This window comes from Saimiri boliviensis, chromosome 1, assembly GCF_048565385.1.
Source record: "Saimiri boliviensis isolate mSaiBol1 chromosome 1, mSaiBol1.pri, whole genome shotgun sequence".
Classification (NCBI taxonomy): Eukaryota; Metazoa; Chordata; class Mammalia; order Primates; family Cebidae; genus Saimiri; species Saimiri boliviensis.
The window spans coordinates 98,605,834-98,676,122 of record NC_133449.1 but is presented as its reverse complement, the minus strand read 5'-3'; the positions used below and the strand labels follow the sequence as shown (position 1 = coordinate 98,676,122).

The window sequence follows — 70,289 nt, the reverse complement described above, 5'->3', positions numbered from 1 at the left end:
TCATAACAATCATGTTAGCAGGCTGATCTAGAGCTGCTGATCTCAAGTGATCCACCCGCCTCAACCTCCCAGAGAAAGGGGACACATTTGGTTAATGGCTTTTACGCTCCCATTGGTGGAGGGTGGCCCATGGCTGTTGAGTTCCCCCAGCCCCAACATCCTCTGGTTGTGCATGTATGAGTCTCTAGAGAGCTCTTCACAGTTGCACACCATGGGGAAATCCTGAGGCAGAAAACGAGAGTTAGGTGGTCCTTGCTGGTGGTCCCCGCCATTTTGCTCTTGTACAAAATATCGAGGCCTGTGCAGACCAGCTAGCTGTATGGCAACAGGAGGAAGATACGAAGGGTGTGTGTTTCACCAGGCCGCTATCGCATCTAACAGACTGACGACCATAGTCCCACGCTTTCTGGGACTGCCTTGAACCAGGTTGGGAATTGTAGGGTCACTTCTGCCATCCCCTCATGTGCCTTCTTGATCTTCAATAACTTTTCTGGTCTAGGTGTCACCATTAGGAACATTCCTGGGCTTGTGAATGAGTTCCCTGACCCTGCCCACTGCTGAGGACCGACTGGGAGGACTGGCACCAATACTGCCCTGGCTGCTGTGTCCTCCGCCTGCCCCTGCCATGTCTCTTGGGTCAGTCTCAGAGAATTCTTTATAAGAAAAAAAAAAAAAAAAAAGAAGCTGAGCACAGTGCCTCATTTTGGGAGGCTAAGACAGGCGGATCACCTGAGGTCAAGACTTCAATACTAGCTTGGCCAACATGGTGACAAAAAATGAGCCAGGTGTGGTGGTGGGTGCCTGTCATCTCGCCTATTTGGGAGGCTGAGGCAGGAGAATTGCTTAAACCCAGGAATTGGAGGTTGCAGTGAGCTGAGATTGTGCCATTATACTCCATCCTGGGTGACAAAGCAAGACTCCATCTCAAAAAAAAAAAAAAAAAAAAAAAAATGCCAGGCACGGTGGTGCATTACCTGTAGTCCCAGCTACTCTGGAGGCTGAGACTGGAGGATCTCTTGAGTCCAGGAGTTCTGGGCTGTAGTGCACTATGCCAATTGGGTGTCCGCACTAAGTTTGGCATCAATATGGTGACCTCCCAGGAGCGGGGGACCACCAGGTTGCCTAAGGAGGGACGAACCGACCCAGGTTGGAAACGGAGCAGGTCAAAACTCCTGTGCTGATCAGTAGTGGGTTTGCGCCTGTAAATAGCCGCTGTACTCCAGCCTGGGCAACATAGTGAGACCCCGTCTCTATTAAAAAAAAAAAAAAAAAAAAAAAAAAACGAAGAAGAAAGCTGATTGTTAATTAAGCAGCTTATGCCACTCGCTGGCAAGCTGTGTGGGTTACTTATTCCCTGTTCACTGCCCATTTTCCACCTTCTCTGACCGTGACTGACCTTGAAGGGTGGCATCAACTGGGCTCCTTCCCCTGTGACTTCTTGTTGGGTTCAGCCACTGGGCGGCACCAGAAGGACACTGGAGGATGGGAGGAGAGAGGTGGGAGTGTTTTCCCCGGCACACTCACTACTTCTGGCCAAGGTCAGCCCGTGGCCACATCCCTCCATGACCACGGCTTCTGCTGGGCGACCTTGTAGCAGAGAAATGATTCGGACACTTTATTAAAACTATTGCGGGGCCGGGCGCGGTGGCTCAAGCCTGTAATCCCAGCACTTTGGGAGGCCGAGGCGGGTGGATCACAAGGTCAAGAGATCAAGACCATCCTGGTCAACATGGTGAAACCCCGTCTCTACTAAAAATACAAAAAATTAGCTGGGCATGGTGGTGCATGCCTGTAATCCCAGCTACTCAGGAGGCTGAGGCACGAGAATTGCCTGAACTCAGGAGGCGGAGATTGTGGTGAGCCGAGATCGCGCCATTGCACTCCAGCCTGGGTAACAAGAGCGAAACTCCGTCTCAAATCAAAAACAAAAACAAAAACAAAAAAACAAAAAACTATTGCAATGGGGGAGTGAGACAGAGTTCAACTGCACATGTAGCAAAGACAGCGGAGATTGGTAGCTGGTGAGCACAGTGAGGGGTCAGTGGACGAGAGGTCACTAAGGGGAGACACCAGGGGTCGGGGGATGTCCTGCTAAACCGACTTAACAGGATTCTTGCCATAGACAGACCAAGAACTTAAATAGCAAGGATGGGGAGGATGAGGAATGTGATCAGATATCAAGGGTGGGGACATTGTCCCCAAACTGACTTAACAGGATTCTTTCCTAAAACTGGACTCAGCAAGCCAAAGACTGGATGGGTCCAAGGTCAAGACCGAGTGGAGAGGCAGGCTGGGAAGAACCTGACTTTGGTCCAGACAATCCCTCCCCCGTGACTCCGGCTCCCCAGGCTCTGGCACCGGCTTTCCCCCTGAGCGCTCCTGGCTAGCATGGGAACAGTGCCGTTCTTGCTCTCTTTGGTGTCTCAGTTGCCGTCGTTGGCTCTTCTAACCCTGGATCTTCAGAATTCCACCTGCTGTGCCTTCTGCTTGGTGTCAGCACCGTGACTCCCTACACCAGGACACTTTAACTTTCAATCCATTTATGTGTCATTCTCTGGAGTGGCTCCTAGGATGGCCTGCTTTCTAGGTGTCAACTGGGAGAACCAGAACTTCTGTTCTAACAGGGAGGTCAGTCTGAACCCCAGCATTTCACAGAAAGCACATCAGGATTTATAGTCAGGAGTCTTGGCTTTGAGTCCTGAACTTCTGTTCTAATGCGAAGGTTCATCTGGGCCCACAGCATTTCATAGAAAGCACATCAGGATCTACAATCAGAAGTCCTGGCTTTGGGGGCTGGCACTTTTACTTAATTTTTTTTTTTTTTTTTTTTTTTTTTTGAGACAGCATCTTGCTCTGTCATCCAGGTTGGAGTGTAATGGCATGATCTCAGCTCACTGCAACCTCTGCCTCCTGGGTTGAAGCAATTCTTTTGCTTCATCCTCCCAAGTAGCTGGGATCACAGGTGTGCATCACCATGCCTGGCTAATTTTTTTATTTTTAGTATAGATGGGGTTTCACCATATTGGCCAGGTTGGTCTTGAAATCCTGACCTCAGGTGATCTACCCGCCTTGGCCTCCCAAAGTGCTGGGATTACAGGCATGAGCCACCATGCCTGGCCTACTTTTACTTACCATGTGTGTGGCAATGAACAAATGGCTGAGCCTTAGTCTTACCACCAATAAAACGGGCACAGCAATACTGACCCTGCCAATCAGCCTGCAGCAAAAACTGTGTCTAGTGTTCTGAGGTCCCCAAATGGATATTTGTTGAATGAAAAAAATGAATGGATGGGCCAGGCACTGTGGTGCAGCCCTGCAATCTCAGCACTTTGGAAGCCTGAGACAGAAGGATCACTTGAGCCTAGGAATTTGAGACCAGCTGGGACAAAAATAGGGTGACCCTGTCTCTGCAAAAATACAAAAATTAGCTGGGCATGGTGGCATGCACCTGTCATCCCAGCTACTTAGGAGACTGAGGAGGGAGGATTACTTGAGCCTGGGAGGTGGAGGCTGCTGTGAACGGTGATTGCACCACTGCACTCCAGCCTGGGTGACAACGAGACTCTGTCTCAAAAGCAAAAACAATCAAAAAGGATGAATGGATGATTGAAGGAAATTAGCCAATGCACATGAAAGATACCTCTAACTTCTAATGCACAATTACATTTCTTTTTTTTTTTTTTTTTTTTTTTTTTTGAGACAGAGTTTCGCTCTTGTTACCCAGGCTGGAGTGCAATGGCACGCTCTCGGCTCACCGCAACCTCCGCCTCCTGGGTTCAGGCAATTCTCCTGCCTCAGCCTCCTGAGTAGCTGGGATTACAGGCACGCGCCACCATGCCCAGCTAATGTTTTGTATTTTTAGTAGAGGCGGGGTTTCACCATGTTGACCAGGATGGTCTCGATCTCTCGACCTCGTGATCCACCCGCCTCAGCCTCCCAAAGTGCTGGGATTACAGGCTTGAGCCACCGCGTCCGGCTTACATTTCTTTATTTTTCTTTTTGTTTCTTTTTCTCTATATTTTGTTTTAGGAGCATAATCAAATTTTAACAATCAAGCTGTTATTTTATCTTATTTTTTAAGGCAGAGTTTCACTCTCGTTGCCCAGGCTGGAGTGAAATGGCATGATCTCGGCTCATTGCAACCTCCGCCTCCCTGACTTAAGCAATTCTCCTGCCTCAGCCTCCCTAATAACTGGGATTACAGGTGCATACCACGACAGCAGGCTAATTTTGTATTTTTAGTAGAGATGGGGTTTCACCGTGTTGGTCAGGCTGGTCTTGAACTCCTGACCTCAGGTGATTCGCCCACCTTGGCCTCCCAAGAGGCTGGGATTACAGGCGGGAGGCGTCATGCCCGGCCTCTTAAGCCCTTATTCAAGATGCTCTCTTAACCATCTTCTGCTGAATTGACTCACTAGATGAACAGACTTGTCCCATTTCTGCTGTGAAATGCACCAGCAGGTGCGCACGGTGTGCTGAAGCCTCCTCCTGAGCACATCTTCCCTTCCCACATGGGCCCTGCACTTACCTAGAACTAGCTAAGTTTGCTCTCAAAACTGTTCATGGCAGTTGTGTTGATTATTGTCATTGATTGATTTAATTAAATGTTATGTAAGTTGTGGAAATATGAGGGTAAACAGAAGGAATATCAGTGCTGTAAAACCCAGCTGAGACTGGATGATTTGAAGAAGTAACTAAGACAATTACAACTGAATTAGTTACAGAAACCAGGGAAGTCGAGGTGGATGGCATTGTGAACCCTGGAATGATTTTTTTGAAAATGTCTTTGGGTAAAGAACAGGAAATGGGAAATTGCAGCAGAAAGGTTACGATGTGATGTAGGGGAGAAGAGAGACACAAAGCCTATTTTAGCCAGCCCGCTCTCAAAGAAAGGTCGCAGTCATAAATATTAGGGCAAGTAAAATATATAAGATACGAATGAATTTAAGGAGACTCTCTGAGTTCATTGACTTTCTTAGATTCACAACTAGCTGACTGACCAAAGTCCTGATTTCATAGGACAAGAAGCCTTCCACATTTTTCTGTTTTGTTTTGAGACTGTGTCTCACTTTGTCATCCAGACTGGATTTCAGTGGGCAACCTTCACCTCTGGGGTTCAGGCGATCCTCCCGCCTCCCACCCCTAAGTAGCTGGGACTCCAGGCACACACCACGATACCTGGCTAATTTTTGTATTTTTAGCAGAGATGGGGTTTCACCATGTTGACCAGGAGGGTCTTGAACTCCTGAGCTCAAGCGATCTGCCTTCTCGGGCTCCCCGAGTGCTGGGAGGACAGGTGTGAGGCGCTGTGCCTGGCCCCACATCCTTCTGAAGTTCTGTACTCTTTTCTCCTATTCTTTCCATTTCTTTCTCTCTTTTCTCTGCTGTTTTCTCTACTTGTTATGGGCTCAAATACTGAACGAAAGATCATTAATTTATTATATCTATTGAGTGAAATGGGGTGTTCTCTGTTAATTAGCTTAAACAATATTACTTTACCTGCTGCCCCCGGCTGTTAGAGGCTTGAAGGCAAGGGCGTGCTTACTTAACAAATGCAGCAGGTAATTGTGGTTTTCGTTTGCATATTGTTCACATTAATTTCTTCCTCTCTGTGGGCCCCTCCAGCATAATACTTTCTCCTTTCCAGCATGTAGTTTAAGTGTTGCAGAAAAAAATCAAGTATGAACCTAAGATTATATTTTTAATGTTCTAGGAAAAATTACTATTTAAAGGACTTCTATGGTACATTTATGTGGTTTTGGTAAAGCCAAAACCTCAGATTTTCTTTCTTTTTTTTGCTTAAAGTCATGCAGATATACAAACAAGTTATTGTCTGTGAGAAATGTACAGCCTGGTGAGGGGAAATAGAATAGATAGTTTTTACAAAGCAAGTGTGAAAATTCAATGAATAATACAAGATCCTCTGTATTGCCATAACTTCTTTCAGCCAGCAAAAGGAAAGACCAGTTCAGAATGGCCACAGTCACTGGGCAACGGAGTGAGACCCTGTTTAAAAAAAATTCTCGTGGCGCGTGCCTGTAATCCCAGCTACTTAGGAGGCTGAGGCAGGAGAATTGCCTGAGCCCCGGAGGCGGAGGTTGCGGTGAGCCGAGATCACGCCATTGCACTCCAGCCTGGGTAACAAGAGCGAAACTCCGTCTTACAAAAAAAAAAAAAAAATTCTCTCCAAAGTACTATTAGAGGCTGGGCCCAGTGGCTGACACCTGTAATCCCAGTACTTTAGGAGGCTGAGGCAGGCAGATCACGTAAGATGAGGCGTTTCAGACCAGCCTGGTCAACATGGTGAAACCCTGTCTTTACTAAAAATACAAAAATTAGCCAGGCATGGTGGCGCACACCTGTAGTTCCAGCTACTTGGGAGGCTGAGGCAGGAGTATCCTTTCAACCTGGGAGGCGGAGGTTGCAGTGAGCCGAGATCACACCATTGCATTCCAGCCCAGGTGACAGAGTGAGACTCTGTTTCAAAAAGAAAAAAGAAAAGTACTATTAGGGTAAAAATAAATAAATTTAATTCTTGGAGCCCTTAGCTGTCATGGGGAACTCACTACCTCACAGAGGAGTGTATTTGGTCTCAGTTGGAAAGCCCTTCATGAGTCGACCCCCAACGCCGTCTCTGGGTACGTGGTTTGGTTCTTCCTATGGCTCACATAGGAAGATGACCATCTGCAGCAAGAGGGAGCCCCTCAGGACTGGGGAGACTGGCCTCAGGTCTCACGGATCACACTTTGGTGTGTTCTGATGTGCTTCGGGGGCACTCGGCTGACACACAGCAGGCTTAGGAGGGAGGAGAAGCCATGGGTGTGGATTGATTGCGCAGAGAGGCTCCCTGAGGCCATGAGACCTGAGGACTGTCTCCCATTCCTGAGGGGCTCTCTCTTGCCGCAGAGTGTGGTCCAGCGGCTTACGGTAGAGCACTCTTTTTTCATCCCTCGTCTGGGGTGTGAGTCCTGCTCTGGGACTCGTTAGACCTGCTCCTCCCCCTGGCCCAGCCTGCTCTGCTGGGAACTGCTGGGGTGCTGGGGTTGAGCAGTGGGGAGAGTGTTGCCCTTTCAGGCTGTGTTCCCAAGTCCCTGGTCAGTGGCTCCCGGCTGGGTCTGGCCAGTGGCACTTGCTGGTGAGGAATGGAAAGGCAGGAGGGAAGAAAAGGCTGGGGTATTTCAACTTCTGTCCTGAGCAAATCTCCAGCAGCCACAGCAATCCCTGGGTGACCCTAGGCCCTGGTCTCCAGGGTCCCCCTCCTCCCCTTGTCCTTCTGGCCCAGGGTCATTCGTTAGTCTCTCTGCTGTGGCCAGTCTTGGGAGGCTTCACCAACCTGCTCAGCTTTTCAGCTTACCCATCCCTGATGTAGCCAAAACCTTGCATTCACTTTTTCTTACCCCCCTCCTTTTTTTTGAGACAGAGTCTTGCTCTGTCACCCAGGCTGGAGTACAGTGGTGCAATCTAGGCTCACTACTACCTCCACCTCCCAAGTTCAAGCTACTCTCCTGCATCAGCCTCTCAAGTAGCTGGAATTATAGGTGTCTGCCACCATACCTAGCTGATTTTTGTATTTTTAGTACAAAAGATGGGTTTTCACCATGTTGACCAGGCTGGTCTCGAACTCCCGACCTCAAGTGATCCACCTGCCTCGGCCTCCCAAAGTGCTGGGATTACAGGTGTGAGCCACTGCGCCCGGCCTCCTACTTTTACATACTTGGTGGTTTCTGTTTTCCAGGGTGAAATCTAGCTACCTGTGGTAATGTAGTTGCAAGTTGCATACAGATAAACGGGTTTGGGAAGCTAGCACTTAAAATACCAGCTATCATTACATATGTTTACATGAATTTTTCTACTGTGATCCTCAAAAACTAAAAACCCTCCATGAGAGACACTCCATTCACAGAAGAGAAAACTGGAGCTCAGAGGTATGGTAGAGCCAGGACTTAGGGGGAGCAGCTGCCCAAGCCCTTCACTATCAGGGCACCCTTCCCAGCTAAGTGACCTGGGCTCCCTCTGCCTGCTTTGCCCTTCCTCAGGGGAGGCTGAAGCTCCAGGTCTTGGTGCCTGGAGAGGACCACTTCAGAGTGCCGTTTCACACTCCTCAGTCAGAGGCTCTACGTTTGCATCTTCAGATGTTCCTGTGAGCCTCTTTTCAGAGATTTGACAATCAGTGAGATCAGCACGGATTCCATAAATATCCTTTTCTATAAATAGCCGTTTCGCGTAAGGCACCTGCTTCAGAATGACAACTACCTTGCTGAGAAAAGCAAGTTTCAGGGTTATGTTTTATTCCCAGTCTCCAATTACAGCTGAGGTGGGTTTTTTTTTTTTTTTTTTTTAACTTTGTAGCCTGAAGGAAAATGTGGAAACCAGGACACTGACCTTAAAGAGTCTGTAAGTTTTTTGCAATGAAAGAAATAAAGTTGGCCGGGCGGGGTGGCTTGTGCCTGTAATCCCAGCACTTTGGGAGGCTGAGGCGTGTGGATCATAAGGTCAAGAGATTGAGACCATCCTGGCCAACATGGTGAAACCCCGTCTCTACTAAAAATGCAAAAATTAGTTGGGCATGGTGGCGTATGCCTGTAGTCTCAGCTACTCAGGAGGCTGAGGCAGACGAATCGCTTGAACCCGGGAGGCGGAGGTTGCGGTGAGCCGAGATCGCACCACTGTACTCCAGCCTCAGCGACAGAGTAAGACTCCATCTCAAAATTTTTTTTAAAAAGAGCAAGAATTTTTTTTTTTTAAAAAAAGGCTTTCTCCTTTTCTGGACAATCGTGTCTTCTTTGCAAGCTCCTTTCCCTGTAAATGCTGGTGTTCCTTGGAGCTCTGCCCCAGACCTTCTTCCACCTAATCATCCTCCACCGGCCGACCCAAACACCCTCAGGGCCTAATTGCCACCCAGAGACCTGTGGCTCCGAGATCCATTATGTCCAAGCCAGGCTCTGTCCTGAGTCTCAGACCTGTCAGGCTGCTGGATGTTGCCACTGCATCCTTCCTACCAGCAGCTCAAACGTAGTGACCCCAAGTGCGATGCAGCATGACTGCCCCATCAACCTCCCACCTGGTGCTCAGCCCAAAACCTGGGAGCTTTCTGTGATTTTGTTTTTTTAGTTCAAAAATATAATTTTGGGGGTAGTATTTTGTCGAGCTTAAAAAATATATTAAGACTTTCAGCCAGGCAAGGTGGCTCATGCCTGTATCCCAACATTTTGGTAGACGAAAGTGGGCAGATCTTTTGAGGTCAGGAGTTTGAGACCAACCTGACCTACAGGGCAAAATGCAGTTTCTACTAAAAATACAAACATTGGCTGGGTGCAGTGGCTCATGCCTGTAATCCTGGCACCTTAGGAAGTCGAGGCAGGTGGATCACTGGAGGCTAGGAGTTTGTGACCAGCCTGGCCAACATGGTGAAACCTTGTCTCTACTAAAAATATAAAAACTAGCCATGTGCAGTGGCTCACACCTGTAATCCCAGCACTTTGGGAGACCGAGGTGGGCAGATTACGAGATGAAGAGATTGAGACCATCCTGGCAACTTGGTGAAACCCCATCTCTACTAAAAACATAAAAATTAACTGGGTGCTGTGGTGCTCACCTGTAGTTCCAGCTACTCAGGAGGCTGGGGCAGGAGAATTGCTTGAACCTTGGAGGCAGAGGTTGCAGAAAGCTGAGATTGTGCCACTGCATTCCAGCCCAGTGACAAAGCAAGACTCCATCTCAAAAAAAAGAGAAAAACACAAAAATTAGCTGGGCATGGTGGTACATGCCTGTAATCCCAGCTAGTTGGCCTCCCAAAGTGCTGGCACCATTAGAAATCTATGTCCTGCTTTTAGGGCTGGGCGTGGTGGCTCACGTCTCCAATCCAGTACTTTGGGAGGCCGAGGCAGGTGGATCACCTGAGGTCAGGAGTTCCAGACCAGCCTGACCAACATGATGAAATTCCGTTTCTTCTAAAAATACAAAAAATTAGCCTTAGTTGCTGGTGGATCTATAATCTCAGCTACTGGGGAGGCTGAAGCAGGAGAATCACCTGAACCCAGGAGGCAGAGGTTGCAGTGAGCTGAGATCATGCCATTGCACTCCAGTCTGGGCAGCAGGAGCAAAAATCTCTGTCTCAAAAATTTTTTTAAAAAAAATTTTGATGAAATCCCATTTATCCAATTTTTGCTTTTATCACTCCTGCTTTTTGTGACACAGCTAAGAAATCTTCGTTTAATCTAAGATGACGAAAATTTATGTCTACCTTTTCCTCTAAGAGAAACTCTTAAGTTTATGTCTGTGATCCACATTGAGTTAATTTTTGCATATGGTGTGAGGTAAGGGTCCAACTCCATTCTTTCATATGTACCACAGAGTTGTCCCATCACCATTTGTTGCAAAACTGTTCTTTTTCCATTGAACCATCCTGGCACTCTTGTCAAAAATCAATTGACCAGGCTGGACATGGTGGCTCACGCCTGTAATCCCAGAACTTTGGGAGGCCGAGGTGGGTGGATCACCTGAGGTCAGGAGTTCAAGATCAGCCTGGCCTACATGGCAAAACCTCTTCTCCACTAAAAATACAAAGATTAGCTGGGCGTGGTGGTGACTACTCGGGAGGCTGAGGCACAAGAATTGCTTGAATCCAGAGGGAGGAAGTTGCAGTGGGCTGAGATTGTGCCATTTCACTCCGGCCTGGGCAAAAGAGTGAAACTCTGTCTAAGTAAATAAATAAATAAAAAATAAAATCAATTGACCATAAATGCAAGCATGTATTTCTGAACTCCCAGTTCTATTCCACTGACCTCTATGCCTGTGCTTTTGTCTGTTCCACCTTCCTTGCCTCTCCACTCCCTGTCACCCTGCATCCTTCCATTCAACAATGAGTTGTGTGTCTGTTGTCTGGGACTGGTGCCGTGCCCAGAGCTGGCATACGTGTACTATGATGAGCAAGATGAACACTATTCCTGCCCTCATAGACCTGATGTTCTAGGAGTGGATACACGATATTTGAGTAAAGGGATAAATAATAAATGTAATTTCTGATAGTGATTAGTGAGTACTATAGAAAACAAAAAAATAGTTATGTGATAGTGGCCGATGGAGGGTTGCAGAGGGGCACCTCACTCAGCCACCTAGAATGGAGTGCAGTGGTGTGATCTCAGCTCACTGCCGCCTCCAGCGCCTGGGTTCAAGTGATTCTCTTCCCTCAGCCTCCTGTGTATCTGGGATTATAGACACCTGCCACCACACCTGACTAATTTTTGTACATTTAGTAGAGGTGGGGTCTGACCATGTTGGCAAAACTGGTCTCAAACTCCTAACCTCAGGTGATCTGCCTGCCTCAGCCTCCCAAAGTGCTGGATTACAGGTGTGAGCCACTGTGCTTGGCTAGAGGGGAACTTTTAAAGTTTGGGATGCTGGGAAAAGCCCCTCTGAGGGAGCGGCTAACTTTTGAGATCAGAATGAGAAGTTTACCATGCTGATTTTGGGATGTAGTGTGCCAGGCAGAGGGGTAGAATTTGCTTGAAGATGAAACTGATACACAAAGAAGGGCAAAGTAGAGACCTGTAGAGCTACAGAGCCAGGATTAAACCATGCCTGAATTCCACCATCAATGGAAAAAAAGAGCCAGGATTAAACCATGCCTGAATTCCACCTTCAATGGAAAAAAAGAGCCAGGATTAAACCATGCCTGAATTCCACCTTCAATGGAAAAAAAGAGCCAGTATTAAACCATGCCTGAATTCCACCTGAATTCCACCTTCAGGCATGGTTTAATCCTGGCTCTTTTTTTTTTTTTTTTTTTTTTCCATTTTCAAGCCTATTTGAATTGAGTTTTCTGTTGCTGACAGCCAATTGTATCCACACTAAAGTAGATGTTTGTCACCAGTAATAGACTTTTTAAGCCCTGAGAGGACTGGAAGATATTTGCCTAGTTCACACTTGCACACGAGTAGTTCTTATATGTCACGTATTTGTTACCAAAATATAAGAATAAGAGATTTCACAGAGACATCCAGATTTTTAGCTTTCAACTGGAAGCTTGGCATTGTGCATAGCAACTATGGTGGAGCTGAGAGCTGGTGACCCTCTTTGGATGAGGAAGCTGGTCTGAACATGAAACTTATTCCTGGAGGAAGAGAGAACAAAGAGGATCACCATTTCCAGAAAAAAATCTTCTTATGGCCCGGCGCGGTGGCTCAAGCCTGTAATCCCAGCACTTTGGGAGGCCGAGGCGGGTGGATCACGAGGTCGAAAGATCGAGACCATCCTGGTCAACATGGTGAAACCCCGTCTCTACTAAAAATACAAAAAAACTAGCTGGGCGTGGTGGTGCATGCCTGTAATCCCAGCTACTTAGGAGGCTGAGGCAGGAGAATTGCCTGAGCCCAGGAGGCGGAGGTTGTGGTGAGCCGAGATCACGCCATTGCACTCCAGCCTGGGTAACAAGAGCCAAACTCCGTCTCAGAAAAAAAAAAAAAAAAAAAAAAAAAAAAAAAAAAAAAAATCTTCTTATATGCTGTGTGCTTGGTTCATTTACGTTCCATGCCTGCCCCCTAGAGGCAGGTAAGTTAGTGACCTCCTTGGACATAAAATAGGCCCAGTGCCAGGAATGAATGAATGGATCGATGGATGAATTTATAACACTTCCCAATTCCTTTTTTATTCTTTTTGAGACAGGGTCTTGCTCTGTCACCCAGGCTGGAGTGCAGTGGCGTGATCATAACTCACTGAAGCATTAATCTTTTGGATTCAAGCAATTTTCCCACCTCAGCCTCTCACGAACTGGGATTACAGGTACCTGCCATGTACCTTACTAGCTTTTATGTTTAGTTTTCTTTAGAGGCAGGGTTTTGCCATGTTGACCAGCCTATTCTCAAACTCCTGGGCTGAAGCAACCCTCCTGCTTCTGCCTCCCAAATGTTGGGACTATTGTACCTGGTCTATTTCCCCAATTTTTATTTATTTATTTTTGAGACAGAGTCTCACTATGTCGCTCAGGCTGGAGTACAGTGGTGCAATCTCGGCTCACTGCAACCTCTGCCTCCTGGGTTCAAGCAATTCTCTGCTTCAGCATACCAAATAGCTGGGATTACAGGTGCTCACCACCACACCTGGCTAATTTTTGTATTTTTAGTAGAGATGGAGTTTCACTATCTTGCCCAGGCTGGTTTTGAACTCCTGACCTCGAGATACACCCACCTCGGCTTCCCAAAGTGCTGGCGTTACAGGCGTCAGTCACCACGCCCGGACTCCCTGCTTTGCCAACTCCTAACACGGTGCATAGCACATAGGTAAGCGTCAAATACTTTGATTTCTCTTAAAGAAACATGAATAGAATTAGATTGTTTTTATATCACACTGATTGCAATTTAGGCAAATATTTACACACAATACTTATTTCTGATATGAGGTTTTTCTCCTTTAGCTGGGTGAACGGGCAGCAAATGCTCCACATCAGGGTTCTCTTTAAAACCGATCCCTTACACTTTCAGCCCAGTAGAGGGCGATCGCAAGAAAGAGAACGGCAATTCAAGGTGAATGAAGAAGGGCTTCCCAGGACCCAGTACTTTCATGGGATTCCTCCAGGAACGCAGAACCATGGAGACCGAGGATCGAATTCAGTATGGCAGCCACTTTTTGGGGTGGTAGTTTAGCATTCTGAACAGATAATACATTCACATAGTGGAGAACTAAACTACATTAAGAAGGTATATAGGGAAACTCCCCCACCCTAATCCTTTTTGCCTCTCTGCTTCACCTCCAACACAGGTACTGTTACTTTCTCTGTGTGCGCTACCAGAAGTTTTAATGTCAACATAAACAAATACCATATCTCTTAACACCCCACCCTATTTTACAATACAAAATGTAGTATTGTTCTCTACCCAGTAGCTAGCTTTGCTTTTTCAAGCTCCATCTTGTAGAATGTTCCAAATCAGCATCGAGAAAGGGCCCTTATCCTTTCTTTCTTTTACAGCTTCAGAGTCCTGCATGGCTCACCAGTGTTATTTTCTATTTGTCTAGCTCCCCATTGATGGGGACTCAGGTTAGCCTCACCTTCTGCTTTAGAAATAAAGCTCGATGAATAACCCTGGATACATTTTGCACACATACAAGTGTATCTATAGCAGTGACTTTCAGCTCCAACTGAACATAAGCATCACCCAGGAGGATTTACAGCAATCCCCAGATGGCTGGGCGCGGTGGTGCACACCTGCACGCTGGGAGGCTGAGGCAGGCGGATTACTTGAGCTCAGGAGTTCCAGAGCAGCCTGTGCTGTCTCTACAAAAGATATAAAAATTAGCCAGGCATGGTGGCATGTGCCTGTAGTCTCATCTACTCGAGTGGCTGAGGTGGGAGGATTGCTTGAGCCTGGAAGGTCAAGGCTGCAGTGTGCTGAGATTGCATCACTGCACTCCAGCCTGGGTGACAGGTTTTTTTGAGGCAGGCAAGACCTTGCCTTAAAAATGAACAACTAAACAAACAACTCCATACCCAGGGCATATCTCAGACCAATTATATCAGAATATCTGGTTGTGGGATCAGGCAATCCTGGTGATTCCCAAGTCCAGCCAGAGCTAGGCATCACTGACCCTACAGGGTAAATGGATTGATCAAGGGCGCACAGGCTTGTAAATTTGCTAGACATTACCAACTGGCCTCCATGGAGGCTTTATGGGGGTTGTGTCAGTTTATACTCGCACCAGCAATGCACAAAGTGGTGTGGTTCTTCATAGCCTCCCTAGCAAAGGAGGCTTGTCAAAGATTTTTATTTTTGCCAACTTGCTAGTTTTTTAAAAAAGATATCTCAGTTTTGCTTTAATTTGTATTTCTCTTATTAGGAGTTGAGGTTGAGCATCTTTTCACATGTTTAAGATCATTTAATCTGTTTGGTCATATTCTGTGCCTATTTTTCTTTTCATTTTCTTTTTTTAAGCTTGACTTCTCTATGTGTTAGCAAGACTAATTCTCTGACTTGCAAACACTTTTCACTGCTTTGACTATTTTTACACTTTGCATAAGGTGGTATGGTATTTTTTTTCCCTAGATCACTTTTTATTTTATTATTTATTTATTTATTTATGTATTTTTGAGACAGAGTCTCACTCTATTGCCCAGGCTGGAGTGCAGTGGTGCAGTCTTGGCTCACTGCAACCTCTGCCTCCTAGGTTCAAGTGATTCTCCTGCCTCAGCCTCCTGGTAGCTGAGATTACAGGCACCCACCACCACGCTTGGCTCATTCTGTATTTTTAGTGGAGATGGGGTTTCACCATGTCGGCCAGGCTGGTCTTGATCTCCTGGCTTCAGGTGATCCACTCCCTTTGGCATCTCAAAGTGCTGGGATTACAGGTGTGAGCCACCATGCCCTGCCTGCTAGATCACTTTTTATATGTTCAGATGTATTCATCTTTTCAATGGTTTTTGGATTCGGATTTGGGTAACATGGTTTATGGTTAGAAGGAAACTCTCCATATTTTCTTATGGCACTTTTGTGATTTCCTTTTTTTTTGAGACGGAGTCTCACTATGTCGCTCAGGCTGGAGTGCAATGGTGTGATTTCAGCTCACTGCAACCTCTGCCCCCCAGGTTCAAGCCATTCTCCTGCCTCAGTCTCCCAAGTAGCTGGGATTACAGGAACCCACAATTATGCCTGGCTAATTTTGTATTTTTAGTAGAAATGGGGTTTGACCATGTTGGCCAGGCTGATCTAGAACTCCTGAGCTTGTGATCTCCTCCCACCCCAGCCTCCCAAAGTGCTGGGATTACAGGCATGACCCACTGCACCTGGCCTGATTTCCTTTGTTTTTAAATTTTTGATCCTTTGGGAATTTTCCCTGATCAATGGATCCATCTTTGCTCTTCTTTCCAGTGGCCCATTGTCCCTTTACCCTTATTAAGGAGTTACGGAGGAAATGCTTTGTGGGGCATGAAATGAGAATTTCTTTGTTTTTGTCTTATTTATAACAGCATCTGCCTCTACTCTCCTGAAACCGTGTTCCTATCCACCCACCCATTCAACTAAGCATCGATTGACTCATTCATTCATTCAATTTCTTGTTTATTGCTTTTTCTTGTGGAGAATTCCAATATTAATTGGACATTGTCCCTGACCTTTTGGGTTTCCATTTAGGATTTGTTTTTATCACTTAATAAACAACGATGATATTTTATCGAATGTCTAGTATATTGGTTACATGTATCATTTCAATTAAACTGAAAGCAGTGGTGTCAGTTATATTCTTTTTCCGATTTGAGGAAAGTAATTTCAGAGTGGTTTTAAGGCTTTCCAACGGCCCCCCGTTGGAAAGTGGCAGTGCTGAATGCAATTCAAGAGCCCACTCTTCAGAACCCTGGCTTTTCACCTGCCTGGACGCTGTAACTGGTCTCTGTGGAATGCCTGGATGAGGGAATGAATGAATGAGTCAGTGAAGGAATGAGGAAGACCGAATGAGTCAGCTCTTGCTTTCAGAGTAGCCCAAAGGGAGAGGTTAAGATGGGAATCCAAATGACCAGAATCCAGACTAAACAGTGAGCCCACCCGCGTTTTGGAAGCAGTCCACTTTCTACCCCACTCCTATTCAAAATACTTTATTCTTTCCAATTCCTCCCCACCTAGACTCCATGGAACCAAACGCTGGGGTAGGGACGGTGGCCAGCCTGTCTCCTTGGGTTTGATGCATTACATCATCCACGTGGAGGTCCCCGGAGGAGCTTGGCAGCCCTACAGCCTCAGGGCAGGGGGGTGGGGAGAATGAGTAAGGGGGAGAGGGGGAGTAAGAGGAGGCAGTAGGGGACAGGGAGGGAGCAGATACCAGGAGGGTAAGTGGAGAAGAGGGAGGGGAAGGCAGGGAGAAGCAGGGGAGGGGTCAAGGAGAAGAAAGAAGAGAGCTTGGGGGGAAGGAAACAGGGAGGACGAAGAAGTTTTGGGCTGGGATAGGCAAGAAGAGGGAGGAGAAGACGAGGAATGAGGGGGTAAGGGAGAAAGAGGGGAGGGAAGGGACGGAGGGAGGAGAGATCAGGGAAGTGGGGGAAGCAAGGGGTCGGGGGAAGAAGAGGAAGGAGGAGGGAAAGGAGGAAGGCGGGGTGGGAAAGAGGGTTGGGGAAGTGGAAGTTTCCAGAGAGGGGTCGGGAGGGGAGGAGGGGAAGTGAGAAGGAGGAGGAGGGAGCAGAAGGATGTGGGTGGGGGGGAGAGCTTAGGGATGCTGGGGGTAAGAGCGGGAGGGAGGAGGGAGAGGGAGGAGGCAAAGCCCCTACTCCGGCCCCCACTGCGGAGTTGCGCAAGCCTCCCGGGCTGGGATTGGCCGCCGGAGAATCAAGACGCTCCGCCCACGCAGCCCGGCGACCAGTGACGAGGCGGGCCGCGGCCTGGGCGGCCAATGGGCGCGGGGGGGCGGGGCGGGTCGCGGCCCGGGGGTCCCCGCGCGCGCTCCGTCCGCAGTGAGATCCGCCGCCGCGCTCGGAGCTCGCAGACGCCGCGTCGCCGTCGCCACCGCCTCCCGCCCGTGCGCCCTCGGCGCGTCCCCGCCGCGCTCGCATCCCCGCCGCCGGCCAGGGGCGCGCTCGGCCGTCCCGGGCAGTGTCCCCCCTGCGGCCCCGCGGCCATGGCCACCAAGATCGACAAAGAGGCTTGCCGGGCAGCGTACAACCTGGTGCGCGACGACGGCTCGGCCGTCATCTGGTAGGAACTTCTCATTCCTCTCCGCGCCCCGCTCCCCGGGCTCGCGCGGGGCCTCGCGCGCCGGGCCGGCCTCCGGGCGGGACGGGCTCGGGACCTCCCGTGCTGTCTTCCTCGCCGGACTCGGGGACGGCGTGCGGGCCCCCGCGGGCTCCTCCGTGGCCAGCGCGTGCGTTAGATTGTCCTCTGCGAGCGCTGCGCCCCGCGGCCACCAGCGCTGATGTGTGTGTGTGTGTGTTTTTTTTTTCTTCTCCCAACCCAAAGGGTGACTTTTAAATACGACGGCTCCACCATCGTCCCCGGCGAGCAGGGAGCGGAGTACCAGCACTTCATCCAGCAGTGCACAGGTAGGGGGGCGCGCCCGCCGGGCGGATGCGTGGTCGTTGGGAGGCTGTCAGCACCCGGGGAGCGGCGGCCAAGGCCAGCCCTGGTGGAACTGGTGGCCACGTGCGGTGCCCCTAGCGCACAGCGTGGGAGGAGCCCGATGGGAGCGTTTTAAGGCCTCATAAAACCTTCTGTCCTCTGGACATCCGAAGCAAGCGAAGTGACCCACCTGCCTCTGCCCTTCCACAATGCCCTCTCCAGGCCGGGCGGCTTTTACCCCCCGTGGTTCACTGGTTTTCCAGGGTCAGCTCCTGTGTTTCCAGACTGCAGTGTCCAGCTCTTCCCACCATCCCCTCTGAGCCCAAATACGAACAGGCTAGGGGCTGGTTGGGAGAGAAAGAAACTCAGCCGCGCCCTCTTTTTTCCCACTATCATTGTCTGGCTGTGTGCTGATTTGATGTGATTTTTAATTTGAGGAGTAGAGGCAGATGCAAAAGAGTACACACCGTATGATTCCATTTATAAGAAATCCTAGACAAACCGAGGCTAATCTATGGTGTGAATGTCAGAATTGAGGTTAGCTTTTGGGACAGATAGCCAGTGATGGGGAGGGGCACACCACCGCGACTGCTGGGAGCTGGAATGTCCCATATGTTGATCTGGGAGGGCATTACACAGGTGTTTATCCCCGTAAAGAATCAGCAGACTGTATACTTAAGATTTGTGTGCCTTAGGCACTTCGCTGTGGTGTGTGATCCATGAAAAGAAAGACCACATGGCAGGCATCACCTTCAACCCCTCAGTAGTGGCAGAGGCTGTGTGATGTTGCTATGGGACCCTTTAAAGAGGTCTTTAGTTGGAAGCAGCTCCCATCTCTGGTCTTTAGTTGGAAGCAAACTTTCTCAGACAAAGGCAGCACAGGTCAGAGGTTAGTTAAGGCGTGGACCCTCAGCCAGACTTCTTGTTTTTTTCTTTTTGAAATGGAGTCTTGCTCGGTTGCCCAGGCTGTAGTACAGTGGTACAATCTCAGCTCACTGCATCCTCCATCTGCCGAGTTCAAGTGATTCTCCTGCCTCAGCCTCCAGAGTATCTGGGACTATAGGCTCCCACCACCATGCCTGGCTAATTTTTGTAGTTTTAGTAGAGACAGGGCTTAACCCTGTTGGCCAGGCTGGTCTCAAACTTCTGACCTCAGGTGATCAGCCCGCCTTAGCCTCCCAAAGTGCTGGGATTGCAGGCATGAGCCACCCACCCGGCCAGCGGTGTGGGTTTAAATCCCTGAATGGCTGCTTCCTGGCTGTGTGGTTTGGAGTGAGTTTCTTTATCTCTGGGGTTGTTAGTTTCTTGACCTGCATTCTCACAGTGCTGTTGTGAGGATCAGTGAGTCAGTGTGTATAAAATGCTCAGAACAGTGTCTGGACATGATTGTTTGCGAAATAAATAAAAAGTACAAAATTGGGCCAGGGATCATGTGGGTGTTTCTTTCCTTAACTGCTTCCATAATTGAATTATATTTTGTATTTAGTTGAATTCAAAGGATATTTGTGGAGTGACTGCTAGAGGCTGGGTGACACTAAGAACACATGAGCGTGTGCGCGTGCGCGCACACACACACACACACACACACACACACACACAACTAAAATTTCTCCTTGAGTGCTGGCTCTAGAAATTCATTCATTGCTTTTGTAAACAGTCGGCCTAAAATAGCAGCATGAAGCACTGTAAGGACGTGGAGAGTTGGCAGGACACGATTTGAACCCAGGCCTCCGTCCCTCTACCTCTGTGGCTAAATGCTTTTGCACGTGGAGTAAGTGCAAACTCTTTAACTCTCTCCCCTCTGGTGAGTGAACAGCCAAGAGATCCAGCAGTGTTTCTGCTTTGCCGGCTCTGAGGCTGTGCTTTGCGCGCCAGCTTCCCTCGCTGAATTTGGCTTCTCTCCTCCAATGTCCACCCATTACTCCCCTCCCCCATCAAACCATGTTCTGTGTCTCAAGGTCCTGTTCTTGCCAGCAAGTAGAAGGTGATGAGGAAGACAGCATCCCTCCCATTAGGAGACTCCTGGCAGGTACTCCCAGGCCTCGGTGCAGTGGGAGAACACCTCCTGCCTCCCCGAGGCTTGTGGTTTTCTGCTCAGACCCACCCCCTGCCCCCAAGGGATGGGAGTGGGGAGTGGCGAACGTCTGGCAAGGAAGCTAAAAATGCTTCCCTGCTGCGTGCTGTGTGTGGATCCTCATGAATGGGCCTTGGGAGCTTCAGCTGAAGTCGGCTTTCTTTCCCTGCCATCTGTTGGACAAACGCATAGGGGAATTACGGTTGCTGTGTCTGCTCTTGTTCCTCTTGGAAAAGCTTGTTCCTTCCTGCTGTTGTGTCCTCATAACACGGGGACAATGTTCTCAACACCAGCACTGGCTGGATACCAGTCACCACGCTTGACATCCTTATCTGGCATATGCCTCAGAACAGCCCATTGTGGCAGGTACTGGGGTTGTTGCCGTTCTACGATGAGGAAACTGAGGCCCAGAGAAATTCAGAGACTTCCCGAGTTTACCCAGCTAGAAAGTGGCAGAGCCAGGACTTGAACCCAGGCAGGCTAGCTCAGGGCCTGTGCTCCAGGCCTCTGAGGAAGTTGTTCAGATTCTCACCTCTTGTGGGATTGTTTGCTGGTTGCAAATAAATGACATTTGCCCACTTGTGGGGCAGTGAGGGCTCTTTTGTGGCTCCAATTCCCTGCCAGGTATCCTGACAGGCCCGAGAAGAAAGGTTCCACTCTGGCTCGGGCTTCCTGCTTCCAAACATCTCACAAGATGGGCAGCAGACTTGGAAGGCCAGAAACAGCCACCTGGGGAAACGGGCCTTCCCGGGGCCCTGCCCTCCTCCCACACTCCCCGCTCTGGCTCTCAGTCACGCTCTCTGAAACATTCCTTCCCTGGCCCTCCCACCCCAGGCTGCCTACTGTCCCTTCTCCCCTTCCTCCTCCTCCAGGGCTTCCCAGAGTGGGATCTCTCCACCCAGCCTCCCCTCCTCATCTCTCCCCAGCTCCCTGGCCTGGCCTTTCCTCCCTTGGAGTTGTGTTCCAGAAGGCCGCTGGGTGTCTGTGCTGCCAGGCCAGTGCCCCCGCACTCATCCTCCCGATCTGTCTGCCTGCCAGTGGGACCCGGCACCCTCTGCTTCTTCTGGACTTGCCTGGCTCCCAGCCTTCCTCGCTGCCTGCCCCCCCACCACCTCTGCCCCACTGCCACCTCTGCCCCGCCACCGCCTCTGCCCGGCCACCGCCTCTGCCCTGCCACCGCCTCTGCCTGGCCACCACTGCCACTGCCCCACTGCCTCTGCCCGGCCATCTCCTCTGCCCAGTCACCGCCTCTGCCCCACTGCCTCTGCCTGGCCACCGCCTCTGCCCCGCCATCGCCTCTGCCCCACCACCACCTCTGCCTGGCCACTGCCTCTGCCCCACTACCACCTCTGCCCGGCCACCCCCTCTGCCCCGCCACCGCCTCTGCCTGGCCATCACCGCCTCTGCCCGGCCACCGCCTCTGCCCCACTGCCTCTGCCCGGCCACCACCTCTGCCCGGTCACTGTCTCTGTCCCACTGCCTCTGCCCAGCCACCGCCTCTGCCCCGTCACCGCCTCTGCCCCACCGCCTCTGCCCGGTCACCACCTCTGCCCGACCACCGCCTCTGCCCCGCCACCGCCTCTGCCTGGCCGCCACCGCCTCTGCCTGGCCACCACCACCTCTGCCCGGCCACCGCCTCTGCCCCACTGCCTCTGCCCGGCCACCACCTCTGCCCGGTCACTGTCTCTGTCCCGCTGCCTCTGCCCGGCCACCGCCTCTGCCCGGCCGCCGCCTCTGCCCCACCACCTCTGCCCCGCCACCGCCTCTGCCCCCCCTGCCTCTGCCCTGCCACCGCCTCTGCTCTGCCACCGCCTCTGCCCAGCCACCGCCTCTGCCCGGCCACCGCCTCTGCCTGGCCACCGCCTCTGCTCTTGCTTCTTGCTCCGTAGCTCAGTTCGCCTGGGATGGTCAGAGACCTTGCAAGGGCAGTGAGAGATGCCCAGTGCACATGAATGTAAGCAGAAGATCAATCTGTGCCTTCTGGGTTGGAAACTCCAGGGGAAGTTCTAGCAGCAGCAAAGGCTGCCCAAACTCCAAATAGTTCTCTTCCTTCTTCTAGCTCTGTCTTTATCCTTCGTCTCCATTCTTGCAGGGAGGGGAAGGTTTACCCCCTGGGTAGAGCCATTTTGGTGGTGAAACAGAGCAAGCCTCTTTGCCAGTGATTTTGGGGGTCCCTGAACTGACTGTCTTTGGCCCCCCCCGAGGTCATGTGCCCATCCCCAGCCCAGTCACTGGGACTCTGGGTGGCCAGGCCTGGACTGCATGCCCATCCCTGGAGTTGGGGGATGGCGCAGCCCCACCCAAAGCAGGACACTGACTGGGGGAGGTGGCTTCCTAGGGAAGAATGGCATGCCACTTTCAGGAAAAGGTCCGTTTGTCCCTTAACATCCCTACCTTCCTCTTTATAGGAACAGTCAGTCTCTTTACCCTTAATTTTCTTTGTCTGGTGTCCACTCTATTCTCCCTTGCTGGGGTAAATCTTTCTATAATACATTTCTAGTCAAGTCACTCCTCTTGTTAACCTTCTATGGCTCCCTTCTGCCCACTGGATTACACTCCGGCTGTCTGCTTGACTTTCTAGTCGGTCTGTCCCCACCCACATCTCCTCCCCAGCAGCTCCACACAGCCTCCCTCATGCACCTGCAGCCCAACACTGAGACTTTCCCCGCCTTGGTGTTTTCGATTTTGGAGGTTTCTACTGTGAGGAATTCCTCTTCCCCGTCTTGACTCATCTAGGATTCAGCTGCCTACCTAACTTAGTGTGATTCCTTCTTAATTTCAACTCTGAGGACGCTTTGGAATCAGCAACACTCTAGGCCAGGCATGGTGGCTCATGCCTGTAATCCATGCACTTTGGGAGGCCAAGGCAGGCAGATCGCATGAGGTCAGGAGTTTGAGACCAGCCTGATCAACATAGTGAAACCCTGCCTCTACTAAAAATACCAAAATTGGCAGGTGTGTGGTGGCGGGTGCCTGTCATCCCAGCTACTCGGAAGCTGAGGCAGGAGAATCACTTGAACTGGGGAGGCAGAGGTTGCAGTGAGCCGAGATCACACTGCACTCTAGCCTGGGCAACAGTGAGACTCTGCCTCAAAAAGAAAAAAAAAAAAAAAGAAAAAGAAAAGAAGAAAGAAACATTCTAGATTGACATCTCAGCTCTGCTTCTCACTCACTGTGTGGCCTTGGACAAGTGCATCCCTCCCTCTGTGCCTCAGTTTTTAGGTCTGTAAAATGGGGATCCTGACATCCCTAACTCTGAGGGTGACTGGGAGGGTTCACTGAACTAACGCACCTGAAATGAGAGCACAGGCCGTGGTATGTGTCGGTTGCCTTTACCACTGCTTTTCTTTTCTTTTTTTTGAGACAGAGTCTTTCTCTGTTGCCCAGGCTGGAGTGCAGCCTCTGCCTCCCAGGGTCAAGTGATTCTCCTGCCTCATCCTCCTGAGGTTTGGGTTTTGTCGGATGGCCTGGGTTTAAATATTTGGCAGTCATGTGCTCTGCAGCAGGTAAGTTAGTCTGGTAACCTGCTACAATGCGGTCATTAGGATGATTAAGGAAGCAAGTCCTTATGCTACTTGGGACATAGTAGGCGCTCCATAAATGTCGGTTACTGTGATTGCCATTTGTGTTTGTGGAATTTAAGTGATGTGGAAGTAGAGTTCTGGAGCACCAAGAAGATGGAAGGTGGGGAGATGATGGGAAGGAAGTGAGTGCTGAGCTGGGCTGGAAGGTCAGAGCCCCTGGGAGCCGGAAGCAGTCAGGGCTCAGCTGGCCAATGTGGATGGAAAGGGGCCATTTACCAGAGTGACTGGTCATGTGGTCTACCTGACCAGAGCAGAAAGGGTTTACAGATCACCTGTGTGTGACCAGGCCATGGCTGGGGCTATCTATGAGATCACATTTTGTTTCTGTACCGTTGAAGTAATATGTATTCTTTGTAGCATATTCATAAAGCAAGACTAAACCAAAAGAGGAGCATGCCGAGTAGAGTTCAGATATAGTTCACCACTCAGAAGCCTGCTTCCTCATTCATTCATTTATTCCTTCATTCTCCTGTTCATTTACTCATTCAGTGCTTTCTGCACATGGGAGTTACTCTGTGGGGCATGGTTCTAGGCACTGAGGGTAAATATAGAAGCAGAGAAGGCCCCTGTCCTCATGGAACTGACATTGTATTGTCATCTTCCAGGACAGACCACTGGTCTCATTTTTATGTGTATTGTTGAAATATTTTTCTATACTGCACATGGGGATCACAGTACAGATATTTTAGAGCCACCTCCCCTCACAACTGTAATTCCAAAGCTTCCTCCCTATCTTCCCCTCTTCTTCTGCAGTAGAGTTTAAAATGGCTACATAGTTTCTTTCATACAAATGTAACATTGTTAACCCAGTCCTCTATCCATGGACTCCAAATTATCTGTTGCAAGCAGTTTTATTTTAGAAGGAATCCAGGCATCTGGGAATGAGTCCAGTTTGTTGGTGCAGATTTTAGGAGGATTGGTTGAAAGCATCAGCGGTAGAGCTGGGGTGTCTTGTTTTCAGCGATAGCCTTGCTGTGCTGTGTGACCTTGGGCAGATCTCCCCGACCCCTCTGTTTTCTCTGTAAAGATGGAATAATGCCTGCACCTACGTTGTTGTCAGGATAAACTGGCGTGTTCCATATAAAGCTTCTAGAGTACTGCCAGCTACAGGGGAACTGCTCAATAAATGTGGTCATTGTTAAAATAGCACCTTCTAGAAGGCGTCCCATATTAATAGGTAGGTTGAAATAAATTTGAGATGTGGGGTGGTTATCAGAAAAGGCATCTTCAAGAAGGGCAGCATCAACTTGGTTGGAGGTAGGTGCCCTGTGACATTTGTTGGGTGATATTCTGGGTAGAGATGATATTCCCATGAGGCTCTGGTCGGTCCTAAACATCACACAGAGAGATGTAGGAATTGATTTTTTTTTTTTTTTTTTTTTTTTTTTGAGACAGAGTCTTGCTCTTGTCACCCATGCTGGAGTATAATGGCACAATCTTGGCTCATTGTAACCTCTGCCTTCCGGGTTCAAGCAATTCTCCTCTTTCAGCCTCCTGAGTAGCTGGGATTACAGGCATGTGCCACCATGCCCAGCTAATTTTTTGTATTTTTTTTTTTTTTTTTTTGAGACGGAGTTTCGCTCTTGTTACCCAGGCTGGAGTGCAATGGCGTGATCTCGGCTCACCGCAACCTCCGCCTCCTGGGTTCAGGCAATTCTCCTGCCTCAGCCTCCTGAGTAGCTGGGATTACAGGCACGTGCCACCATGCCCAGCTAATTTTTTGTATTTTTAGTAGAGACGGGGTTTCACCATGTTGACCAGGATGGTCTTGATCTCTTGACCTCGTGATCCACCCGCCTCGGCCTCCCAAAGTGCTGGGATTACAGGCTTGAGCCACCGCGCCCGGCACATTTTTTGTATTTTTAGTAGAGATGGGGTTTCACCATGTTGACCAAGATGGTCTTGATCTCTTGATCTCGTGATCCACCCGCCTCGGCCTCCCAAAGTGCTGGGATTACAGGCTTGAGCCACCGCGCCTGGCCAGGGTTTTATTTTTGAGTGATACCCTGGAGGACTGCTGAGCCAACGGTAATTCTCTGCACTCTGTAGTCTCCCGCTGCCTTCTCTACCCACGTATCTGTTGCTGGGAGGCCCTGAGCCACACTGTGTGGCTTTATTCATGTGTCCAAAGGGGCATGGGCTTTGTGATGGCTCCTTCAGTCTGCTGCATGGTGATATTTGTGGTTTCTTTTGTGTTTGTGGCCGTGTTACCCATGATGAAGGATGGTGGATGTGTGTCTTCCTGCTGAGTACAGTGTCTCATGTTCACAAAAGGCATTCCCTAAATATTAGTTGAATTGGGTTTTTGCTGCTTGAAAATCTTCAGAAATTAATGTGAACTTTGGGAAAGCATTGCTTATAGCTTTTGTAGGTGTTATAAATACCTCCTGGTCTCCCTTCCTTTCTTTGCCCCATTTCATTTGGGCGCCATCCACACCCAGCGCAGGGAGCTCTGTGCCTAGGTCTTTGCAATGTTCCAGTTGCCAAGTGTAGTGGTCATTTCTTTGTCTCACATCCACTTTACCTCCCTCCAGCATTTGCCAGTGGCCACCACCTCCTGAAAAAATACTCCCCGTCGCTTCTGCTTCTGCGCAGCTCGATTTGCCTAGTTCTTCTTTTATATCTCTCTCCTCTCATTCTCACTTCCTTCTGCTGCTTCTCCTTCCCCCGCCTGCCCGGTAAGTCTAAGCATTTCTTAGGGCTCCACCCTTGATCATGACCTTGTCTTCTCTAGGACATTTCTTGAGCATCTACTATGTGCCAAGCCCTTTGCCAAGTACTGAACCGAGTCCTTTCCCTAACTGCAGTCAGCTTGCAGTCCAGGCCAGGGGTGGTTTTCTAGACTGCAGGTTGGGTTGCTCCCCAGCCCCCCACTCCCAACACCTTTCCCCGTAAGGTCCAAACACTCAGACGTGACATGGGTGCCCTTTATGACAGGTACTGGCCAGCCAGTGCCTCCAGTGCACGTCCCCAACATATACGACAGTGATCTCAGTGGTGCCCAGTCCCGGGCACTATGTAGGGACTCTGCGTGTATTAGCTCATCTAGTTTATCTTATCTCTGAGGGAGCTATGAGCACAGTGACACCCAGAAGTAGAAATTATCCCCATTTCACTCAGAAGGAACCTGACGTTTTCCTTGGAGAGCCAGAGTCGCTTGCTGGAGATGCTGCAGTCACAGAAAGAACTGCACTTTGACTCCAGGTCTGTGTCCGAGGCGCCCAGCTCTTCCCCAAGCTGTGCCACCCTGCCTCCCTGCTTCCCTAGGCATGGTGGGCACGCTTCCCTCTGCCTGCACTGTCTTCATCTGTTTTGCTTTCCTGGAGGACTTCTACACACCCATCAAGGCCCAGTGTAAATGTTCCCTCTGCTCGGACGCCCTCCTTGTCTTCATGGTGCTGGTGTCCTGCGTGGTGGTGTGTCTATTTCTTCAGCTCCTTGGTGGAGAATCCCCTCCCTTCACGGTTAGCTGGCTCCCAATCTCTTTTTCTCCCTGGGTATGTCGCTTACTTGAGTGGGCCCAAGTCATGGGCTGTTTCCTGGGGTGTAGGTTTTCCCAGCAAATGCTGGCTCTCCACCCCTTTGTCTCTTGCTTAGAGAAGAGAACCCATGGCTGGGTTCACGTTCCAGTCCTATTATAAGCTGTGGGCACCTGGGACACAATCCCGCAGTTAACTCCAGTGGGCGCTGGGACAGAGTCCCCAGTTAAGTGCTGTGGATGCTGGGACGGAATCCTGCAGGGACCCTTAGAGGAACGTGGAGGGTGCAGCCCTGGGGGCAGGGACACATAGCTGCTGACTCTTGTCCCCCATTGGCTCAGGGGTCCTTTAGGGGCTTTAGGATTTCTGCACTCCAGGCTGTGCCGCTGTGGGGGTTGAGCAGCTGGCACATGGCAGGATGTCGTGGGGTACCCAAGTGGCTACTCCCATGACCACTGAAACCAGAGGTGGCAGTTGAGAAGGTGACAAGGAGTCAAGAAGCATCTCCTTGCAGCGTTTAGCAGTGCCTGAGATCACAGCCGCATGTGCAATCATGCACCTGTTGATCGTGTGACTTTCCTGGGGGCATCCAGGCCCTTCAGGGCAGAGACTGGTCAGCTTTGTTCTCTGCAGTATTGGCAGCGCCAGGAACGGTACCTGGCATCCTGCACAGATGTTGTTGAGTAGGCAAATGAATGACAGTCTGTGTGGATGCCCAAGAACTAAACTGACACAGGAGGGGCTGCTGTCCCCTCCTCCAAAATAGCAGCCCCGCAGTCCACAAGGCTCCTTGGCCGCTACCACTGGCCATGTGACTGCTCTGGCCCCAGGCCCAGGGATCTTTCTCCAGAGCTCAGGCATCACCACCTTCGTCTCACTCTTAGACATGTGCCTGTGACTTTTCTCATTCAGCTTGGTAGCCTCAACAGTGGCAGGTCCCCACAGGCCAGTTTCTGAAGGCAGGCATGGCACCTCAGCATTTAATACTTTATTTCATTAGTGCATGTTGAAATAAACCTGCCATAGATCTTGTTTTTGGTTTATGGTCCTTAGTTTTTGGTCATCACATTTTTCTTCATGCATTTATTCTTATTTTGTCTTCTATGTACTTAGGTAAGCTTTGTTGCCAGTAATAAATAAACAGGTTGATAACAGTAATGATTAACAGTGCACCTTTATTGGGCCAGGCATTAGCTGAGGTCATTGTGTTAATTTCCTATGGCCGCTGTAATAAATGACCACAAACTTAGTGAACTAAAGCAACATAATGTATCATCCTACAGTTCTGGAGGTCAGAAGTCTGACATGCGCCTCATAGGGCTAAAATCCAGGTGTGGACAGGGCTGGCTCCTCCTGGAGGCTCCAGGGATAATCCATTTCCTTGCCTTCTCCTGCTTCCAGAGGCTGCCTACATTCCTTGGCTTGTGGCCTCTTCCTCTGTTTTCAAAGCCAGCAGTGGCAGGTCGAGTCCTCAATGATGCCATCTCTGGTTCTGGCCCTTCTCCCCACCCTTCCCCATTAAAGGACTGCAAAGATCGCGTTGATCTCATCCAGATAACCCTTACCTTAATCACATCTGCAAAGTCCCTTTTGCCATGTGAGGGACATAGTCACAGCTTTGGGGTTTAGGACGTAGATGTCTTGGGGGTCACTGTTTTGCCTGCCACAGTCACTTACTTGCGATTTCACTTAATCTGTGCCGTGAGCCAGCGTTGCGGACCCTGTTGTCCTGTTTCATAGCCGAGGCAGCACTGAGGCCGGGCTGCAATCCTTGCCTGGTGCGTGTGCTTCTTGCCCCAATCCTGACACCCCCTGCACCCCAGCTTGCAATGTAAAATCTTTGTGAAACAAGGAGGGAAGACCACAGGAGGCTCTTTTGTAGAACACCGAGGGGCGGATCTACGGCCCAGGCCCAGGCCATGGGCAAGCCCTGGCACTGTTGAGAGGCCACTGTTGCTTAGAGGACATTTCTGCCGTTGTTGTTGACACAGAAAACCTGTGAGTGTCCCTGGGAAGCAACATGCCTTAAGTCCTGAACCCAAATGCCCCCTCCTGTGCTGGAGAGACTTTCCCGGGAAATCCTGACTTACCTACTTTTGCCTGAAGGGCCGGCCTTTGGAGGTCATCTGATGTGACCCGGAAGCACTTTGCTCCCCTTTCTGGCTAGAATTCTACCCTGCTTATAAAATGGAATGTATTGTTCATGGCTTGCAAGTAAAAGCTGCTGCCACCTCAGGCAGGCCAGGGGTCAGCTGGAGCTGCGGGAGGGTTGAAAAGAACCTGGCTTGGCCGGGCGCAGTGGCTTAAGCCTGTAATCCCAGCACTTTGGGAGGCCGAGGCGGGTGGATCACGAGGTCAAGAGATCGAGACCATCCTGGTCAACATGGTGAAACCCCGTCTCTACTAAAAATACAAAAATTAGCTGGGCGTGGTGGTGCACGCCTGTAATCCCAGCTACTCAGGAGGCTGAGGCAGGAGAATTGCCTGAACCCAGGAGGCCGAGGTTGCGGTGAGCCGAGATCGCGCCATTGCACTCCAGCCTGGGTAACAAGAGCGAAACTCTGTCCCAAAAAAAAAAAAAAGAGAAAAAAGAAAAGAACCTGGCTTGAGATGCAAAGAGCCAGGCTCCTGACCCTGCAGCCACAGCCCGCTCTGGGCCAGTGCCTGACACCGGCAGCTCCTGTAGCCTGCCCTGTGACACCATTTGCTCTGCTCTGGATTTGGCCAAACCTGGCTGCTGTGTGGCTGATTCTTAGAAACACCACCCTCTCTTCCTGGGTCACTTTGATCACTCATCCCCCCAGCAAATATGAACTGAGGACGCATGGTGTGCCAGGCACTCGAGCTGGAAGAGCTCAGTGGGGTACATCGCAGTGCCCGACCTTGGCAGTGTACTGAAAACCAAGGGCGCGTTTTATGCTGTGTAAATGTATCTTAGGTTTAAAAAGCATAAAGAAAAAAGGAGCATGAAGCTTCTGGGTGGGCAGGAGAGCCGGAACGTATCAGGGCCATGGGGTGGGGGCCGTGGGAGGGGAGCGTGGGTGGGGAGTGGGGAGGTGGGGAGCAGGGGGTGAGGGCTGTGGGGGGTGAGTGTGGGGTGGGGAACTAGGGATGGGGGCTGTGGGATGAGGGCTGTGGGGGGACTGAGTGTGGATGGGGAGCGCAGGGGTTGGGGAGGGGGTGTAGTGTGGGTGTGGGCCATGGAGTGAGGGCTGTGGGAGTGCAACGTGGTGGGGAGTGAGAGGGGAGCATGGGTGAGAAGTGATTTGGGGAGCCTGGGGTGGGGGCCGTGGGGCTGCAGCGGGAGGGAGTGGGAAGAGGGTGGTGAAGGTGGAGATCATGGGGTGGGCGTCATGGGGGGAAGTGTGGGTAGGGAGTGGGGGGTGGAAAGCATGAGAATGGGGAGTGGGCAAGGCCCAGGGCACAGTGGCCCCGGGAGCCATGTGAGGCCTCTGGGTTCTTCTGGAGCAGCACGCGTTTGATCCCCACTACTTCGTTCCGCATCCTCCTACCACTGTGCCCTGGCCCTTTTTGTGGCTCATTCCTGGCTGGACAGTCTTGTTCTGCCACTGCTTCCTCTGGGTCCCCTGGGACTCCACAGGCCCTGAGCTCCTTGCCCTGAGTGCAACCCTGCCTCTCTGCACTGAGCTCCCGCTCTCCTACTGCCTCCATTCGCTTCCCAGTCATTGCCATTGTCACCGTTGGTCCCAAGGCTGCCTTGTCCTTATCATCCTCACCTAACGCTTCTCAAAACTTTCTGTGTGCCAGGCCTGATTCCCAGGGTGCTACCCCCTCAGCTGGCTCTGATGAAGATCGCCGTGCTGTGTCACCCATGAGGAGACCTCCAGGGGGAGGCTTGCTGGTCTCCTGGGCTCTCAGTGGGTCCCCCTATGTTTAGGGCAGAGCTGCAACCCCATGTTGTACCTGCGGCCGGGTTCCAGTGTGCTCACTCAGAGCCTGGCGCAGAGCCCTGGCTGAGTCACACTTCGTTGTCTCGGTCCTTTGGGAAGAGGGGAGGTTCTGCCTTGGGTATGGCATGGTGTAATGAATAAGTGAATCCTTAGAAAAGTAAAGTGAGTCGGCCATCCCCGTGGGGGCTGGTGGTACGCATGCTTGGGGCTGGAGTGCTGTTCAAGTCCGTGGGGAAGGAGAGCTGGCTGCGAGTTCTGCCCTGGCCGACCAGGGGCTCCCAGGCAGAGATGGAGAGACCTTGGGGAACTGGGGGGCAGAGAGGGGAAGTCATTGGGCCGTTGTCGCATGGGAGGAAAGGGGCAGAGCCGGGACCCAAACCCTGGTCTCAGGGCTCTCGTGCGGCTGCACCCCTCTGGGTACTGTCCCTGGTGCACGTGAAAGGTGGAGAAGCAGCTTCCCCCTCGTCGGCACCGCGGGTTCCGGCACCGTGACTCCGGCAGCGCTGCCTTGGCCTGCCCTATCCACGCACCTTATTTTTTTTGCAATGGAGTCTCATTCTGTCACCCAGGCTGGAGTGCAGTGGTGTGATTTCAGCTTCCTGCAACCTCTGCCTCCTGGACTCAAGCGGTTCTCTTACCTCAGCCTCCTGAGTAGCTGGGATTACAGGTGTGCTCCACCATGCTTGGCTAAGTTTTGTATTTTTAGTAGAGACAAGGTTTCGCCAGGTTGGCCAGGCTGGTCTTGAACTCCTGAGCTCAAGTGATCTGCTTGCCTCGGCCTCCCAGAGTGCTGGGATGACAGGTGTCTGGCTCCATGCACTTTTATTAAATGACAAAATTGTTGAAACGAATCACTTGTTATGTCTGTCCATGTTCATTCCTGCCTGTCTATTCATTCCTGTTTTCCAGGGGCAGAAGTCATAGTTTAGAAATCCTGAGGAGGAATTGGTTTTCTTCTTCTTCTTCTTCTTTTTAATTAAAGGGAAATAAGTTTTTTGAGACAGAGTCTCAGTGTGGCCCAGGCTGGAGTGCAGTGGTGCGGTCATAGCTCACTGCAGCTTCAATCTCCTGGAGTCAAGCTGTCCTCCTGCCTCGGCCTCCCAAAGTGTTGGGATTACAGGTGTGAACCACTATGCCCATCTTCTTGGTTTTATTCTTACAAAATGGCACCCTCGGTTGAACTGAAATGCAGCTGCAAATTGGGAACTGAAAAGTCTCTGAGAAGTCCAAGATGACGTGCAGATGTGGTCATTTATTCAGGAAGCGTGTAGTGAGCACATGTGCGCGTCGTCTGGGTGCTTTGGGTGTGCTAGGGAACCAGATTCCTTCCCTCCTGGAGTAGGGCTGAGCAAGCCGTAGGGCCGGCAGCTCATTCTGAGCCTTTAAACTCTCGTTTTGCACACAGTTATCATCAGCCGCATCATAGGCCCTTCTGCTTACGGTTAGTCGGAAACTGAAGAGCTGGTGGAGGAGGGCGTTTTGAACCTGCCAGCAGAGGCTGTTGTTTAGTCTGGAGTTCCATCACAGTCTTTCTCTCAAATTGTTCACATGAACCCTCTTGGTCCTTACCCTGTCCTCTGGAGGAACTCTAAGTCACCCTTCAAAACCCTGATTAGGATGGGCGTGGTGGCTCATGCCTGTAATCCTAGCACATTTGGAGGCCAGGGTGGGCGGATCACGAGGTCAGGAGTTGGAGACCAGGGCCTTTCAGTGATGGGAGTCAGACACCAAATCTCTCAGTGGCCGAGTGTCTCGTTGTAGACGCTGTAGATGCTGTAATAAGGTCCTCAGAGCCTCCAGGACTGGTTACAGCCACTGTTCCCTGAGTCAGAAGGTGGAGTCAGGTCTAACACACTAACTGCCATTTAAGGAAGTAGAAAGTTATCATTTAAAGAAAGTGCTAGCGCTTGGTCATAGGGGGAAAACCTTTAGCTCTCGGTTTAATTTGGGTATTCAGATCAGCTCATACCCTGGAGGTTCTGCGGAAGTAATCATCTTTCTTTTCCTCTGGCCATCCTGCACTTCGTTTTCTTCTGTTCTCGGTCAAGCTGGGAAAGCTGGGAAAGCTGGGTCATTCACACCTAATGAAGATGCAATGAGCCCTAGGTGGAAAGGAGGTGCCTACAGGCAGGTACCCACGCAATGTAAATCACACAGACAGAACCTTGGCCCAGCGTGGGTGGCTCACATAGGTAATCCCAGCTTTTTGGGAGGCCAGGCGGGTGGATCCCCTGAGGTCGGGGTTCAAGATCGGCCTGGCCAACATGGTGAAACCCCATCTCTACTAAAACTACAAAAAATTAGCCAGGTGTGGTGGCAGGCGCCTGTAATCCCAGCTACTCGGGAGGCTGAGGCAGGAGAATCGCTTGAACCCGGGAGGCAGAGGTTGCAGTGAGCCGAGACCGTCCCACTGCTCTGCAGCCTGGACAATAGAACGAAACTCCTCAGAAGAAAAAAGAAATAGAGCCTTCATTCGTCCCCTATAAGGAATAAACCAAAAGGGGTTTATTTCTAGAATAATGGGTTTTAGTTTTTATGCTTTTTAATATTTTTGAGATTTTCTGAGCAAGACAGGAGGGTGTTTGTTGGTTTTGTTTTGTTTTTATCAATCAGAGGGAGTTACGAAAGTCACTCTGAAAAAGGCAGCAAGTGATACGGGCCCTTTTAGTAATGAGCGCTCTCCTGTCACCCTCAGCAACCAACCTGGCTCCTTCCACCCGGGCTCAGGCCCCTCCCTCTTACAGACGTGGGCACCCACTGAGCCCTCCTTCCACTTTGGTGGACAGGCTGTTTCTCCTTCCCCAGCCTTGCCCCCTTTCCCCTTAGCAGCCTGCTAGAAGCCAGCCGCTGCCATGGCGACTGCCCAGCTGTCCTCTTGCCCTGGGCAGCAGGACGTAGGCGTTCTTTCCCATTTCCTTTCATCCTCGCTCCAGGGGGCTCCCTCGGTGGAAGCTGGCAGCTCAGCTTTTTGGTGTGTGGGTTTTTTTTTTTTTTTTTTCCTTCCTGAGCCCTGTTTGCATAACCTCTCAGGAGTCTCTATAAAGTTAGGGCAGCTTTAGAGTGAGCTGCAATCTTGCTGCTCTCTGGGGCAACTTCCTGCTGTCCTCCTCTTCCCCCTTTCTTTCTTTTTTTTTTTTTGAGACGGAGTCTTGAGTCTTGCACTGTTGCCCGGGCTGCAGTGCAATGGCGTGATCTCGGCTCACTGCAACCTCCGCCTCCCCAGTTCAAGCAATTCTCCTGCCTCAGCCTCCTAAGTAGCTGGGATTACAGGTGACTGCCACCATGCCTGGCTAATAGTTTGTATTTTTAGTAAAGACGGGGTTTCACTTTGTTGGCCAGGCTGGTCTCGAACTCCTGAACCCGTGATCTTCCTGCCTTGGACTCCCAAAGTACTGGGATTTCAGGCATGAGCTACTGCACCCGGCCACCTCCCCCCTTTCTTTTGCCTTGCTCTGCAGTTCAGTGTTTGGGGAAGTTCGGAAATGATTCTCTCTTTTTTCTTTCCATTGGCCCACAGGTAGTGTATAGGATGCCTTTGATGTGCCTGGCATGGTGATCAGTGCTGGGGCAATAACAAGGTTCAGAGGGATATGAAAGTAGCTGAAAAGATCAAAAGGACATGGGTTTCTGGGGTGGTGGGGGAGGCCTGATTTCTTAGCTTCCAGGCTTTGGCGCCGCCCTAGGGCTGCTTTGGCTCCTGGGGGCTGGCAAGGTGAGCCTTGATTGCTTAATTTTGCTTTTTTGTGTTTCTCATTATTCTACCCCTAGTATGTGTTTTTGTAATGAACAGACTTGTTGAAAGCATTTGCAGAAGTGTTAAGAAAGTCACACAGCGCTTCGCCCATAGCAGATCCTAGTTCCTCGGGGGCTTGGCCCTCCAGCCAGGACTGGCTTTGGGGATATGCAGAGGAGACTAGAATGTCTTCGGAGAGAAGGCAGCCCGACAGAGTCAGTGTGGATCCTGTGTCGGGCTGCCTTGGTGAGAACCCTGGGTGGGCCTGGTCGGAGTCTCCTTCTCAGTGCTGGGTGGGAGGGGGAAGGAGGGACAGCACTTGAGAGCTTATTGGGGACCATATGCCATTTGTACCTTTTGGGGAATGAGTAGAGCGGTTTATCCTGGTGGCTTTGGTGACTGCAGAGAATTCTGATTCCCTCTTGGCTTTACCTTCTGTCCTAGCCCCTTCGTGGTCATCCTCCGTTTCTCTTGTCTCTGGGTTTATTCCCACATTTCCATCACTTTGACTGCTCAGCAGCCCTGGCTTGATCCTCCCCACCTTGGACCCCCGCTGCTGGGCTCCCTCCTTGGTCCCCCGCACGCCCAGCTTGGTCCCCCCGACTTGGTCTCCCTACGTGGTCCCCTCTACCCACACGGTGTCTCTTTTGCCCCCTCTGGCCTTACCCTGCCCCATCCCTCCCTCTTCCAGAGAGGTCGGGAGGAGGGAAGAAGGGGAGGAGGGCACATGGATGGGGAGGAGGCAGGAGAGGCATAAAGGCACCTTCAGTTCCCAGGGAAAGGCCAAAGGAGAGCCAGGAGAGGGGAAGGCCGCAGAGAAGAGCGTGTAACAGCTACCAGGGCCGGCTTCTGAGCTCGGCTCTACACCACGCACGTGGGGTCCTGAGAACATTCGAATGCTGATTTGTTCACATAGATAAACTTCCTTAGTAAATGAAGGCAGAGAACCTTGAAGAGATGACCTGGGCATTGGACGAAGCCTCCCTTTACCACCTGCCAGTCCTGCCTGGGCCTTCTAGGTCTCCAGGGATCCTTTCCCAGAGCCAGAGCTGTATCATTGGCCCCTGATGAGGCTTTGTAGACCAGTGGAAGGAAGAGTCGGGCTCTTCTGAGAGTAGAGTTTTAGTACTCTAAGCATGAGAGCTGTCTTTTCATGAACAAGACTCTCCCTGGGTGGGAAGGGGAGGGCGTCCGTAGTCTCCGAATCAGGAACATCCAGAGTGCAATTGGCCTGGGCTCTTGAGTGCATGGCACCAACCAGAAGGAAACCACAGCCCTCAGGATGGGGTCCTGACCTTGCTTTATCCTCCCTGGTGGAGGCCCTGAGGTCTGATGCTGTGATGCGCATCTAAATCCGCGTGGCTTGTGGGGAAGCAGAGGCGCTAGAGGCAGCAGAGACAGAAAGGCCTCCTGGTACCCAGGGCCAAGGCTCAGTAGCACTCTTGCTGGCAAGGGCTGTTCCCTCTCTTGGGGTGTGGCATTTTGGGGCGGGAGCATCCTGGTAGTCTTTGATGATCATGCTCAGGAGCCATGAGCCCTGCAGGAAGCTGCTTCTTGCAGTCACTTCCTTAAAATAAAAGGCAGACGGGGTGGCAAGGAGGGCGTGGGGCTGAACTCTGAGCACTTCAGCTTTTCTGCCCTTGAGGGCTTTGTGAGTTCGCGCATTTCCTCTTCTCCACCTCTTCCTCTAAGTCAGTGGGTCTCAAGGTTTGGCAGCCTCAGAATCACCCTGAGGGCTCGTTCAAGCACAGTTTCTGGGCCCTGCTCCCAGTGTTTGGTTCAGTAGGGCCGAGTGGACACTGAGTACCCACATTTCTAGTAGGTTCCTGGGTGCTGTGGTGCTGTTGGTCTGAGGACCGTGCTTTGAGAACTGTTGCTCTAGACTTCAGGAGTTCTGCAGCGGGCAGGGAGGAGTTGGGTGGCTCTTTGTCGCTTCACCTCTCCAAGCCTCAGTTTCTTCATCTGTGAAATGGAACAGTGGTCTGTGCTGCTCTCACAGAGAAGTTGGAGTGGTGCCGTGTGCAGAGTCTTAGAGTGGTGCCTGGCACCTTGTATGTGCTAAGAAGACTTGGGGCTCAGTTACCTCCCAGACCTTTACTGTCTTCCATCAGCCCTCAAGGAAGACTCACAGAAAGAGTGACTTTGTGACTCTCTGTGCCTCGGAGTGCCCCGTTCTGAAATAAATCCAAAGCTGGATACAGAAGGTTGTCCCCATTCTACAGCAGGAACAGAGCATGAAGCATCCGCATGTGATGTTCCATAGCTAAAGGAAGCAGCTGGCATTCGGCCCCGGCTGGCCGGTCTCGAGCTGGTGCTCTGCTTGGTGTGCCAGGTTGCCTTAGCAAACAATTGTGTGTAAGGAGTGTGAGGTGCCAGGAGATGGCGAGCAATGGAGGGCAGACTCTGCCCGCCTTGTTAAGGACAGAGCAGTGGACAGTCATGAGGGCAGGGGCTGGTGCCCCCGTATTCCACGGTGGTAGCTGAGATCTCCCAGGGACAGCGTGTCAGTGGAAAGGAGAGGTTGAGGTGGAAAACCCTGGGGAGTGCCCATGTGGAGACAGAGCGGGTAGAAGAGCCAGGCAGAAAGTAGAAGGTGGGATCAGTGCTCTGAGAACCAAGATGGCACCACGCCCTGGGTGCCAGGGGAAGGGAGAAGTTCATGGAGGGCAGAATTGACAATGGTGTGAAACGCCACTGTGGAGAAGATGGTGTTGCGTTTGGCAATGAGGAGGTCCCTGTGGACCCGAGGGCAGGTTCACTGGAGAGATGCTGGCGGTCAAAAAACAGCGAGGAGTCCTATCAGCCAAGCCCTTCAGATCTCATTTCTTTTCCATGTAGTCCTCCCCACCACTTCATGAGTATTTGACCCATTTTGTGGATGAGGAAACTGAGGCTTAGAGACATTCTGGACTGTGGTCCAGGTCATGAGGCTAGTACATGTGGGGGTCAGTTTCTAGAGGATTCTGGAATTTGAACTTGTACCCTGGACGTTGCAGAGAAGGTTGAGGGTGTAGACTCCTCCACTGTGCTGAGGCCACCAGCAGAAGGAGCTCATGGCTTCTGTCTCCTGGTGCCTGTGATGGGGTGAAGTTCTGGGTTCCCTGTCCCCTACTCAGCCTGCGCAGTCTCCCTCTCTTCTCTGCCTAGACCTGGACTCTCAACCTCAGTCTGAAGAGACGGACCATTGACCCTGTTGGAGACCAAGTAGTACAGTAGGGGTGACGGGAAGCCCAGGTACCAACCTTCTTCTAAGCAGTTTTGCCATCTTAATGCACACACACACACACACACACACACACACACCCCATACATACACAACACATGCACACACACACAAATGCATGAATATGTACACATATATATATATCTGTACACACAAATATATGTATATACACACATATACAAACACAGCTATACACACACATATATACACACATATACAAATACACACACACACACATCACAGTAATATATACATGATGGCATTTCTCCATGCCCTTCAGTAGATAGGCCGTTTTCCTGTGAACAAGAGTGACACTAGCCTGAGGTAGACGAGGCAGCCCGGGGCTTCCCACTGCTGATGTGGGACTGTGAGTGTCCCTGGGGTCTGTGGACCCGGTTTGTTCAGAAGAGGGAAAGTAGCTGACCAGGGATGAAGATCAAGTGCTTTCCCCTGCACTGCCCACGGTGAGGTCAGAAAGGGCTGAGAACCTCTTTCAGGGTGAGTGGGGTCGGGGAGAGGCCTCCGGTCTGCCGGGCAGCTGCGGAGACGGTGCACAAACCGACAGGGTTTTCGCCCCTGACTCAGCTGACCTGTCACTTTCGTGCCAGATCTCCAGCAGCAAACATTTGTAAGCACAATGTGACTCTCAGATTTTCAAAACCGGCCTGTCAGCGATCTTATTGACCCAGCCATTGTCAGATAAGCACCCAGCAGTAACCTAGCAAACCATGTCCCTTGTCACCCCGTTCCCCCACAATCATTCAAATGACATCAGGCTGTGGTTCTGGAAGGTTCCCAGTGGCCTTGGGATTGGGGGGTGTGACTTACTTATTGCACATCTATCTTGTGCTGGGCCCTGGGCTGGTACTTGGGACACAGGGACAGTGCTTGTAGTTTTTTTTTTTTTTTTTTTTTTTTTTTTGAGACAGAGTTTCACCCTTGTTGCCCAGGTTGGAGTGCAGTGGCGCCATGTCAGCTCGCTGCAACCTCTGCACCTCCCGGGTTCAAATGATTCCCCTGCCTCAGCCTCCTGAGTAGCTCAGATTACAGGCATGTGCCACCGTGCCAGCTAATTTTTGTATTTTTAGTAGAGACGGGGGATTTCTCCATGTTGGTCAGGCTGGTCTTGAACTGCCGACTGCAGGTGATGCGCCCGCCTCGGCCTCCCAAAGTGCTGGGATTACAGGTGTGAGCCACCGCACCTGGCTGCTTGTGGTTCTTTTTTTTTTTTTTTGAGATGGAGTTTCGCTCTTGTTACCCAGGCTGGAGTGCAATGGCGCGATCTCGGCTCACCGCAACCTCCGCCTCCCGGGTTCAGGCAATTCTCCTGCCTCAGCCTCCTGAGTAGCTGGGATTACAGGCACGCACCGCCATGCCCAGCTAATTTTTTGTATTTTGAGTAGAGACGGGGTTTCACCATGTTGACCAGGATGGTCTTGATCTCTCGACCTCGTGATCCACCCGCCTCGGCCTCCCAAAGTGCTGGGATTACAGGCTTGAGCCACTGCGCCCGGCCTGCTTGTGGTTCTTTAACAGAAACATGTGACCCTAAAGGGGGAAAGGGTGTTGCCCAAATAGACCTAGGAGGTCTGAAAGGGGGAGGGGTGGACTCAGAGGGCGGTGTGGAGGTGCTTGGCAGCCAGCAGGGAGGGAAGACCTTGGCAAAGCCGTGATGCTGCACAGAGGAGCTGGCCAGAGCCGTGGGAGTGGGAGGGGGTGACACGGAGAAGAGAGAGAGCCTGGGAGAGCTGGCTCAGCCCGAAGGCTTGGCACTGCTCTGAACAGATGGTTGGGGTCCCTGAAAACTACGTTGGCCCAGAGCAGGGCTGGTAACTTTCCCCCGTGGAGGCTTGGGCCAGGGATGGGCAGTTTGGATACTAGTCTCGGCTGATCAGTGTGGAAATGGGAACCCAAGAGTGGTTACCATGGAAACAGACTCGCAGTGTTTTTTCGCTTGTGAAAGGCATTTGGAGGCGGATGTGCAGCCCCTCCTCCACCTCGGGTCAAGGCTGCCGTTTCATTAAGCACTTTGGTGTTGATGTTCTGGCGACACTACTCAGAACAGAGCCCTGGCTTCCCAAACACCACGGGGACTGCTGAGAAACGCTCTTGAGCTAAAGGGCTGCTCCCCACACCTCAGTCTGCACCAGCCTCGCCCTTTGCACCTTAGATGTGAGGAACCGCCCTCACCTGCACCAGCCTCGTTTCCTGTGGGTGGTGGCCACCTGGCAGCCCCGCCCTGTGTCAGGAACTTCAGGGTGAAGGTTCTACCCTGAGTGGCTGGGTGGGTTTTGTAGCTCTCACATTTAGTCTTCAAGGGTCAACTGATAAGGGAGGTGTGAAATCACCCCGTTTTGGAAGGAACCCACTTGTCTATCACCTGATGGACCGATAAGCAAAATGTGGTCTCTCCACACAGTGGAAGGCCCGTCAGCCCTGAAAGGTGATGGAATGCTGACCCCCACGGCCACAGGGATGGACCTGGAGATGTGACTCAGAGTGAAAGAAGCCAGACACCAGAGGCCACTGAGCATATGAGTCCATTGCCACGTCCAGCAGGGGCCAGTCTGTAGAGACAGAAAGAAGAGGAGCGGGTGCCAGGGCCTGGGGGAGTAGGGTGGAGAGTGGGGAGTTCTCATTGGGGTGATGACATTAGATAGTCATGATGTTCGCACAGCATTAAGAGTGTCCTTAAAGCCACTGAAATGTGTACTTTAAAGTGCTAACATGGTGAATTTTATGTTATGCGACTTTTATCTCAATAAAGAAAAGAAAGTGTTTTACAGGTGAGGCAGCCCAGGCAGATGTTTGGGAATTCAGGCACAGTCCTGGGGTGTTGGGAGGTGGGGTGCTCATCCCTCGTGGTCTCCTGTGCTCTGGACTCCTCTGTCCTCACTTCTTATGTTCAACCAGGCTCTGTTGATTCACCTGTGCAGTGTCCCTGAGACCATCCTTCCTTCTGTCCCTGCTGCCTGGTCACCTACTGACACCAGATGGCCATGGCCTGGTGGGGCACTTCCCTGGAGAAAGGGGGTTGAGCATGTGCACCCAAGCTGTCAGGCCCTTGGCTCTGGCCTCGCCTGGCCTCGCCGTGTCATGACTCTGGCCACATCACGTGGCCCCTGAGCCTCCAATCCTTATCTATGAAGGTGATTTGGATGTTGGTGAAAGATCAAAGTCTGTACCTAATGTACCTCCCAGCATTGTTATAAAGACCAAATGAGATAAAATAGAAGCATGTTTTGTAAACGGAAAAGTGCTGTGCCAATGTGAGTGGTGATGATGACTGGTTTCCTTTAAGAAGTAAGTGTTGTGGAGTCTCTGACCCTGGACGGGAGCTAGGATCACAAGTTCTTGGTCTGCTGAGAGCTGTGTGTTCCTTAGCTCCTGGGGACAGATGGATGCGCCATTAGACCGCATGGCTTCTTGTTGAAGGCATACAGCTGGTAACCCCTCAGGCTTTGAGATAATCACCAGCAAGTGAACTTCTCAGCTCCCTGCACTTATCTCCTTTAGACAGGTGGTTTGTGGCCTTGAGTCTTGGTGCTAACTTACATGCTTTGTGTGGGACCCTGCAGGGAGGTACTTAGGAAGAAATGCAGATTTATTTATTTATTTATTTTTAACTCAAAGCGTGGTCCTTGGACCATCAGCATCAGCATCACTGGGGAGCTTCTTAGAAGCAAGGACCCAAAACCTGTTGAATCAGAATCTGCGTTTTAGGAAGATTTCCCCAGTGATTTAAATCCACACGAGGTTTGAGAAGCAAACATATACTGTTCTACGATATCACTGGGTGCTTGAGAAATCCTCACGGCAGCAACTAAGAGCCCTGAGAGAGTGTCAGCGTTGATGCAGGTGGCTAATACAAGGTGAATGGTTCCAAACCATCGCCGTCCCTATGTGCCAGCAACCACCAGTTAGGAATTGTAATGAGATCTTGGTGATAATGGCAATTAAAATATGAACTATTTGTGAGGTAGGTGGAATAAGGATATGTGATCCCCTCGAGAGGCACAGAACTCTGGTGGAAAACACAAAAGGTGGCCTGATTCAATGGGGACACCAACTGTCGAGAGCAGTAGTTCTCACCAAGGGATATTCCGCCCCCCTTAGGGGGGCATTTTTGTTTGTCATAACTGGTGGGTCCAGGTGAGGGGTGCCACTCAACACCCTGCAACCTACAGAAAGTTCCCTACCAGAGAGAATGATCTGGCCCCAGATGCCAGTAGAACTGATGTAATTTTGTTTTATCCTAGTGGGGTACATGTGCACCCGCATGCCACACACACACACACACACACACACACACACACACACACGTAATGCACACACCCACAACTTTATTTTATGTGAGACAGGGTGTCACTTGGCCACCCAGGCTGGAGTACAGTGGTGTGATCTCTGCTCACTGCAGCCTCAATCTCATGGGCTCAAGTGATCCTCCCTCCTCAGCCTCCCTGGTAGCCGGGACTACAGGTGCATGCCACCTTGCCCAGAAAATTTTTTGGTATTCTTTTTTTTAGAAAGGCAGTTTTGCCATGTTGCCCCGGCTGGTCTCAAACTCTTGGGCTAAAGCAATCCTTTAAACACGTTGGGGTGTTTTAACGGAGCACTGTGTTCTCTCTTTGCCGTTGGCCACAGATGACGTCCGGTTGTTTGCCTTCGTGCGCTTCACCACCGGGGATGCCATGAGCAAGAGGTCCAAGTTCGCCCTCATCACGTGGATCGGTGAGGACGTCAGCGGGCTGCAGCGCGCCAAAACCGGGACGGACAAGACCCTGGTCAAGGAGGTCGTACAGGTAATTCTCTGAGTTCCTCCAAGGTCTGGAGGTCATAGCTCACCCAGGGTCACCATCCTGCAAGGACGGAGAGGGCTGGGTTGGACTCCTGGGTTTGTAGCTTAGCTGTGACTTGGGATAAGCCATGCCGAGTCTCTGCATCAGTAGAGCCACCGGTGAAATGTCACCAAAATTGTTTCAGGATGGGGGCTAGGAGGAGGTCACTGTGTTTGCGATCCCACCTATCCCGTAACAGAAGCATGGCAGCTGGGCACCTACCTCCGTGGTTGGAGCAGGTGGCTTGCTTCTAGAGAAGGGGACTGGTGGGGGGGGGTACCAGAATAGCGGCCACTGCCTTGTGGCGTCCTGGCTGACTTTCAGTGGTGGTCTCGAGGATCCCGTGGGAGAATTCCTGTGTACCTTCTCTGAACAGTGCTTACTTTAGGTCTTTTCCATTCTGGCCATTAAAGAAAATGGACATTTTCAATTCCAGAAACTTCCAAGGTTGTTCTCTTGGGGTACAGGCAATGGGATTGTGTTGAGAAAAGAAAATCTGAACTCCAAAAAGGGAGACCTGAGGAAGGGCAGGTGAGGGAGAGACCTCTCTCTTATCCTGTCTCTAAAGAAATAAATGAAAATCAAAACAACAGTCTAATGAGAGAAGATGGTGACAGCTGAGAGGCCCAGGGTTTCTTTTCTGCTTTGCTGTAGTCCTAGCCTGCAGGTCACACTCTCGTCTCCAGCTACGTTTTTTAAGGTTAATGTAATTTCGTAAATGATAAGCTGTACCGCCTTTGTAATTCGTGGTTTTCTGGGAGCAGAGTGTCCCGGCCCACAAATGCACTGGAATGTACGAAGTGTTCCCCTGTGCCTGGCCTCTTAAGTTGCTTCCAGTTTTTATTTTTATAAATAATGCTACAAGCAACATTGTAATACATGCAGCTCCCTTCTCCCTTCTGTTGAATTATTCCTTCAGAATACAGTCTCAGGAGGTGGGTTCTGGAGTTAAGAGGCAAGATAATCATTTTTTAAAGGTATGGGCGTCAGATTGGCTTGAGCAGTGCTAGCGCTGTGCCTGGACCGAGGAAATGCTGACAAAGGCCATTTGTGTCACACGCTGGTCAGCGTTCCTGGTTGACACTGCTGTCTGCACCCCGTCTGGCTGTGGAACCCTCGTTTCGGAAAAGCACTTATTCAACCCCACAGGCTGTCTTTCTCCAGGCCAGTTGGGTTTTAATGGTTAACCAGCTTTCAGGGGTCTTCTGAGTGGCAGCAGGATGGAAAATGAAAAAGAAGTCTTGTTCGTGGCCAAAAGTCTGCTGCTGAATTCCGCGGCCATGCTCGCCCGCTCTTGGACGTGGCCCGGAAGAAAGAGAGCAGAGGGAAGGCGCTTGCCAGGATGTGGGCACGGGGTACCACACTGCAGATTTTGTGATTCCTTTTTTCTTCCCATATAAAAAATTGTGGTAGGCCGGGCGCGGTGGCTCAAGCCTGTAATCCCAGCACTTTGGAAGGCCGAGGCGGGTGGATCACAAGGTCAAGAGATCGAGACCAACCTTGGTCAACAAGGTGAAACCCTGTCTCTACTAAAAATAAAAAAAAATTAGCTGGGCATGGTGGCACGTGCCTGTAATCCCAGCTACTCAGGAGGCTGAGGCAGGAGAATTGCCTGAACCCAGGAGGCGGAGGTTGCGGTGAGCCGAGATCGCGCCATTGCACTCCAGCCTGGGTAACAAGAGCGAAACTCCGTCTCAAAAAAAAAAAAAAAAAAAAAAAAAATTGTGGTAAAATACTGGCTAGGTGTGGTGGCTCACACCTGTAATCCCAGCACTTGGGGAAGAATTGCTTGGCTCTTGGAGGCGGGAAGTCCAGGGGTTTTCGGCTTTAGGTGTGGCTGGATTGAGGGCTCATGCAGTGTTTTCATCTCATCTCTCAGTTCTGGTTTAGAGTCAGGCAGCCTTGGCACAGCTGAAGAAATGGTGCATGCTATGGTGGTCCTTCTGGGTCACAATCCCAGAAGAGAGAGGTCTCTTTCCTCTGTGTCAGTCCATCTTTTAAGAAGACCCTGATTGGCCCAGCCTGGGTCCCATGCACAACCCGGGTGGGGAAGTGGGGTTTCATGACTGGAAGCTCCACTGTGATCACAGTTGTTAAAGAAAGGGATCTCATGGTGAATGAGGCACAGATGTGCACTGCAGTGCTGGGTGGGGGATGGGGGGGCGGGGCGGCTGGAATGCTGTCTGGAACCACAGGTGCAGGGTTATATTTTGACCATTACCATTTGCATTTTCCACCTCTGCATTTAAAAATGCTGATTATCCGAAACTACTACAAGACTTTACATTCATGCTGCATTTGCAAATACAGCCATCTAGGTTGCAAAGGGTCCATTCTGCTGGCATGATGCTATCTTTCCACAGCCACTAAAACCCCGTCTGAGACTGGCCTGCCTATCAGCTAGCTTCCCCTCTGCCTCATGGAGACCCAGAGCAGATGTTCTCTGAGGACCTTCCAGATGGGCCCGTTCTGGGTGCCATGTCTTGGGGACCGGGTCACTTACCCGGTTGCTTTTTGGCCATCATTTCCATGTGAAGAAGAAGTGGATTGGCCTTTAGTTTAAGATTATTGTATTCATAAACCCTCGACTTTGGTCGTAATAAAAGTCATGCACGTGCATTCTCGTGCTTTGTGTGTGACGTGGAGGGTGTACATTCAATGCATGGTCATTGATGTGGAGGAACTGGAATCCGGCGGGGGCATTTTTTTTTTTTTCTTTTTGAGACAGAATCTCACTGTGTCGCCCAGGCTGGAGCGCAGTGTTGCAGTCTCAGCTCATTGCAGCCTCTGTCTCCCAGGCTTAAGCAATTCTCATACCTCAGCCTCTTGAGTAGCTGGAGATGAAAGGTGTATGCCACCACGCCCGGCACATTTAGAGGAGGGATCTTTATGCTACTAACCACTCGCCCGACCACGGACACATCTCTCCCTCCCTGGGCCTCAGTATCCTCATTTGTAAAATGAAGAATCGGATAAGTTGACTTGCTGTGTCCTATTCTAGTTTGGCGTGTTCTGAAAATTATTCTTTTATTTTAATGGAGTCATTTGTTTATGAAGGCATTTTGCCTTTAAATGAACCGTATATTACTTTGTCAAGGAGGAAAGGGTAGTACAGTGGACTTTGGAGCCAGATGGCATGGGTTTAAATTTCAGCTCCGTCACTTACTGTGTGGCCTTGGGCACATGGCTTACATGCTCTGGGCTCAGTCACCTGATGTGTAAAATAAGAGTGATGTAGTGTGTGCCTTGTAGGATTGTGGTGGGGATTAAATGAGCAAATAGAGGGCAAGTGCTTAGACCAATGTCTTAATTTCTGGGACCCGGAAGTAGTAGCTTTCCAGCTTTCCTTTTAGACAACACCATGACACACAGTTTTGGCAGGAAACATTTCTACCCTGTAGATCATTTTCTTAGGAGAAGCTCGATACAGATGCTGAGATCCAGGGCACAGAGCGTGACTCCTGTTGTTTACCGATATTGCCAGTTGTGTTGTAAATGGCTCGGGCCAAAGTCACAGCCATCAGCAGCACAGGAAGGGCCTGGCCTTACCTGCACTTGCCAGCGCTGACCTCCAGCAGTTCATACTTCACCTGTGGCCTGCCACACAGGTGCATCAGCATACGGGGAAACTGAGGCCCACAGCAGTGATAGGACCTGCCCTAAGCTCACAGCTAATGAGTAACAGAGCTGGGGCTAGAGCCTGGGAGAAGTAAGAGTCAGGTTCGACTCTGAGTCTCCTTAGTCTATTCAGAGCCTGAGAAAGTGAGAGGCGGCGGTGGCTAGGAAAACAAGACAAATGCCAGCAAGGCCACGGGGCAGCAGGGGCTGCCAGGCAGGCTGGGCTGGCGACTGTGACGGCCAGACTCAAGTCTGGGGAATGCGCCGAACGCTCAGCACGCACGGCTGCCTGGACCACAGCTGTTGTCTGCCACACCGAAGTACCCGGCTGGTGCCCAGGACAGAACCTCTGTCCCATTGTTCTCCTGTCTCTGCAGGATTGTGGGGACAATGCCCTGACCTCTGGTAGTGGCCTGCGATGTGCTAGGGCCAGGCTTTCTCGGTTGAGAGCCTTGCTTGGTCAGTGCTGCGACATGCTTGTCTTGCAGAATGGGTTCATTCACTTGATCCTTTTATTCATTCTTTAACATAATACAAACATTCACGGAGCCAGGAATCGGAATCCAGAGGGCGTGAAGCTCAGCTTTCAGGGTCAGCATCCGAGGAGAAGTGGAGGTGGGAGGGACGGATGTGCCAGGGTGGTGTGAACTAGCCAGTCGGAGTCTATCCCGACGGCTTCTAAGCCCCGGGAGCAACCAGGCTCAGTGGCTCACACCTGTAATCACAGCACTTTGGGAGGCCAAGGCAGGAGGATTGCTTGAGCTCAGAAGTTGGAGACCAGCCAGGTCAACATAGTGGGACCTCATCGCTACTAAAAATAAAAAAAGTTAGCCAGAGCGTGGTGTCACATGCCTGTAGTCCCAGCTACTCAGGAGTCTGAGGTGGGGGGATCGCAAGAGCCCGGGAGTTGGAGGCTGCAGTGAGCCGTGCTTGTGCCATTGCACTCCAGCCTGGATGACAGAGGGAAACCCTGTCTCAAAAATAAGTAAATAAATAAATGAAAATAAACCCCAGTGGCAGGACCGGCTGAATTTCTGGGACCAGAGGTACCCACCCCTCCCCTCTGAGGGCCTCTTTTGGGTACCAATGTGGCAATAATATGAATAACAATAGTTTTACTGTGTGCCTGCTGTGTGCCTGACACTGTCTGAAGGACACTCTGTGTATTAAGTAATTTCTCCTTCACGAGGCCAGGTCTGCTGCTTGCCCTGTTTTATAGATGAGGAGGTTGGGATCCGAGAAAGCTGAGTAACTTGCTAAAGGTCTGGGTGCCCGGCCGTGCAGGGCTATGCCTGGAATCCAGGCTGTGGGCTCAGAGCCCCGACTCGGCCACTTCGCCACCCTGCACATTTCACAGTCCTCTGGCACCAGGGAGGAGGCTCAGAGCCGGAAGCAGGCTGCACGCTCCTTTTGCAGACTTGTGTTGCACATGCAGTTAGTTTTTAAATTTCCTGATTCCCGGTCTTTCTTGATGGTGGCAACTTTAAACTGGATTGTTGCTCTGTGCTTACTTTTTAAAAATGCTGCTGTGCAAAATAGAAAAAGTTACGGCATGTGGGAGAGTGAGATTGAAGTTGATATTCTAGCTCCATCAGTCCACAACTATAGGACTTTGGGCACGTAATTTTATCACCAGAATTTCTGTGTTTTCACTTAGGAAAAAGAGAATGTAAAATTTCAGAGTGGCTGGAAGGATGAAAGAAAAGCCGTGGGTATGTAAAGGGCTTCTCCATTTCGATGCCTGGTGAACTCCTATTCATCCTTCAAAACCCTAATTTCTTACCCCTTTCTCCTACCAGCCTCAATCAGAATTCATTGTGCCTGTATCTGTTTCTACTAGGGTCTAGATTCCAGGAATTATACTAATAAAGTAACTAACCCTAATCTCCTAGAAGGCAGAAGCCACGGCTGCTTTGTGAATTGTATTCCTAGTGCTGGAAGAGTACTATGTGCTAGCACGTGGCAAGGGCTAAGAAAAGAAGAAATGAGGCTGGGTGCCAGGGCTCATGCCTGTGATCCGAGCACTTTTTGAGGCTGAAGCAGGTGGATTGCTTAAGCTCAGGAGTTTGAAACCGGCCTGGACAACATAGTGAGATTGCCTCTCTGTTTTAAAATAATTTGAAAAACTTAAGAAATTGGCTGGGTGCAATGGCTCATTCCTGTAATCTCAAGTACTTTTAGAGGCCAAGGCCGAGGCAGGTAGATCACTTGAGGTCACAAGTTCAAGACCAGCCTGGCCAACATAGTAAAACTCCATCTCACTAAAAATATAAAAATTAGCTGGGCATGGTGGCATGTTCCTGTAGTCCCAGCTGCTCGGCAGGCTGAGGCATGAGAATTGCTTGAACTCAGGAGCCGGAGGTTGCAGTGAGCCAAGATCACACCACTACAGCCCAGTCTGGGCAACAGGGCAAGACGCCATCTCAAAAAAAAAAAAAAAAAAAAAATTAAGAAATGAAGGAATGAATCTGCTCATGTAGGCTCTTTGTGTTTTACCAGGACAGAAGCTTTTAAATGCTCAGTAACTGTTCTTTGTGTTAAATTAAATTGTGGAAGCTAGTTATACTCAGGGGACTCAGGGCTAGGTTGAAATTCCACATCTCTGCTTCTGTTTCAATAGAAAGCAGGAGGTTGAGCATAGTGGCTCATGCCTGTAATCCCAGCTCTTTGGGAGGCCGAGGTGGGCAGATCACCTAAGGTCAGGAGTTTGAGACCAGCCAGGCTAACCAGACAAGGTGAAACCTTGTCTCTACTAAAAATACAAAACTTAGGCTGGGCTTGGTGGCACATGCCTGTAATCCCAGCTACTCAGGAGGCTGAGGCAGGAGAATCGCTTGAACCCAGGAGGCAGAGGTTGCAGTAAGGCAAGATCGTGCCATTGCACTCCAGCCTGGCGACAGAATGAGACTCCATCTCAATAACAAGAAAAAAATTAAAGAAAGCAGGAGTGAGAGCTGACTGGCAGCCAGGAAAGCCTACACCATTCTATGGAATGAGATGTACGAGACGGTCCTCCCCTTACAGAGCATGAGTTACCACCGGGCACTCTATGGACCGTCCGTAGACTGTTCATTGCCTCCGGAGGGTTTCAGCTGTTTATTTCTGTGTGGTGTGTTTATGCTTCCTTAAGCCAGTGGTTCATGGAAAGACTCTATGTCCGCATAACCAGAAGGGCCTTTTTGGCCTGAGGCGTTTCACCTGGGCCGAGGCCAGGGAGGCCTCTTGTGGCTCATGCCATACATATATATATATTTAGGTGGAGTCTCACTCTGTTGCCCAGGCTGGAGTGCAGTGTCGCCGTCTTGGCTCACTGCAGTCTCCACCTCCTGGGTTCCAGTGATTGTCCTGCCTCAGCCTCCCAAGTAGCTGGGACCACAGGCACCTGCCATCATGCCCGGCCTAATTTTTGTATTTTTAGTAGAGTTGGGGTTTCATCTTGTTAGGCAGGCTGGTCTTAAACTGACTTCAGGTGATCTGCCCACCTTGGCCTCCCAAAATGCTGGCATTACAGGCGTGAGCCACTGTGCCCAGCCTCATGTTACATATTTTTAAAAAACAAATTGCACAATTGAAAGATAAACAGCTCCCACGCAGCATGTGAATGGTGGGATCAGGTATCGCGTACAGAGGGCCAGGCTTATCCGTCCATGAGCCAGAGGTGGTATTGACCCCAATATACAGATGAGGAAACAGGCTTGGAGAGAACTGGTTCTTGAGTCAAGGTGAGTGTTCGGGCAGAAGCCAGATGGTGGGGGAACGGAGGCCACTTTAAATGTGGGGCTTTTGTCATGGGAGGGCAGTGAGGAGCCCTGGGAAGATTTGAGACGAGAGCAATTGGTCTGCTTTGTGCATCTGTTTCTAAAGAGGTTAAAATCCCTTAGGGGAGCTCAAGTGAGAGGATTGCTTGAGCCCAGGAGTTCCAGACCAGCCTGGGCAATACAGTGAGACCCCGGCTCTACAAAAAATTGAAAAAAATTAGCTGAGCATGATGGTGTGCACCTATGATCCAAGCTACTCAGGAGGCTGCACCCAGGAGGGCGAGGCTGCAATGAGCTGTGATCACACCACTGTGGGGATGCCTGGCACTCAGGCGTGGTCCACAGTGCAAGACCCTGCTCAGAAAAAAGATGCTGCACCCTGGCTTTTCGCTGGGCATGTAAATGAAGCCATCTTAATAAGCAAAGAATTCTGCTCAGTGGACTGTGACTTGGCTGCCCTCCACTAAAGTCTAAAACAGTGCCAGCCCTTGGACAGCCTGCCCTAGCCTGGTACCTGCCCCAGGCTCCTGCCAGCAGCTGGCTTCCGGATGCTCTGGTGCAGCGATTCCCGACAGTCACTAGCACGTTACAGAGTCTCTGCGCCTTGCAGGTGCGCCGTTCGAATGTATATGGGTCTTAACCTGAAGAAATGAATCTGGAGAGCTCCTTGTATGTGAAGTACAGCTTTCCCAGCCATCAGGAGAGGCCGAAGGCTGGCTGCACTCGAAGGCTTGCCCCTGTGTTGAGTGCTTTTCCTCCCCTGCTTCTCTTCCCCTTCCCTGGACCCCAGCATGCTTTTGTCCACCTCTTGTCATTCTTTGTTCTCGGACATCTTGCCTTGTGAGATTCCATTATGGAACCAGCACACACGCTTAGTCTTCTCCCCATGGTGGTTTTATTTTAAGTTGCTGTGGTTTGCAGAAAGGGTTCCGACAAATGCGGGGAGCTAAGTGATCAGCCACTGCTACCCGCCACCTCACACGGAGGAAACCTTCCCTCGGAGCCCGTGCCACAGCCTGTAGCGGGATAGAGATACAGCCTGTGTCCTTCCTCTTGACATTTCATAAATGCTTTTTGTTTCTATAATTTTTGTTTGAGATGACATTTTGCTCTTGTCACCCAGGTTAGAGAGCAGTGGCACAATCTCAGCTCACTGCAACCTCCACCTCTTGGTTCAAGTGATTTTCCTGCCTCAGCCTCCCAAGTAGCTGGGACTACAGGTGCGTTCCAATGCACCCGGCTAATTTTGTATTTTTAATAGAAATGCCATCTTGGCCAGACTGGTCGAGAACTCTGGATCTCAGGTGATCCGCCTGCCTGGGCCTCCCAGAGTGCTGGGATTACAGGCATGTGCCACTGTGCCTGGCCTGTTTTTATAATTTTAATGGCCAATTATTATTTTGTAAGTGGATGTAGTACAGCACATGTAAGTCTGTGATTCTGTGTGTGTGTACCTCTCTGTTGGGGGTGTGTGCCTGTGTGTATGTATATGTGTAGGTGTGGCACTCCTGTGAGTGTGGATTTGTGTGATGCATATGTGTATATGTATGTGCACCCTTGTGGGTGTGTGCATGCCTGTGTGTGGGTGTGTGCATACCTATATTTGTGTGTACCTGTGTGTGCATGTATGTATGTGTGTGCCTGCATGTGTCTGTACGTGTATGCAGGTGTATATGAACGCATGCCTGCATGTTCATGTGTGTGCATGCCTGTGTTTCTATGTACATGCATGTGCATGTATGTATATGTGTGTGCCTGTGTGCATGTCTGTACGCATGCCTGTATGTGCATGTACGTGCCTGGGTGTACGCATACCTGTTTCTATATACATGCATGTGCATGTGTGTATACGTGTGTGTGCCTGTGTGCATGTCTGTGTACGCATGCCTGTATGTGCATGTACATGCATGTGTGCATATCTATGTGTGCACCTGTGTGGCATGCCTGTGTGTGTGTGTGGCTGCATGTGTGTGGGTATGTGCATATCTGTGTTTGCGTGTGTGTGCTTGTGTGTGGCAGGTGTGTGTGTATCTGTGTGCGTGTATGCCTGTGTGTGTGTGCATGCCTCCGTGTGGGTGTGTGCGTATCTGTGTGCGCATGCATGCCTGTATGTGCATACCTGCATGTGTGTTTGCGTGCATACCTGCGTACGGGTATGTGTGCATGCCTGCATGTGTGTGTGCGTGCATGCTTGTGTGTGTGTTCCTCCTCCTGGCATGGAGTCAGTCCTGTGATCTGCTGGCTACTTTACTTCCTTTGTCCTCAGCTTTTTCATCTGAAATATGTGTATGATAATATCTCACACCTGGAATTGTGAAAGTTCAGAAAGATACCAGGTATAATAAGTTCCTTGTGCATATAAAGTGTTATGTAGATACTATTTACTTACTTATCCAACGTTTGCTGAAAAATGGAAACACCCTGGTATTTACTGGCAATGAACATCTCTGAGTATGTATGTCGTCATTTAAAAAAAAAATCCTGTTATTTCTTTGGGAGAAGTCCCCAAACATGGGTGTGGCTGAGGAATAAGAAATGCTGGGCACCATTTCGATGGGGCAGAAGTTGAAGATCTGAACCTGGATTGAATCTCTAGCTTGTCAACTGACCAATAAGCCTGGGCTATTTGGAGCTCTGTGTTAATGTGGATTAATCTGAGGTTAAGCCTGGACTCGGTGGGGAAAGTGCCATGGTTAATTTGTGATGTCTGCTCGGATGCCGGAGAGAGGAGAGTATGTTTGCCATATGCTTTACCTCCCTGGTCAGATGAAGCCGCAGTCAGAAATAAGGCAGGGTGCACCTGGGGCTTCTGTAAAGCTCTGTGGTCAGGAAAGCCAAGTGTTAGATGACAGGCAGTGGCCCAAACGCTGAAGTGGTGGGGGCCTTGTGACGGTCACTGATCTAGGCATATGAACAGCCAGCCGCCCCGTTTGGTTTTGGCCAAAACTCTCACAGCCTGCTTCTTGGACATCACGCCTTCCATCTTCATTAGATGATTACCCTGTGCCCACCCAAAACACAGCCGTGTGCCTCTGTCTTGGCTTTTGTTCTCTCCCCACTGAAGGAGGATAGAGTCACTCCTGAGCTGTGAGGGTGACACGGGTGCCTTTGTTCCTGAATCTGTCAAACCCTTGCCTGTGCCGTTTTCATCTGTTTGTTTTTCCCTTTATGATGACTCATGCCTATTACAAGAACCTGTTCCAGCTGGGCGCAGTGGCTTATACCTGTAATCTCAGCACTTTGGGAGACTGAGGCAGGCAGATCAGGAGTTCCAGACCAGCCTGGCCAACATGGTGAAACCCTATTGAAACTAAAAATACAGAAATTAGCCGAACATGATGATGCACGCCTGCAGTCCCAGCTACTTGGGAGGCTGAGGCAGAGCAATCACTTGAACCTGGGAGGCAGAGGTTGCAGTGAGCTGAGATGGTGCTACTGCACTCCAGCCTGGGCAACAGAGCAAGACTCTGTTTCAAAAAAAAAAAAAAAAAAGAAGAAGAAGAAAGAGAAAGAACCCATTCCTTTTAAGTAAATTACACCTTGCTGTTGAATTTTTAAAGCCTTGGTCTTTCAAGCACTTTGAATAGTCGTGGGAGGGAGGTGTAGGGGCCTCGGTGGGGCTGGCAGTGGGTGTTTAGCAGGTTACATGGCTGTGCGTTTTCATGTGGCTCCTGGCAAGATGCAGGGTGCTGGGGACTGACTGCATTTCTTCAGCACTCCAGGGTCTTTGGTTTATAAGTCATCTTCACCTGCTTGTAGGAAAGACATATTCATGTGGCCAGCATGTCTTGTCCACCCCCAGCCCCATCTCGTGAATGCTGGAGGGGAGATTCTACCCTGTGCCCTGATCCCACAGCTGACTTTCCATGCCAGGTTTCCCCTCTGCCCTAGGATTCTGGTGTCCCTGGTGGAACTTCATCCCATATCCGTGTGCTCTGGAGGCTTAGGTGTGGGATCCCTGGACGACTGGTGGGGAGAGGCTGGGGGATGGCGGAAACCCGGGCGCAGAGCCACCGAATACTTCCTTCAGGGCATTTTAGAGCCCCCTGCGTCTGTTTTTCTGTTCTCAAGTCTGTCACAAACCCGTCAGTACCAGAATTTTGACTTCCCAGAGCCTAGGAGAGCGTATGGCATTTGACAGCTGCTCTCTAGCACGTGATTGTGGGGAGAGGGACTTGGGTCGCTCTCATTGTCTTTCCATATAACAAAGATCAGCTCCTCTCCTGGGCCCCACTTCATAGAAATATGCATTCCTTGACCTCGTGATCCACCCATCTCAGCCTCCCAAAGTGCTGGGATTACAGGCTTGAGCCACCGAGACCATCCTGGTCAACATGGTGAAACCCCGTCTCTACTAAAAATACAAAAAATTAGCTGGGCGTGGTGGCGCGTGCCTGTAATCCCAGCTACTCAGGAGGCTGAGGCAGGAGAATTGCCTGAACCCAGGAGGCGGAGGTTGCGGTGAGCCGAGATCGCGCCATTGCACTCCAGCCTGGGTAACAAGAGCGAAACTCCGTCTCAAAAAAAAAAAAAAAAAAGAAATATGCATTCCTGACATCACAAATGCAACTGCCCAAGAACCCCCACTCATGCTTTCTCCCCAGAGCTTCCCCTGCACTCACATTCCCTGCATTGGTTGGGAATAACCTCATAGCCCAAACACTCCCGAGGAGCAGACCCCACACTTGTACCGGCCAGGCTTCCTCGCTGTTCCCCCGCAGCTAACCCTGGGCTTGGCTTTGAGGTTTGCAGCCAGAGCTGGCATCTTCTCTCTGCCAGTTTCATTGCCTTGGTTATTCCTAGGAATTCCTGGGACTTCCCTTCATTAAAAAAGAAACACTGGGGACTAGGAGAGGAACCAGCCACTGCCGTGCCTTCACTCTGAGGGGCTGAGAGAACTTCACTGTATCTCAGATTCCCCTCACATCTTGAGAATGCAGGTGAGCCCGCAGCCCTGTAGAGCACTGTCCATGAGTGATGAGCGCTTAACTTTGTACCCGGCACCCTCAGCAAGCGTCCAGGCCCCTTTTATGCTCATACGATCCTCACAGCAGCCGTAGGAGGTGAAGCTGTAATTATCCCCATTTGCAGATGAGGAGACTAAGGCTCAGGGAGGTTGAGCCTCCAGGGAGATGCCCGTGGACCACTGAGATGCCCGTGGACCACTGAGCCTGTTTGTATTGGGCCCAAGCCTACTCCCAACACGCTGGGGTTTAAACCCAGACAGTTGGGAGCCATTTAAAAATGAAAAGGAGCCGGGCGTGGCAGCTCATGCCTGTAATCCCAGCACTTTGGGAGGCTGAGGTGAGTGGATTACCTGAGGTCAGGAGTTCAAGATCATCCTGGCCAACATGGTGAAACCCCATCTCTACTGAAAATACAAGTATTAGCCAGGTGTGGCAGGAGAATCACTTGAACCCAGAAAGTGGAGGTTGCAGTGAGCTGAGATTGTGCCAATGCACTGTAGTCTAGGTGACAGGAGCAAAAAATTCATCTCAAAAATAAATAAATAAATAGGAAAAGGATGATTTAAAACCAAGACAGGAAAATATGCACTTTAAAGTCCAGCCTTGAAGATAGACGGCTAGGTACTCTGACCGGAGTCCCAGTACCGACCCCGTGCCCTTTGCTGTATCACCCTCCTCAGGAAAGTGGAGACAAGTTTTGTTGAATGTTTGTTTTGCATCTTTGAGGCACGAATGGTCACAGGGACAAAACTTGTCGTCATGACCAGCCTGGCTAACATGGTGAAAATACAAAAATTAGCCAGGTGTGGTGGTAGGCGCCTGTAATCCCAGCTACTCGGGAGGCTGAGGAAGGAGAATCACTTGAACCTGGGAGGCGGAGGTTGCAGTGAGCTGAGATCGCACCATTGTACTCCAGCCAGGGCAACAGAGTAAGAGCCTATCTCAAAAAAACAAACAAAAGGTTGTCTTCCACTTGGTGGCTTGCACTGTTCCAAACCATTCAAGCAGCCTCAGCTGTGTGGAGTCAGACTTAGCTGGATAAGGCCGTTTGGAAAAAAAATCCTGCTTTGGCAAGAAAGGAGAAGTCCCCCGTGGCAGCTATCAGAGAGCGACACGGAGTTCCTAGACAAAACAAAGATGTTTCTGCAGCCACAGGTGACAGCGCCCCCAGACGGGCACACGCCACTGTGCAGTCTCTGGCCAGTTGTGGCTCCGCCTCTAGGGCTTGGCCGTCTAGAGCAGTCCCTGGGGCGGCATCTGGAACGAATCCTCAGGGCCCCGCCCGGAAGTGCCCTGGGATGCATTGTGTCCCCTCCCTGCATTGCGTGCTGGTCCTCTGTGTAACGAAGAGGTGAATGGCAGGTTTCAAGGGTAGAGTGCAGTGGTGCGATCATGGCTTACGGCAGCCTCGACCTCCCAGGCTCAAGTGATCTTCCCACCTCAGCCTCCCGAGTAGCTGGGCCAACAGGCGTGCACCACCACTCTCGGCTATTTATTATTATTATTATTTTTGTAGAGACAGGGTTCCCCTACGTTGCCCAGGCTGGTCTTGAACTCCGGGGCTAAAGCAATTCTCCCTCCTTGGCCTCCCAAAGTGCTTGGGATTACAAGCATGAGCCACCTCCCTTCACTATTTTGTTTAACTGAAACACAGTTTACATAGAGTAAAATGCACAGATCTTAGGAATACTGCTCCATGAGTTTTTGTATATACATATGCATATATATACATATATGTATGTACAAATATATATATATTTGTACATACATATATAATTTTTTTAAAAAAAAAAAACAGAGTTTCTCTCTCGTTGCCCAGGCCGGAGGACAATGGTGTGATGTCGGCTCACTGCAACCTCTGCCTCCCAGGTTAAGCAATTCTTCTGCCTCAGCCCCTCAGGTAGCTGGGATTATAGGCATCCGCCACAACACTCAGCTAATTTTTTATATTTTTAGTAGAGATGGGGTTTCACTGTGTTGTCTAGGCTGGTCTCGAACTCCTGACCTCAGGTGATCCAGTTACCTCCCAAAGTGCTGGGGTTACACGTGTGAGCCACTGCGACTGGCCCAAGTTGTTGTATATTTTGAATGTTCATGGTACACACCTGTGAAACCACCACCCAGATCTGGACGTGGCACATTTCCAGCCCCTGAAGTCTTCCATGGGGCCCCTGCCAGTCACTCTTCTCCCCTCAGAGGGGCTCTGTTGCTCTGCAATTCACGATTCTCTCTGGCTGATCACATTATTCTTTCAGACTCTTAAATATTCTGTCTAGACCTGGCTGCTGCTGGCCACGTGTGGCCTCTGAGTGCTTGAAAATCACTGTGTGCTGTAAACCTGGAGAGCACACAGGGCTTCTAAGGCTGTTCAAAAGAAATGAAGGTAAAGGACCTCACCAGTGGCTTTTAGCATTGATTACATGTAGAAATGACAATATTTTGCATGTATTAGATTACATAAAATACTATTAAAATTAATGGCACTGATTTCTTTTTTACTTTCTTCAATGGTGACTACTAGAAATTTGAAAATTCCTGGCCAGGTGCAGTGGCTCATGCCTGTAATTCTAGCACTTTGGGAGGCTGAGGCAGGTGAATCGTTTGAGCTTAAGAGTTGCAGTGAGCTGAGATTGTGCCACTGTACTCCAGTCTGGCAGCATGGGTGACAGAATGAGACCCTGAGAAAAAGAAAAGGAAAGGAAAAGGAAAGGAAAGGAGGAAGGAAGGGAGGAGAGAGAGAGAGAAAGAAAGAAAGAAAGAAAGAAAAGGAGAGAGAGAGGCGGTGGAGAGAGAGAGAGAGAAAAGGAAGAAAATTTAAAATTCTGGCCTCTGGTCAGCCGGGCGTGGTGGCTCAAGCCTGTAATCCCAGCACTTTGGGAGGCCGAGGCGGGTGGATCACGAGGTCAAGAGATCGAGACCAACGTGGTCAACATGGTGAAACCCCGTCTCTACTAAAAATACAAAAATTAGCTGGGCATGGTGGCGTGTGCCTGTAATCCCAGCTACTCAGGAGGCTGAGGCAGGAGAATTGCCTGAACCCAGGAGGCGGAGGTTGCGGTGAGCCGAGATCGCGCCATTGCACTCCAGCCAGGGTAACAAGAGCGAAACTCCGTCTCAAAAAAAAAAAAAAAATCTGGCCTCTGGAGGCCAAGACGGGTGGATCTCTTGAGCCCAGGAGTTGGAGACGAGCCTGGCAACATGGCGAAACCACGTCTCTCTACAGTAAAATACAAAAATCAGCTGGACGTGGTGGCTTGTGCCTGTAGTTCTAGCTACCAGGGAGGCGGAGGTGAGACGATTGCTTGAACCCGGGAGGTTGAGGCTGCAGTGAGCCAAGGTTGCATCACTGCACAGCAGCCTGGGTGACAGAGCGAGACTGTATCTCAAAAAAAGAAAATGTGAAATGCTGTATGTGGCTGCACTGCACTGGGCCCTCTCTGGAGGTCTCCTTCTGTGAAGGACTTGCCTCCTGAGTCTTGCCACCTGCGCCTGCCCCCGTGGGCGTTGTGGCATGTGGGTGCCGGCGAGTGCTATGGCGTGAGGAGGTGTGTGGCGTGAGGAGGTGTGTGGCGTGGGGTGGCCGCGCTTTGCACACGTGTGTTGCCTGTGGCTTCCGGCCTCAGGTGTGAGGCAGACTTCCACGCAGGCTCCCTCCAGTCTCAGGCATTGCGCCCCAGTCAGGGTCCTCTATCCAGAGCCGTGTTCACTCAGCTTCGGGCTCTTTTTGAAGACATGCAGTGAAGCCCACTCCTCAGTGGTGCTCGCCACCCGCTCATCCAGCGGGAGCTGCTGGAAGGCGTGGAGGTGGAGAGGGTGGAGGTTGTTTCGAGTTGCTTTTAGGCTGAGGCTCAGATCAGACATTTTGGGGACACTCTGTGGAGTCCACGCCCTGAATGGGAGGTGCTGGCTCACCTTTGTAAACCCCTGGGGGCTCGGGAGCACCCTGTGTAGGATGGAGGCCTGCTAGTATCCCCTCCATGTGGCCGGACCACCTGGGCCCCTTCAGGATGGGCTGTGGCTCTGTAGAAGGCGCGAGCGGCTCAGTGTCCACTCAGGAGCAGGCTGGGGTCCAGCTCTGGCTTCAAGGGAACTGACCATTGTCGGTCACAGGCCCGTCTGACCCATGTGTCCACGTGGCGTCTAGACAATGGGCCCGCCCATGACCAGTCTGCCGGTGAGGTGATGGGCGGAGCCAGTCCCAGGGGAGTGATTGGACTGACATTCGGACACTTTACATCAGGCGTCCCCAAACTTTTTACACAGGGGGCCAGTTCACTGTCCCTCAGACCGTTGGAGGGCTGCCACATACTGTGCTCCTCTCACTGACCACCAATGAAAGAGGTGCCCCTTCCTGAAGTGCGGCGGGGGGCCAGATAAATGGCCTCAGGGGGCCGCACCAGCGAACCGTAGTTTGGGGATGTCTGCTTTACATGGAAGGTGCTAGGAGTCACTGCCAGGCTCAAAGAACGTGGAGGGGGTGGACGAGACACAGGAGAAGCACCAGGAGGAGACACGAAGCGGGGAGGGGAGGAGACAGGTGCGGGGAAAAACGAGCAGACTCAGGTGCAAGGGTGGAGAGCAGCCGGCTGGGGGATGACTGCCACTTAACTAGCCTCATGGTGTCACTCACTGAGCCTCAGTTTCTCCTTCTGAATTGAGGGGCAAGGGATGACCTCTAAGGACCAGCAGCCCTGCTGTCTATGAGGCCATTGTGATGGGAAGGCCCAGAGGAAGCCCACCCTTCCAGTGTCCTCCATCTATCCCTTCCCTCTGCTCAGCTTTGCAGCTGCGTGGGGTGCAGTGAGTCCCAGGCTGTACACCTGGGCAGTCACGTGGCAGGGACTCTTATGTGAGGAGGGGAGCTGAGCCAGATGTGCCAGCTGTCAGCCAGACTGAAGGTGAAGGGAGCAAACAAGGCTTGTCTGAATACAAAGTCTTCAGCCCACCCCTGGGGGCGGCATGTCAGGATTCTCCTGAACAGACAATCTGGGTTCTGTTCTAATGGGGACTAGAGCAGGGCCACTGTCATTGTAGCTTCAGAAATGTTTAAAGTGTCTTTCTTGATCATTGGAAGAGGCAAAAAAAAAAAAAAAAAAAAAAAAAAAAATGCAGTAAGGAATGAGGAAGGACTCAATTTTGCACAGTCTAACTCTCTGTGTTCCCCTGAGGGTAAATTGGAAATGAAATATGAATACAGGACTACTAGGTGTGAGCCATTTCAGTGTGTCAAGACACTTCCTCTCTAACCCTTCTTTGCTTTTTGACAGTAATCGGATTGCTGGACGGCTTGTCTTTTAAGACCTAAGTACGGACAATAAAAACAGCCCTTCTACGGGGAAAATAACCTTCCATTCTGTTTTCTACTGAGCAGAGAGGAAAGAACATCAGCTGAGCCAGCGGGGTTATCAAGTTGCAGGATGCCCCTGTTTATCTTGTGAGATTCGGTTTGCTTTAAATGTTTTCACAGATCATATGGTAGCTTTTGTATATACTTTCATTTGTATAACTTGGAATTATTTTTCTGCTACTCTTTTGATTTTAAACATGTCCTTGGTATGTAGTACAAGGTTTGAGGTTGTTGTTTTTTTTTTTAAGTTTGAAACATAGCATTTTTAAAGGTAATTTTGTTAATTTACAATTACTGTTAAGTTTTGCTAGCTTTGCTGTCTCTTTTGCTTCTTTCTGTTTTGTTTATAATTTGATTTCCTAAGTACTTGTGGTTTTAGGTTGACCTGTGCCTTGCTCCATGTATCTTTCATTTTAGATTTCTTAGACCTTATCAAACTTCTTTCTTTCTTTCTTTCTTTCTTTCTTTCTTTTGAGACAGAGTCTTGCTCTGTCACCAGGCTGGAGTGCAGTGGCTCTATCTCGGCTCACTGCAATTTCTGCCTCCCGGGTTCAAGCCATTTCCTGCTTTGGCCTCCCGAGTAGCTGGGATGACAGGCTCGAACCACCACACCTGGCTAATTTTTGTATTTTTAGTAGAGACAGTGTTTCACCGTGTTGGCCAGGATGTTCTCAATCTCCTGACCTCATGATCTGCCCGCCTCAGCCTCCCAGAGTGCTGGGATTACAGGCATGAGCCACTGTACCCAGCCCTCAAACTTGTTTTTCTTAATCTAAATCTTCTAATAGCTAACCGGCTTGAAATTCAAGTGTTCTTATTTCTGTTGATTGCCATATATAGCTATCACAAAGCAGAGGAACTTTGGACTTTATTCTAGAAGCATCTTAAGCTGTTGGTTTCCTACTTCTGATCGCTCCCTGCCCCTCACGTCCTGGCACTCAGGCTTGAGAAATGCATTAATTCTCAATTCTCCTTTCTGGCTTTTCCATCTAACTTGCATTCTTTCATTGCACTGATCACACATACTTAGTAACACACTGTAGTAGGGTGGGCACAGAAGGGATCTAAAGGGTGTTTTGTATTCCAGGCAGGTCTCTCCAAGCCCGGCCCATGAGTCTTATCTTCAAAAAGTAAAATAAAATAAAGCTAATATACTGAGGGCAGAATGAGAGCATGAGTGAGGCTGTTCCTGGCACGTATCAGCTGCTTGATAAAAATTAACTTCCCCTTCTTGTTAGTGTTCTCAGTGGCTTTGCACACCAAATGCTTTGTCTTTTTGTTGTTAAACTTGACCTTGAGGATGTTCCTGGGTTCATCATTCTTGGCAGTATGGCGACTTTTTTGTTTTTAGATTGTGGTGGAATTCATTTAACATAAAATGAACATTTTTATTTATTTTTATTTATTTATTTAGAGACTGACCTCCCTCTGTCACCCAGACTGGAGTGCAGTGGTGCCATCTTGGCTCACTGCAACCTCCGCCTCCTGGGTTCAAGCAATTCTCCTGCCTCTGCATCCCGAGTAGCTGGGATTACGGGCATGTGCCACCATGCCCAGCTAAGTTTTGTATTTTTAGTAGGGGTGGGGTTTTTCACTATGTTGGCCAGGCTGGTCTCGAACTCCTGACCTCAGGTGATCTGCCCGCCTCGGCCTCCAAAGTGCTGGGATTACAGGCATGAGCCATTTTAAAGTGTGCAAGTTTACAATTCTGTAGCTTTTAATACATTCACAGTGTTGTGCAACCCCTACCCCTGTCTGGTTCTAAAACTTTTTCATCACCCCAAAAAGAGATGGTGACTCTTTGAAGATGCCAGCTTTGGCATTAACAGAACCTCTGGTGTGTGACTTCCGTCAAGCATCACAATCTCCAGGTTTTGTTTTCTCATCGTTAAAGTGAAAATAATCGGGTCGCCTTTAAAATAAGGCCTTTTTGTATCCACATTATCTTCACTTTAAAGGCCTGTTTAAAAAGAACTTGACTGAGGTATAACGTGCACACCACAAAATCAGCTCATCCTGCATGCACTTTTCAGTACTTTTTTTTCAGTACTTTTTCGTGAATTTGCAGATTTGCGCACCCATAACCATAATCCCAATTTTAGAACGTCTCTATTATTTCCTGTTCCCATCTCCAGCTCCTTGTAACCATGAGTCTGCTTTCGGCCTCTATGGGTTTTCCTTTTTTAGACATTTATACAAATGGTGGCCGACCATATATGGTCTTTCTGCCTGGCCCCTTGCACTCAGCATCCTGTTTTCGAGGTTCATCCATCTTGCAGCGTGAGTCAGCGCTTCATTCTTCTCTGTGGCTGAGGAGTATTCCATTGTGCGGATGGACTTTGCTGATAATCCACTCCTCCACTGATGGACATAGGGGTTGTTTCCACTTTCCATGATTTTATTTGCTACTGTGGGTCGTTAGCAGTACCACAGCACTGTGCAGGTACACAGAAGTGCTTAATCATTGTGGTTGGCTTGGCGCGGTGGCTCACACCTATAATCCCAGCACCTTGGGAGGCCAGGGCGGGTGGATCGCTTGAGGCCAAGAGTTCGAGACCAGCCTGGCCAACACAGTGAAACCCCGCTTCTACTAAAAATAGAAAAATTAGCCAGGCATGGTGGCGGATGCCTGTAGTCCTAACTTCTCGGGAGGCTGAGACCTAAGAATGGCTTGAACCCTGGAGGCAGGTTGCAGTGAGCCGAGACTGAGCCATTGCACTCCAGCCTGGGTGACAGGCTTTTCTCTCAAGAAGAAAACAAGCTATTGGTCATTGTTTATGTTATTTCCTTATGGCTTTTTTTTTTTTTTTTTAATGTGGATGATTTTCTTTTAGACTTGGTGTTTGTGGTTTTGATAGCTTTTTTTGTCAAGCTATCATCATCCTGAAATTTTCTTTGTTAAAGGCTTAGGATTCACATATGGCGATAATTGTGTATCATTATGACTTAGGGCCATCGGATAAGCCAGGTCACCTGCTTCACTCATTCATGCCACACGTGTTTACGGAGTGCCCCATGGGTGCCAGGCCTGCAGGCTATGGGTGAAACCTGTGTACCCCAAGAGGAGACAGTGACCATCTGTTTGGCTCAGCCCTGTAGCCCCACAGCCTGGCATAGTATTTATTGAATGAAGCACAGCCTCTGCCCTCATATAATTCGATGCAGGTGGAAAGCCCATGGCAGACCCAGGACTGGAAGCTCCTGTGTCATTAGGAACATCGGTGGCCGAAGCTTGCTGGTAACAGCTGGCGAGAGCGAATTACGCCTGTCTACTTCCACCTCCATGTATGGTGACATCACTTTGATAGGTTGACATCAGCCACTGTGGGAATATTAACACCATGGAAATAGGCAAAAGCCACCAATCAGAGTTTTGGCCTCCCCTCCCCTCCCCTCCCCTCCCTTCCCTTCCTACCTCCCCTTCCCGCTTCCTTTTCTCTCTCCTTTTTTTCTGAGTGCCTAAGTGTTAAAACATTTACCAGCACACCACCTGCCTTTCCAACCTGGTAACCTATTTTTCTCCTGACAAGATGGTTTTTTTGCAGGTGAGGGAATTGAGGCACAAAGAATTGCAGGGACTTGCCCAAGGTAATGCAGCCAGAATTCAGGCCCTGGCTTCCTCGGGCCGTCCCCACAGTGATGGGACGACACAGTGTCACCTCTGCCCCCTTCCCTCCTCCCTAGTCAGGATTCTTCTGCCAGACAGCCCTGCTGCTGAGGTCTCATTTCCATCCCTCGTCAGTGTTTTCAGGGCTTTGCTTCCCTGTGTGTTCCTGAGCCACCCTCACATCCTGTCCTTTCCTTCTTAATAGGAACACTGTGTTTTCCTTTGTTCTTGCAGAATTTTGCTAAGGAGTTTGTGATCAGTGATCGGAAGGAGCTGGAGGAAGATTTCATCAAGAGTGAGCTGAAGAAGGCTGGGGGAGCCAACTACGACGCCCAGACGGAGTAACCCCAGCCCAGCCCCACACCCCTTGCCAAAGTCATCTGCCTGCTCCCCAGGGGAGGGGACCGCCGGCCTCAGCTACCAGCCCACCAGCCCACCCTGGAGAGAAGAAGCCATGAGAGGCAGCGCCCGCCACCCTGTGTCTGCAGCCCTCACCTTCCTGCTTCCCTTACAGCCCTGCTGTGTCCCATCTCATGACGCTCATGGAACCTTTTTCTTTGATCTTCTTTTTCTTTTCTCCCCCTTTTTTGTTCGAAAGAAAAATCATTTTGATGCAAGGACCTGCCTGCCATCAGATCCGAGGTGCCTCCCGCAGTGACCCCTTTTCCTGGAGTTTCTGTTACGTGCGACGAGGTCCGCCCAGTGGGATCTGCATGGCCTCGCGTTGCTTCCAGAGCCGGGGCCTGTTTTGCCATCTTGGTATTTTTGGGCCTCTGTTCCCGCGTACCACTCGGGCAGCTGGACCAGGAGCTGCGCCCGGTGCCTGCAACCTTCATAAGCACACACGTCCGTTCCCTAGTCAGACCCAGACCTCCTGCACTCTGCCCCGGCCCCCTCATTCCCACCTCCATCCAGAGTTGCCTAAGTTGCATGTCTGGCAGAGGCAGGATTGCTCGGGGGTGAGGTCAGGTCTGCCTCAGACCGAATAAGGAGAGAAAATTTGCCTTAAAATTTGCCTGGCAGTGGCTTTACTGCACGGTCTGAAATCACCTGTTCCCACCCTCCGGACAGAAATTTCCTTGTGACACAGAGAAGGACAAAGGTCTGAGCCCAGAGTTGACGGAGTATTTCAGGGTTCACTTCAGGGGCTCCCAAAGCAACGAGGATGCTAGGGAGAGAGGCCCAGGGTGGGGACTGGGAATTTAAGGATTGCTGGGAATGGATCCTTTAGGTTCTGGAAGCTTCTGTGCAAGCCGCAAGGGTGGCTTGGGCTGCAGGGCTGCTCCACTGAGCTGGGAGCTGAGCAAAGCCCTGGTCTTGGTGCCCCGAAAGCCTTCGGCTTCAATCCTACGCTCGCACCACACACTCAAAAGGATCGTTGTGTTTTGTTTTTAAAGAAAGATGCGAGTGGCTTGGTTCTTCATGAGCACATCTGATATAGCTCTTTTTCTTTTTTCCTTGCTCGTTTCGTTTTGGGGAAGAAATCTCTACTGCGTTGGGGTTGTGAAGAACATCTCTGCACTCAGTTGACAGAAATAAATGTTTTTTTGTTTTTCAAAAAACGGTTTGGTTTCTGATTTGTCCTACAAAGTTCTTTTCTTTTCTATAAAAACAAAGGCAGTCATGATCGCACTCAGATTTCACAGGCATTTGCAGAGTGGCTGGGGCTGGCCCTTTGGTGTTCAGGAGCTTATTTAATTCTTAGTGACCATAAGAAACAGGTGGTGCTTCTGTCCCTATTTCCTGAAAACTGAGGCTCAGAGGGACTAATTCACCCGCGAGGTCACCCAGATAGAAAGTGGCAGAGCTGGGCTCACTGCAACCTCCACCTCCCAGGTTCAACAGATTCTCCTGCCTCAGCCTCCATACGAGCTGGGATTACTGGCCCCCGCCACCATGCCGGGCTAATTTTTATGTTTTTAGTAAAGATGGGGTTTCAGCTTTGCACAGTGGCAGTATCGTAGCCAAGGAGGTTTATCCGAGGCACGATTATTGCTAATTGAAAACTTTTCCCAATACCCTGCCATGATGATTTGCAATATAGTCAGCATTGGCAATTTTTGACAGTCTCTAAGGAGACTGAATAAAAAAAAAAAAGATGGGGTTTCGCCATGTTAGCCAGGCTGGTCTCGAACTCTTGACCTCAGGTGATCAGCCCACCTCGGCCTCCCAAAGTGCTGGGATTATGAGTGTTAGCTACTGTGCCTGGCCAGAGCTGGAATTTAAACTGAGATCTCTAGACACCCCTGGTGCCGTGGCTTGTGAGGGGAGCGGTGAGGCCACAGATTGGGGATCGTGATGGGACCATAGGCTGTGCTGCTCTTTGAGTGGCCAGAACTCCTGTCTGCCTTTTCAGGAAAAGCCAAGAGAAAGCATCTTCCTCACTGGCTGTGACATCCTTTCTGAGGTTATCCTCCAGCTGAAAAACTGGACTTCCAGCACACCAGACCCTGTGGGAACCCAGAATCAGGCCAGAGCAGTTTCAAACGCAGACAGCTGGGCTTGAAGGAGCTGAGTGTGGGGCCAGGAGGGTGCCGGGGAGAGGGCAGAAGCCGAAATCAGAGCAGGAAGGAATCCTACAAGGTGTAGGCAAGACCCTGATCGTGCTGCCCAGGGCGGCATGGGGGACATAGGTCACCACCACCCTATCTATGAAAACACAGATGAGGCCTCTGTTCTAGCCACATGTGGGTTCTAATTTCTGCTCATCTGTTCACAGCTGTGTGGCCTTAGGCACGTTAGTTAACCTCTCAGCCTTGGTTCCCTCATCTGCAAAATGGACAACGTTGCCTACGTGTAGAAAGCCGTAAGGAGCAGCGAGGATTGTGCGTGCAAAGGGTGTGTGTCGGGGTGCAGTGTTCTTACCTCACACCTGCCACTGGTCTTGTTAGCTCTGTGGGCTTAACGTTTTTCCTACACCTAAAACCGAGGGAGCTAAACTAAGTCTGCTCCCAGGGCGCAGGTTTTAGCTACGGTCAGAACGTGGGCTCAGTAGGTGCATTCCAGCCCAGCAAGACTTCCATCCTCTTCTGGAACCTCCTGGTCTGCTGAGCCCTCCTCCAGGCTCACCGCCGATCCCACTCCCTGCCCCTAAGCGGACTAGAAAGAATCAGCAGCTCTCAAATCTGCCCCCATGCCTGTGGTCTCACCCCTGACTCTGAATTAGGTTCACTGGGAGCTTTGAAAATACAGATGAGGCCTCCCTATCCCAGACCAGTGAAATCCGAGTGCCAGACTCAACAAACGCCAGCTTTTCCTTTGCAGACGGCTGCAGAAGTGGCCCTGATCCCAGGCAGGAGGGGCTGGGAGGGAGGCCTGAATCTCCCTCCAGTGGGTTCCTCTTGTGAATGGAATCTTTGTTTTTGTTTTGTTTTGAGACAGGATCTCACTCTGCCGCCCAGGCTGGAGTGCAGTAGCATGATCACAGCTCCCTGTGGCCTCCATCTCCTGGGCTCAGACGATCCTTCTGCCTCAGCCTCCTGAGTATCTGGGACTGCAAGTGTACACCACCCATGCCAAGCTAATTTTTCTATTTCTTTTGTAGATATGAAGTCTCCCTATGCTGCCCAGCCTGGTCTCAAACTCCTGGACTCAAGCAATCCTCCCACCTTGGCCTCAGAGTGCTGGGCTTATAGGCGTGAGGCACTGCACCCAGCCATGAATGGCATCTTGAAGGGCAAGTGCAGACAGGTTTATTGAGCACCTACTATGTGCCAGGCACTGTTCTAGGTATGGAGATTTGATGCTGAACAAACTCAGACAGCCCCCACCTTCAATGAGGCTGAGTCTAGCGGGGGTGACGGATATTAACTAGCTTGTCCCACTAGAGGTTGTGCGTTTCCAGATGAGGGTAAGTTCCTTTCTGAGAAAAAAGCCCAGGTTCCATGACAGACGATCACAAAGGCCCTGGATCTGGCTGGGGTATCGGGGAGGGCTTCCCTGAGCAGGTGGGACCTGAGCTGAGAACGCAGGGGGACGAAGGAAGGAACAGGAAAGCGAGGACACAGGCTGCATGGAACCTTTGCCCCCAGGTGAAGCAGGGTCCGAAGCGGCTTGTTCGTGTGTCAAGGAGCTTCCCTTTAACTCAAAAACTGCAGCTTGGGCCCTTGCTGAGGATCCCGAGGGATCGTGAGACCACTGAAGGCAGAGAAGCCCTGCTTTCTGGTCTTTTTCTTTTGAGACGGAGTCTCGCACTGTCGCCCAGTGGTGCAATGGTGCAATCTCGGCACTGCAGCCTCCGCCTTTTGGGTTCCAATGATTCTCCAGCCTCAGCCTCCCTGGTAGCTGGGATTACAGGTGCCCGCCACCATGCCCGGCTAATTTTTGTGTTTTTAGAAGAGGCGGGGGCGTTCACCATGTTGGTCGGGCTGGTCTCAAACTCCTGACCTCAAGTGTTCCAGTCGCCTCAGCCTCCCAAAGTGCTGGGATTACAGGCATGAGCCACCACACCTGGCCAAATAAATTCTTAAGTCATAAAAATAAGGGTAAAATATTGTTTAGAGCTTTTTTTTTTTTTTCTTCAGGATTATGCCTTAATTTTGAGCCTTTCCTTGCCCATCAGAACAGTTCACACTAACCTGAAGAGAAGCTCACCTCTCCGGCTGCAGCTCCATGCTACCGTTTTGCTACCCCTCGCCGCCCCCCTCCCAGCATCCTGTGGTCAAGGGCAAACTTCCGGCAGGGCTGGAGGGGCTCTGCGTGTGCCTCCAGCCAGGACCTTGTCCACCTTCCTCCTCCCACGCCCGCATCCGGGCCCTGACATCCTTCCTCTACTTTTCCGAAGACCTCTCTCTTTCCCTCTAGAGAGAGACTGGGCTCTGCTGATCTGCCTCTTCTAGAAGGTTCCCTCTGCCCTGTGAAGTGGGCTGAATGATGGCTCCCAAAAGATCTGTGCCCCAGAACCCGTGAATGTGACCTTATGTCGAAAGAGGGTCTCTACAGATATAATGAAAGATCATCCTGGATTTAGGGGTGCCAGCAAACCCCGCAACAGGCATCACAGGGAGACTTGAGACAGAGACAACACGCGGGAGAGGTGAGAGACGAGAGAGACGGCCTCGGGAAGACAGAGGCAGAGACCGGAGTGAGGCCGCTACGAGCCTGCAGCCACCAGCAGCAGCGGGAAGAGGCAGGAAGGAGCCTCCCGTAGTTTGATCTTTGACTTCTGACCTCTAGAATCGTGAGAGAATATCTTTCTGTTGTGTTAAGCCCCCGGTGTGGTGACTGGCTGTGGCAGTCATGGGGACCGAATACGCCTCTTCCCTCCCTTCTCCAGTTGCTTCTCCCCTCCCTCACTAACTATGCCCCTCTCCGGGGCAGATGCCCCATCCCAGTGCCTGGCGTGAGGCCCCACACACAGTAGGTGCTCACTATGTGGTTGTGAGTCAGCTTCAATAGAGTTCCCCAGGCTGAACTAGGAGGAGGTGGGGCCCTGCCCAGTTCTTCAAGCCCCACACGGTGTCCACACCTGCTCAGATGGCACTCACACCTAGTCCCTGATGAGCTAGGCGCCGAGAGACCAGGGCCTGCCTGGCTTTCTCTGCCTGGTGCTGGCTCCCGCCTCTGGCTCTGCCCCAGAGCCGGCCCTGGAGCGCAGCTGTCCTGTGCCCCTGTCCACCTGTCCAGCTCCTCCACCCCAGCGGCTTGACCCCATTACCCTGAGTCCTCCTCCCTGTAATCGTCTCTGAGTCTTAAGATATCACTGCCGGGAGGGGGCTGGCTGCAGGCTTGCAGAGGCCTCACTCCAGTCTCTGCAGGCTGCTTCAGGCCTCGGGCTCTGCCAGGTGCTCCCGAGGTGGCAGGTGTGGAACTCTGGCTCCCTCTGGGTGGGGCAGGAGAGGCTGGTGTTTCCCTGAGGCTGAAGGCACAGAGGCAGGTCTGGGGCAGGGGCTGCTCTGTCTGCCTGTGCTGGGAACTGGGGGAGGGAGCTGCCCTGCAACTGGGGGACAGGGGAGTAAAGAGGCCCCTTTGGGCTAGGAGTGCTGGCTCACGACTTTGGGAGGCTGAGGCAGGAGGATTGCTTGATTCCTAGAGTTTGAGTCCAGCCGAGGGAACAAAGAGAGACTTTATCTCAGGGAAAAAAAAAAAAAAAATACTGATGGGTTCTTGCTGCATTGCCCAGGCT

The 70,289-nt window shown here is 50.8% G+C and overlaps 1 protein-coding gene and 1 non-coding gene across 2 annotated transcripts; both read left to right on the top strand.

The window, feature by feature from the left end:
- Positions 1–17,419: 17,419 nt before the first annotated feature.
- COTL1 (coactosin like F-actin binding protein 1) lies at positions 17,420–65,727 on the top strand. The gene is made up of 4 exons (XM_039460644.2): positions 17,420–17,666; positions 17,928–18,010; positions 42,675–42,832; positions 64,400–65,727. The coding sequence occupies exons 1-4, from the start codon at positions 17,590–17,592 to the stop codon at positions 64,508–64,510; spliced, it is 429 nt and encodes a 142-aa protein (XP_039316578.1). The 5' UTR covers positions 17,420–17,589; the 3' UTR covers positions 64,511–65,727.
- Positions 65,728–66,103: 376 nt separating this feature from the next.
- LOC120361883 (U4 spliceosomal RNA) lies at positions 66,104–66,244 on the top strand. The gene has a single exon (XR_005577933.2). It is a non-coding gene; the product is annotated as a U4 spliceosomal RNA (small nuclear RNA).
- Positions 66,245–70,289: the final 4,045 nt, after the last annotated feature.

Bases quoted from the DNA above. Each gene is read 5' to 3' on its own strand.
- COTL1 (XM_039460644.2), top strand. From the start codon at position 17,590: ATGGCCACCAAGATCGACAAAGAGGCTTGCCGGGCAGCGTACAACCTG. The intron at 17,667-17,927 runs GTAGGAACTTCT...CCCAACCCAAAG, and splicing joins GACGGCTCGGCCGTCATCTG to GGTGACTTTTAAATACGACG. The intron at 42,833-64,399 runs GTAATTCTCTGA...TTGTTCTTGCAG, and splicing joins TGGTCAAGGAGGTCGTACAG to AATTTTGCTAAGGAGTTTGT.